Source organism: Symphalangus syndactylus, chromosome 24 (assembly GCF_028878055.3).
Source record: "Symphalangus syndactylus isolate Jambi chromosome 24, NHGRI_mSymSyn1-v2.1_pri, whole genome shotgun sequence".
Lineage (NCBI taxonomy): Eukaryota > Metazoa > Chordata > Mammalia > Primates > Hylobatidae > Symphalangus > Symphalangus syndactylus.
Window position 1 is genome coordinate 43,346,855 of NC_072446.2, and position 70,966 is coordinate 43,417,820.

Consider the following 70,966-nt stretch of genomic DNA (forward strand, 5'->3'; position numbering starts at 1 on the left):
ACTTTATGGTGGAGTGTAACTACCCCTACGCCACCTCAACCAAATGATGGAAGTTAACACCACGAATACTGGGACAAACACAATGCCATGTGCCTCCTGATAAAGGCCCTGAGGAGGCAACGTTTTTCCAGTAGTAGTCCTGCCAAAAAATGCATACCTTCTCAGAATAGCAAGGGGTGGGTTGGTGGGGGGTGGGGAAGGAGAGAAAAATGGATACTCTGAAACTAATCATAAGAAAACATCAGAGGAATAAAAATTAAGGGACATTCTACAATATAACTCGCCAGTACTCTTCAAAAATGTCAAGGTCATGAAAGACAAAGAAAGGCTGGGTAACTAACTGCCCTCCCAGATTAAAGGAAACTAAAGAGGCATGACAACTCAGTGCAACGTGTGATCCTGAATTGGATCCTGGGGAATAGCTATAAAGGACATTATTGGGACAATTAGCAAAATTTAAATACGGATGGAGTGTATTAAATAAAACAATTGTATCTGTTAAAATTCCTGATTTTTGACCACTGTACTGAGATTATGCCAGATAATGTCTTTTTTTTAAGGAAACACACAAATATTTAGGATAAAGGAGCTTGATGTTGGAAACTCTAAAATGATGTAGTAAAAAAGAATATATACATTATATATGTGTGCGTGTGTGAATATCTATATACCGTATACTGATTTCCTTTCTTTTGGGGTATATACCATATAGATATCCACACACAATATGTATTTGTGTATATATATACACATACACATGAGAGGATATGGATATGCAGCAAAATATAACAATTTGTTATTCTAGTGGAAAAGTATATGATCTTTACGATTCTTGAAATTTATGTGTAAATTTGAAATTTAATCACAAAAAAGTTAGAGGTTTTCGGCGACCAAATACATTATCAGAAATGGCCTGTCCCCAGTGAGCACTCTTTAGCTCATTCTTTTTCTCCATCACACTTAACACTGGCAAAAATTATCCTGTGCATTTATTAATACTTAACATTGTGTGCAAGGCTGTCCTAAGTACTTTACCTGTATAACTTCTGTGAATCTTCTTACAGGTAAAGAACAAACACACAAGAAGTTTGGTTAACTTGCCCAAGGCCGCCCATGTGGTTTGTCTCCTGCAGTGGCACATAACCTCAACCAAGGCAGAAACTGCCTTGTCTATGCTCTTTCCCCAGCGACTTGGAATGGTGCCTAGCACATTACGGGTGTTCAATAAACATCTGTAGATTCAGTTAACAAACACTGGGCACCCACTAGGCCTACATTGGAATACAAAGTACAGAACAAAATATTCACAAATCTGTGCCTAAATGAGAGCTTTGAGTACTAACACTCAGCCCCAAAACCCAATTAGCCTCCACCTAGGTATTTCATTTGGGTCTATCATTCCTGAGAATTAAAGCCCATTCTATCCATTTTGCAGAGGATCATTAGAGAAACGGATATTCAGGGTGGGTCAATGATTTGCACAAGATCACTGGGCTGGTAGAAGGGAAGGTCGGGATTCCAACCTAATCCCTGAGGTTCCCAGGCCCGAGCTATAAATAAAACGACCAAGACAATCACCCAATCAGTATTTATTAGGCGCCTACTGCAGACGGTTGGTCTTCACGCAGGTCAGGCGAGAAGGGGTAGTGATGCGCGGGCCGCTGCGGAGACCCGGAGCCCGCCGCGGATCACGGGAATTTGGCGCCTATTTTTTGTTGGCTGGGTGTTCTCGCCGGTGATTGGGTCCCGGCAAGGCGTGCCGGTGCGCTCGGCTGCGGCTGCTCCGTCGACCTTGGCAGGACCCGGCGGTGCAGGACTCACTCGGTTGGCCTCCCGGGGGATGGGCCACCAGGAGTCTCCGCTGGCCCGAGCGCCGGCGGGAGGTGCAGCTTATGTAAAGAGGTTATGTAAAGGGCTCAGCTGGCGCGAACACGTGGAAAGCCACGGGAGCCTAGGAGCCCAGGCCTCCCCAGCGAGCGCCGCGGCAGCAGAAGGAGCCGCTGCACGCCGGACTCGGGCCACCACCTCCCGCGCTGCTAGGTCCCGGAGGCAGCCCGGGCCCGGAGCAGACCATCCCCAGGCAGGGGCTCCAGGGGGGAAACGGGCCGCCCGGAAGTGGAGGTGCGCGGGCCAGGTAAGTGCGCGGTTCGAGGACTCAAGGCCAGCGCCGAGGCTGGAGTTACTGCCACTGCCTCCGCGCTTGGGAAGGGAAATCGGGTCCTCGGCCGGTCGCGCTCCGAGAAGCCGAATTTTTCAGCCAGTCCCTTCTACCCGTCGCCCTCGGGGACTTGGGTCGATCCGCCGGGCTCCGCTGGGGCTTAATTCAATGGACTGTTTACACCCGGGCAAACACAAGGCGGGCGCGGGGAGGAGCGTCACAGAGCGGGCCAAGCAAAGAAAAGGATTTCCGCCGGCCAAATCGCGTCTCTAAGCGGTATTCAGAAGGCGTGCGGCTTGCTGGCTCTTCTTTTTCCTATCGCTACCTGACAAGCTAACAGAGAGAGCGGAGAGTTTGTGCTTTTCTTTCCGGTTCCCCCTCTAAACCGCTGCCCAGTGGTTCGGTCGTTCCCGCTTTCCCCTCCCCTCCCCCGTTCAATCAGCGCGGTGGCTTCCGTCTTAAAGGGGCCGCGGCGGCCGGGGGAGGAGGAGGTGGGACGCCCCGCGGCCTACGCTCCTGGCCTCCCCGCCTCGGCCTGGCCGTTTAACCGATTCTTTCGCCCGCAGGTCACAATCCAAGGTCCGGCTCCTCCGCGTCCCAGGGCCGGACGGAGGGATGAGGCAGGGGGGGCCCGGGCAGCGCCGTTGCTGCTCCCCCCGCCGCTCGCAGCCATGGAAACGGGGAAGGACGGCGCCCGTAGAGGTACACAAAGCCCGGAGCGGAAAAGGCGAAGCCCAGTGCCGCGGGCGCCCAGCACGAAGCTGAGGCCGGCGGCGGCGGCCCAGGCCATGGATCCGGTGGCGGCCGAGGCCCCGGGCGAGGCCTTCCTGGCGCGGCGACGGCCTGAGGGCGGTGGCGGGTCCGCGCGGCCGCGCTACAGCCTGTTGGCGGAGATCGGGCGCGGCAGCTACGGCGTGGTTTATGAGGCAGTGGCCGGGCGCAGCGGGGCCCGGGTGGCGGTCAAGAAGATCCGCTGCGACGCCCCCGAGAACGTGGAGCTGGCGCTGGCTGAATTCTGGGCCCTCACCAGCCTCAAGCGGCGCCACCAGAACGTCGTGCAGTTTGAGGAGTGCGTCCTGCAGCGCAACGGGCTAGCCCAGCGCATGAGTCACGGCAACAAGAGCTCGCAGCTTTACCTGCGCCTGGTGGAGACCTCACTCAAAGGTAGGAGCACCGCGGGCCTTTCCACCCACGCAGGGCCTGGACCCCCCCTGCTCTCCGGACGGCTTGGCCCAAACTGTTCCCGGCCTTCCTAGGCCTCAGACCTGGTCCCTGACACTCTGTGCCCAGACACACCCTCCTTTCCTGGGCCCAGGCATTCGGCCCTCTCTTCTCAGGTCCCGAGATCAGTCCCTGGGCCTAAAGTTGGCTGGTATTTCCATAACAAGAGCTCGTTTAAGTGCTAACCATTAACTTAATAAGTGCTCAGTAATTGTGAGCTATGGTTATTAAACGTCTTCTATTTTTAAGATCGGTCGGCGAGTGGAGGAGGGGTTGGGTTCAGTTAGTAGCAGAACTGCGGAGCCCCCTCACCCCCCTCCTCACCCCCCTAGGGCCTCTCTCTTTCCCTCCCAAAGCAAACAAAAAGAAAAAACTTTACTGGACTCACCCACACCCTCTCCCTGTCTGGTTCCAAGTTTCCTGACACCCTCCAGCTCCAACCCCCAAACTCTTGTGGCTTCCTCGTCTGCTTTTTCCTCTGAGGCCCGCAGCCCTTCATCCCAGGCAGCCAAGCAAACTGACGGTTTTCTGGCTTGGTCCTCTGAGGGATGCAGGCTGACAACCCTCACAGGTGGCCTGAGAGCTGTCACATAACAAAGCATCCAGCATCTTTTCCCTCCGTTTTACATTCTTAATCTTTTTCTTAACCTCAGAGGCTGGCTGGGAAATGGTTTTACTTAAAAGGAAAATAGGGTTCATTGAGGCAAGAGGTCTTGCAGTCCTGGAAGAACTAATTATCTTAGTTTCCGGGTTTTAACTGCAGTTAGGGAATGTGTTCATCCTAACTACTCAGTACCCACAAGCCTTTTTCATACTACCAGTAGCTAAGTGTCTGCTGGGAGAGGAGAGGGGCGGTAGAAAGTTTGAGGAGACTTTCTGAGGCAGGAGGATCCAGGGGAAGAAAGTTTACTAATCCGAGTCCCAGCTGTGGTCTCAGTGCTGAAGTGATTTTTAGGTAATAACTTCAAAAGTAAATTCTATCCTGTTTCTATAAATAGAGAAACTAAGGCTTAGAAGTGAACAAATAACTTGATCAGGGTTAATCCGCTTGAAAGGGAAGTTAGACTGTACTCCTGGTTTCCTTACATTTCTCAGAGCTTAAGTGACGGGGAACCCAGATATGTCTTGATTCAAGGCCTGGATCCTTTCAAAGGCGTAATGCTGTTTTCCATACCCTGAGGATGAACTTTTAAGAGTGGTTAGGATTTGGGATGAGTTTGGAGGGGGTGGTTTCCCAAAATCTTGTTTGGAGCTTTTGCACAACTTAAAGATCCCCCAAGTCTTTCCCAAGAGAATGCTTTGTACCATTGCAAATCAGTTGTTTGACAGTGGAGTTGGAAACATGAATCAATATCACCTAGAGTCCTTTAAATAGATGTCTAACTTTATAAAGTCCATCCCTGCCCCATCCGTTCTGAGAAGCCTACCCTCTCCCCAGGGTAGAGTGTTTTTGTTTTGAAAAGACTTCCACCGGGCACAATGGCTCACGACTGTAATCTCAGCACTTTGGGAGGCTGAGGCGGGAGGATGGCTTGAGCCCAGGAGTTTGGGAACAGCCTGGGCAACAAAGTGAGACCCTGGTCTCCACAAAAAATAGAAAAAAAAAAAAATAGCCGGACGTGATGGCACAGGCTTATAGTCCCAGCTACTTGAGAGGCAGAGGCGGGAGGATCAGTTGAGCCTGGGAGGTTGAGGCTGCAGTGAGCCATTATCGTGCAATGGCACTATAACCTGGGCGACCGAGCAAGACCTTATCTCAAAAAATAAAAAAGACTCCCTAGGGGATTCGTTCATCTTACCTATATTCTAGGAGCGCATCACTTATTTTGAAGTCCTTCTATTCTCAGACTTCTCTTAGTCTTCTCCTTTACTGCCAATGAATGGTCTGGACCTCCTACTACAAGATTGCCTTGGGATGTGGGAATTTGCCTTGCCAAATGTTTATTCCTTGTGTCCTCAGTTCATTGATGCCAGTCTCGAACCTTCAACCTCAGCTTGAAGCTCTTGCTTACTCTCTCAACATATAAATACTATATAGACTTTCCTCACCTGAAGAATTCGTCAAAATTCCGAAGTGACCCCATGGCAGCATAGCATAGTGGTTAGTACCATGGACTTTGGGGTTAGACCCTCTGGCTCATCCGAGGACTGACTGCACAAAACATGGAGCAAATTGTTTGAACCCTGTGAGGAGCATTCCTTTATTGTAAGATAGTGGGTATGTACCCATGACATTAGGTACATAGGGTCACTGTGCAAACTGTTAATGTCAGCAAGTGCTTCACATAGGGAGGAATTCACTGCCTTACGTAAGTTAGCACCATGTTCTGTACTCTTCTACCCTCACTCCCTTCAAGATTCACATTGTTCTTGCTCAAGTTTCCCAAACTTGTTTCATCATAGAACACACCTTGTTTTCTGTGTTGTCAGGCACACCAAGTTGACAGAAACACTGGTGTTTTCATCCTCTCTTTGCGAACTAAAACCGAGACCTAGAAAAATGAAATCTTTTGCTTTAGGCCATACACTGGATTGGATTTGTCCCTTTCAGTTGTTTGGAGTCTTTAAAATATTTGAACCTCTACGGTGTTCAGCACTCAGAGACAGAGCAGTGAAGAAAATGTGTGTTGTTTCTGCTTATGAAAATGACATTCAAGCTGACTTGCAATATGTTGATTTTTCAAGTAGTAAATAGGTAATCATTTTTGCTTCTTAATATTAAAATAGAGAACAGAGACCAAAATTACTCCAAGTTAAACTTTCCTTATTCTGGATTCCAAAATTTAGAGGTCTTGATCTGTCCTGGGGCCTTGGGTTTACAGCATGCAAATACCACCCAGTAATGTTAAAGCTGGAAGGAATCCTAGAGATAATCTGGTTCAGCTCTCTCATTAAATAGAAAAGTCCTTTGCAGTCACCCTTGGCCCTGCCTCCTAAAACTCAGAATGATTTTGAACAGGCCAAAAAGTGTGAATCTGCCTTGAAGTCTCAACTAAACCTAATGCTGAGTCCCTGCTGTGGTATTTGAAGGGAAAGAAAAAAAGCAAAGCAAAACACACCACACCTTGCCCCAATGGAACTTACATTTGAAAAGTTTGAGAACTGGAAGAAGACTTAAATACTATTCAAGATCACTGGAGGAAATGACCAGTCAACTCATAAGCAAGGGCTTTGTACAAGAATTAAGAGGAAAGAGAATCAGGAGTTAGGGAGAAGGTGGGCTTGAAAGTAGGGTGCCTAGGACTGTGGATAGGCGAAGAGACAAAGGTAGTCCGTTTCACTATTTGGCCAATAAAATAATCCAGTATCAAAAAGAGAAATGTCTTGAAATGCTGTTCTTGGTCTTACCCCATTTTGTTTGATAGCCTTAAATGCATTGTCTCCTGCCCAGAAATATTAAGACAGCAGAAGCTTTGGAGGAATAGAAAGAGGTCTTAGATGTGTGACCTGGCTGCCTGTTTCACAAGGAAGGAAACTGAAGCCCAGAAAAGGGACAAAACTTTTATCCGCAATGAGTTAGTGATAGCACTCAAACCAGCCTCCCAGGCTTTTTAAAACCACATTTACAATCCTGTAAATTATTTGGTTGAAGGGTTGGTGCCTATGTTTTTAGCTTTGAAATACTTCTCACATAAAGAGAGGGGGGTGAAGGCATCAACAGTTTGCTTTTATCCCCTTGTTCTCCATTGCGAGAATGCCTGTCCTGAATGTGCCTAAAACAAAGTTCAAGATTACTGCCACTTAGACAGCGGGCAAGCCTGAGTCATTGTCAGTCAGAAATTCTGTTGCTTTGTCTAAGGTACACACTGATTCTTCTGACAAATAGCAAGTGAGGACACACACACACTAATCCAGGACAAACTCTCAAGACTCATACAACAGAATAGTTAGAAGTTTGGAAGAGCTGGGAGCCTAGCTTACACTCAACTTGTAAGACACTAATTGTTCTTTACCAATTGTTTGATGTTGATGCCTTTAGGTGGCTGGGAACCAAGGCCTTGGAAAGTAATCTTGCCTGCACACCAAGTGGCTTTGAGCCAGGCTACTATAAGAGGCCATGCAGAGTTTTTCCTCCATGAGGCATGCAGAGGACTCATGCCCATATGAACATAATGCAGGGTCACAAGTGGTAGCATCTTAGAAAACAGTACAGTTGTCTGGGAGTTTAGTTAGGGGCATTGGGGGGAAGCAGGGGAAGGAAGAAGCTGAGGGAGGAACTATAATAGCATAGGATAGACCAGGGTCTTAGCAATAGATGGGTTGTCAGCCCGCAAACTTCCCCAACTTGTCGAGTGCCTAGGGGACCTTCAGAGCAGAGCAAGGCTGTTCCCTCCCCGGCCCTTAGAAAGCAACTCTGAATCCTCTTCTGTGGCTTGGGTCTCAAGAGTTTAGAGAGCCGCCAGGTCAAGAGGCAGAGAGCTGGCTGGCATTGGAGAAATACAAGTTAACACAATACAATAAAATGCTAGGCTCAGAGTCAGAAGGTTTTAATCCCGATTTCACCCTGTAAATAAGAGCTGAAACTTGCAGGCTGCTATGTATCAGGTGAAGTCAGTACCGTGATTATCTTCATTTTACAGGTGAGGCAACTGAGGTACCAAGGTTAGTGAAATTGTCCAATGTAAAACAGCTAAGCAAGTAACCAAGTCAGGATTCAAGGCCAGACATTCAAACTTGAGTATGCTTTCTTAACCGCTGTGGGGTACTGCTGGGACAGGTAGCTTAAGTTCTAGGTTCCTCTGTTTTTCTTGGTTGTAAAATGGGCATAATCATATTTTACTCCGAAACTAATGGCTCAGGCCATGTGCGGTGGCTCACGCCTGTAATCCTAACACTTTGGGAGGCCGAGGTGGGCAGATCACCTTAGGTCAGGAGGTCGAGACCAGCCTGGCCAAAGTGGTGAAACCCTGTCTCTACTAAAAATACAAAAAATTAGCCGGGCGTGGTGGCGGGCGCCTGTAGTCCCAGCTTCTCGGGAGGCTGAAGCAGGAGAATCACTTGAACCCGGGAGGCAGAGGTTGCAGTGAGCTGAGATCGCATCAGTGCACTCCAGCCTGGGCGACAAAACAAGACTGTCTCCAAAAAAAAAAAAAAAAAAAGAAACTAATGGCTCCTCTTTGTTTTTAGTTGTATATTGATCAGTGCTTGTGGCACTGCTGATTTCTGTTGGTTCCTTCTGTGTGTCTCAGCTGCCAGGGACCCCACCTGCTCTCTGCTCTACTTTTGAATGACTCGGGGCAACCACACAGACTTCTTGCTCCTGACCGACTGCTTTTTATGTGCATTGGGGATTTTAGGTACCAGCCCCAGGAGATAGAAGCAGCCCTTCCTTAATTGAGAGCTTTGGTTAATTGGGGTTGCGTAGGGTAAGGCTTTTTATAGTGTAAACTCTCAAGGAGTGCTTCCTAAGTAGAACTTGAAGTAGTCTGCTCATTTTCACCTCAAATGTGGCCTTTGCTGGTATCTGTAGGGCTAGGAACCCTCCTTAGTGACTTCTAAATTCTGGATCCTGACCCAGTTATCTTTAACTTGCATATTCTGCATACCCTACTACTACTTTCTATGTTCATTTTACACCTCTCCAGCTCATGACTTTTATCTTGATTTATTTCACCCTCTTATCGACCACCTAGGTGTGCGTGTGGTATACTGTGGGGAACCCAGAGACTTGATTTCATTCCACCGTGAGTGCCCAGTCTAACGGAAGAGATGGTTACAGTACAAGAGATGTTACTTTACTGTAGCCTGTAAGAGGTGCTCTGGGTGAATCAGCTGCCAGGAATGTGGACTAAATCTGGCAAAAGGAAGGATGAGTTGTAAAAGGGTAAATCAGAAACAACCCTGGCAAGAGCTGAGGCTTAGGTGTGTGACAAGGCCCATGCATATGGAGAGAGATACTTGAGCCTGGACTGCCATTGATTAGGGGTACCCCAACTCTCTGCCTGGCTGGTGGATTCTACATTTTAACAAACCCCTGTAATGTTCCAAGTAGTAATAGCTAGCGTTTCGTAGTATTTTCATATTCCTTTTCTCATTTAATCATCGCCACTGTAAAGTTGGTGTTTATATAACTTGTTCTTACAGACAAGAAAATCAATATCCATCAAGGTCAAGTTGCTTGTCCAGCACAACACTAGAGAAAGGTCAAGGCCTAGGTTTACATCCAGATGCTCTTTCCAGTGTCCATGTTCTTGACAGGCTGCCTTGTGACTGTATTGGACAGCTGCCAGTGGTGTCCAGAGACGTTAGCATAATTCACACCCAGTAGCAGTCTGCTCTAGTGTCCAGGCACCATTCAAGGTGCTTTGTATGTCACAGTTAAGCTTTAGAGCAGTCCAGTGATGTAGGTGTTTCTTCTCAATTTATAAAAAACTAAACAGATTCTTAGCGTCCTAAGAAATTTGCCCAGGATCATATAGCTATGTAATTGGGGAGTCGGGGGCAGGTAGTAGAGGGCATGTTGACCCCAGGCCTGGCTGGCTTTACAACCCCTGTCCGGCCGGTGGGTTTACTCTTGTCCTCTTTTGGACACTGTGTTTTGCCCTGGCAGCCAGCAGAACAAGTCTGTTAATCTTAGGAAGTACTTTGGACACACCCTGTGGTGTTGCTATGGGACCCAGCCTCTTTATAATGACATAACAGCCCAAAATCATTGAGAATGGGACCAATTCTTGGTCCGCATGTTCGTATTTCTTTGGGAAGATGTGCCAGGATGATTCCGTGTCTTTAGCTTCTCAGGACAGATCTTCGGCTGAGCTAGGTCTTTAACTAAAATATTTTAATGTACAACTCCTAATTAAACAGGGATGGCTATAGTCATAATTTATTCAAACTTCATTTTTCAGGATTCCCTCATCCTTTTTCTTAAGACATAACTTTATAATTTTAATATTCTGCCTTTTTCCCCCCTTCACATTAAAACTTGCTTATCACATGCTATGTGACTTTCTGTTTTGGCTTTTTAAGTAAACTTCTGTTGAAGTATAATATGGTCCTTTAAGACTTTCAGCCAATTGGTATTACCATAGTTAACTGTTACTCATTCTCATTCTTGGACAGTTGTTTTCCAATCCTCCACTTTGGCTTACTCTGTATGCAATACCAGTTCTGAGTGTTTCTGGTGTTTGGTGTGTGTTTTTTTGTTGGGTAGGGAGGCTTGTTTGTTTTGTGTCTTTTTGACACTTTTGGAATGAATTCCTCAAGTGGGATTTTGCTTTCAAATGGATCGAGCATTTTTAAGACTTCGTATATGTATTGCTGAATTGCTAAAGTGCACGTAAGTCAAAGTCCTAATTAGTCCTCTGCTGAAAGATCTGCATGTTGTGTGGTTGGACCATCACGAGGGACTGGATGAACATTAAACTCTTGGGGGCACGCATCAGAGTCCGCTGTGGGAACTAGCACATCCAGGTGTGCGATTTTGCTGCTGGCACTAAGGCAGTCACAGTGCTTCTGCCGAGAATATAGGCTATGGAAACTCAAGATCCTGCCCTCAACTAGGCAAGTTACTTAATCTTTTGCTCCTGAGTTTCCTCACCTGTGAGAGGAAATGTAATTATTATCTGAATAGATAGCAGTTTCGAGTAACCAGAGAGGAATGGCAGAGCACTCTCTGAATTCTTCCTTTCCATCTTATGTGACAGGTTATTAAATTTTATTTATCGTAAACTTCTAAGACCTTTCACATCCTCTTCTCACCTCCTCCCTTGCCAGCCCTCACTTCACCAGGTTTCAGAGCCTCTTGATAAGTCCGTCGGCCACTAGTCTGTCTCCCATCGCCAACCCCTCATGCCTCCATAAGGAACTTGTTTCATTGTCCAAGATATGCTCTTTCACACTTTAACGTCTCTGAAATCAGCAGTTGACTTAGTCAGTGGTGTGCCCATAGCATTGTCAGCAGCCTATATGGCTTATTTAAGTAGTATGTCTTAAAATTGGTGACTTGTAGATTCTGTAAGCAATATATCTCTAAAATACGTCAGTGGCCAGGCGTGGTGGCTCATACCTGTAATTACCCAGTACTTAAGGAAGCTGAGGTGGAAGGATTGCCTGAGCCCAGAAGTTCAAGACCAGCCTGGGCAACATAAGGAGACCCTGTCTCTACTAAAAATAGAAAAAAATAGCTGGGCATGGTGACGCATGCCTGTAGTTCCCACTACTCTACTCAAGAGGCTGAGGCGGGAGGCTCCCTTGAGCCCAGAAGGTAGAGGCAGCGGTGAGCTGTGATTGGCTGCACTCTGGCTTGGGCAACAGAGCTAGACCATTTCAAAATAAGTCAATAAATAAAATGTATTAAGAACTTTCAGTCACTTCCCATTTCTTGGAGTCTAAATCCACCATAGAAGATATCCAGCCTCATTCCAGCACATCTACAGAAACTGTTCTGTGATTACCCAGACTACTCGTGTCCCTGGCGCACACCCACGTGCTCCTGTGCCCACTCCCCTCATTCTGGGAGACACAGCTGCAGGGCCTCTCGCAGTTATTCTCAGCCTGCCTTCCTCTCATCCCAGCTTCTCTCCGGACTCTAATGGCAGATCCGGGCCCGCTTCCTAGTTCTCACAGCTGTAGTCATTCTGCTTCTAATGACCAGAAGCCTGTGTAAGGGCAGGGATGCCCCTCATCTCACCGCACCTCTGTCTCAAGAGCAATGTGTGCTCAGAAATTGTTTAAGTGGCACTGACTAAAACCTGGAAATCTAACTTCTGGAGAAGGCTTAAGGATAGGCTTGTAAAAATCTAGAGCATTTTGTATTTCTTTCCAGGAAGTGCCTGTCTTTCCAAAGCTCCTACTGGCTTGTCCTTATGCTGAGCCTGCTGGCCTCACGTTTTTCAGCGAAGCAAGCCATGTTTTTATTGGGAACTTCAGCACTACTGATCAATTTCCATGACTAATGAGATGCAAGACACCTGCTTGGTTTTGTTCTTGGGTTTACTTTAAGCATCTTCTCTCCCTGTGAACTGTGGCATAGGATATGTTTTGAAATACATAATTTATATTGTGGTCACCTGTCAGACTTGAGGGAAAGGTAGTAAAACTGTCCCCAAAGGCAGGCCTGCCTCTCTTGGAAGTACACTTTTTAGCCCTCTGAGCTGGGAGACAGCATGGTCTGGGGGGAGGACTTGCTGTGGGGGTTCTCTCCTATCCTCCCCAGTTACTCATGGTAGGGCCCTCGGGCAGACTCTGAAGCCTTTCTCAGCCTTAGTTGCCCCAACTGTAAAACAGTGCCTGGTAAGATGAGACAGCTCACATAATAAACTTTTAAAATAGTACCTGGAACCCAGTAGGCTTTCACAGGCTAATTCACCTCAAATCCTTACTATCTCCAAATAACCTGCCTGTTTTCTCCCTCTCTGGGAAGGAAGCTAAATTTGTAACTCTTATTAATCTTATACAACTGTCAGATTATACCAGACAACGGAATTATAAAACTTAAGTAAATTTTATTTGTTCCTCTCAGCTCAAAAAACTGAATTTCACATGGGGATTTTAGTGGTTGCTGCATATGTCTATTACAACTATATATCCTGAAACTGGGGAAATACCTGCAGTTGTGGGTGGGTCGGGAGCCCGCTGTGAGATGGGCCTGAGCTGAAACTCCATGGATCACCTGCCCTCCATCAGTCCTGTTCTGACTGGTGGACCACAGTGACACTTTGGTTCTTTGGGAATTAGTGTCTTTTTGGAACTGGTGTTCAGTAATCCCTAAAGTTCGATTACTTTCCCTTCCTCAATGCACAGGCACCTTGGAAATGACTGCAGGTCTCCCTGGGGAGGCCGGAAGACTGAGTAAGAAATCTAGTCCCCCGACCTCAAAACATCTGCAGAATGAGCCAGCATTTCTCAGGGTTAAGTAGAAGAGTTAAGCCATAGATTGCTAACCAGAATATCTGGTATAATTTAATAAAAACTAAAATAAAAATATGAAACTAGGGCCTTGGCTGGTCAGAAGAGGGAAGTTACTGGGAAATCAGGTGAGTGTAAGATAGATTGGCGTTGCAGCTAGCCTTAAGGTGCACATTTCAATTGTACCTGCAGAGATTGTGGGGGCAGCGGGCCTAGGGAGAGGGCTCACCTCAAATAGGAATAACCTGGTCTGCCTAGAACATGGGTTTCAGCTGTTACAGCCTAAGAAGTATGATGTCTTAGATGGAATAATACACTTTCATTCTAAGATCTAAATTTCATCTTTTGCCTAACATGTAAAAACTTACTTGTATGGCCTACAGCACTGGGATTATTGAAATCGGTGACTTCCAAGGATTTGGTTGGGGTTGAGTGGGAATGATGATGTTAGTGATGGTTAGTGGTTCATTTCCCCAAAAAGATCTTACATTCTGCCAAATGTAGTTCATATCTGACTTAATTCACAGTACTCATGTGGTATAGTTTCATTCTCTCATTTGATAGATGTGAGGACTGAGGTACCAAAAATGCGGAGGCTCAGAGAGGTTCAGGTACTTGCCCAGGGTTCTAGCCATCTTTTCATCACACTTCAGTCTCCCTGTGTTTTCCTTGAAACAAAGAATCCACTCAGTGAGGCAGTGGTCAGAGTTGGGGTCTAAACCCAAACTCTTTGTTTCCTGGTCTGTGTTTTTCCTGTTAACTTCACCAAGTGCCTCCGAGTGCCTGGCATCATCCATGTCCCCTCCTTCCATCTGGTAGTGAGGTAGCTGAGACCCCGTTAGCCAGTCTGCTTGGAGTAAAGGACTAGAATTCTGACATGTTTGTTTTCTCCCGGGCAGCTAGGAGTTCGTGTGTGAAAGCACACGCTGCAGCTTCTCATGAAGTAAGTCCAGAGGCCTTTCCTACACAAAGAAGTACTTTTGAGGCCAGGTGCTATTGAGAAGCTGGGACTATTGAGGCCACTGCACCCAGCCTCAAAAGTACTTCTTTTGGAAGTACGTTGGGAAGCCAAGGTGGGAGGACCACTTGAGCACAGGGGTTGGAGGCTACTGTGAGCTATGGTCACACCTCTGCACTCCAGCCTGGGTGACAGAGTGAAACCTTGACTCGTAAAAATAATAACACTTTTGTATCTGGGACAAATAGCTGCGCTCCCAGTTTTCCATTCTGTCATACCCACTGTTGCTGGGTGTGATTCTGAGAATACTTCTTCCTGTCCAGAATTTTCCTCTCAACAAACAGCCCCTCCTGTAGCATCTCCTGAGTCTAGCTCCTTCCTCAGAGCAGCTCCTCAGTCAGAAGGTCCAGTCTCCCCCAACCACTCACAAACTTTGGGTTCTTTTTTTAGCGTTTTTTTCTTTCCCTGGATTCTCATAACCTGGACTTAGATTATAGTCTGTTTTGCAGACTTGTTTTCTTTTTCCTTAGGTTGCCATAGTTACTAACTTTGTATATAAAATAATCATCATTCCTCTTCCTTTATTCACCCACCAGAAGTTTCAGTGTTTTCTGATGTGGCCTTTGCAAAAGGAATTGGATGGCTTTTTAATCTTTTCCTTTCTGGTTCTACCTGTAGTATACATTTCTTGCTCTCCTTTTTGTGGGTCTTTAGCATCTGGATTGACTTGGGCTTCCGACTGATGCTTCATTGTGCAGTATTTTTACATAGAGGGCCTCTGCCCATGACCTAGATAGAGGATTATGAGAGGGAAAATAACTGATTTGAAAAGAACAAAAAACATCTGCCCTAAACTGGTTCTACCTGTATTACTTTGATTGTGAGTAATATAAGCAAATAAATTATATAATTACAAGGGAAGTGAAGTCTATCCGATTGTGATCAGAAACGTAAAGCTTTTGTTTTGTATGTCACATCATCTTGGCTGAACCCAGAACTCTCAGACCATTAACTTTAGTAGACTGTGTGCCTTAGTAATTTCAGGGCTGTTTGGGTTAGCAGTCTCACCCAGATCACTGGTTTTCTTCATAATAGAGTAAATGACTAGTAAAAGGAACCCTCTGCCAGAAGCTGTCTGAGGAAGTGCAGTCATTTTTGGTAGGATGCATACACCATACTGGGGCCAGAGAGAGGACTTCTCTTCAGGTCCTGGCTCAGTTACAGATGACCTTGTGACCACCCAGAACAAGCCAGCACATTTGCAGACCCAGCCTCTCCTCATCAGTGAGATAAAATAATCTGCCTTCTTAGGCTTAGCTTTGGGAGCAGTTGTAGTCATCAGATAACATCCACATAAAGAGTCACTGGACTGTCAGTTGCTTTATAAAGAACATTGAGATTTGCTTGGAGAGGCTGGTCACCAGCTTTCCTAGACTTTCAAGCCCACACAATCTAAATCTGTCTTGTACATCAACTTTAGACTCCACTGTTCCCACCAGACTTCCAATTTACACCTTTCTGGTCTTTTTGTCCTGCATTCCATCATCCATTCCATCTTTCAGCCTAGAATTACCTTCCTTCTCCCCCACTGATCTACTGCCTGCCTTTTACAGGGTAAGTTCAGTCCTGCCCCCTCTGACACCTTGAGATCTGGCAGCTCCTGCCCCCCCTTCACTGTTTATATGAATTGACCCTGATGGAGATGTGCATTCAGATCTGGTGGCTCCTGTCTCCACTTCACTGTTTGTAGGAGTTGACCCTGATGGAGATGTACAGCTTTTGATGATTGCTGCTGTGGATACCTGTCATCTCCTTGAAACTAAGCCTCATAGAGATGGGGGCATGTTATGTACCTAACTTGTGCTAGGCATGTGGTGGGCTTACAGAAAATATTGATGGATCGGAGTGTGCTTCTGAAATAAAGGAAATTGTAGTGCCATTCTAGGTACGTTAACAAGAATCCTTCTACAAGTCAGGAAAAAAGAGAGGGAAAGTCATTTGCTCAGCTTGGAGTAACAATGATATTAGAAGCAAAGACCCGTGACAGCCTTCTTGCATGCTTTCCCTTGTCCCATCTGCCCAGCAGCCTTGGGAGGTGTGGGTGGTATGGCACTGCCTGTTTGGAGACAGTATAATGAAACAAAAAGGCTTCGCAGTCAACCAGACAGCAGTAAACCTGAGTTTCCACCTGGGCCTCATTCCAAACCCAGGTTCCTGATACCAGTCCCTGGTGCCTGTGTCATACCTTAGAAAGGGACTCAGTGTCAGTTGTGCAGGTCCCCTTGGAGCAGTTGTTTGTCACCAATATCACTCTTGAATACACTGCATCCTTTAGTTCAAAAGAAGTGTGACTGTGTCCATCTCACTCAAGCTCCTTCCTATCTTCTTTGATTTAGGAGAAAGGATCCTGGGTTATGCTGAGGAGCCCTGCTATCTCTGGTTTGTCATGGAGTTCTGTGAAGGTGGAGACCTGAATCAGTATGTCCTGTCCCGGAGGCCGGACCCAGCCACCAACAAAAGTTTCATGCTACAGCTCACGAGCGCCATTGCCTTCCTGCACAAAAACCATATTGTGCACAGGGACCTGAAGCCAGACAACATCCTCATCACAGAGCGGTCTGGCACCCCCATCCTCAAAGTGGCCGACTTTGGACTAAGCAAGGTCTGTGCTGGGCTGGCACCCCGAGGCAAAGAGGGCAATCAAGACAACAAAAATGTGAATGTGAATAAGTACTGGCTGTCCTCAGCCTGCGGCTCGGACTTCTACATGGCTCCTGAAGTCTGGGAGGGACACTACACAGCCAAGGCAGACATCTTTGCCCTGGGCATTATCATCTGGGCAATGATAGAAAGAATCACTTTTATTGACTCTGAGACCAAGAAGGAGCTCCTGGGGACCTACATTAAACAGGGGACTGAGATCGTCCCTGTTGGTGAGGCGCTGCTAGAAAACCCAAAGATGGAGTTGCACATCCCCCAAAAACGCAGGACTTCCATGTCTGAGGGGATCAAGCAGCTCTTGAAAGATATGTTAGCTGCTAACCCACAGGACCGGCCTGATGCCTTTGAACTTGAAACCAGAATGGACCAGGTCACATGTGCTGCTTAAAATTCAGGGCTAAGCATTTTGGGTGATTTTAAACTAGGTGAGTGCTCTCTGTTGTTGTTTTTTGTTTTGAGACAGGGTCTCACTCTGTTGGTCAGGCTGGAGCGCAGTGGGTGCAGTGGCAGGATCTCGGCTCACTGCAACCTCTACCTCCCGATTTCAAGCGATTCTCATGCCTCAGCCACCTGGGTAGCTGGGAGTACGGGCACCCGCCATCGTGCCTGGCTAATTTTTGTATTTTTAGTAGAGATGGAGTTTCACCATGTCAGCTAGGCTGGTCTCGAACTTCTGACCTCAAGCGATCTGCCGGTCTCAGCCTCCCAAAGTGCTGGGATTACAGGCGTGAGCCACCATGCCCAGCCTCCCTTTTTTTTCTGTATGCCCGCTTCTTGGACTGGGTTCTTCATTCTGGACCCTGGCATGGGCCCTGTGAACTTGGAGTGGAATACAAAGTTGAAGAAAACGAAGTGCTTCTTTTCAAAGATCCCCCCATGCCTTGATGGGAGAAATGTGCAATTATCTGAGTACACATTGGAAAGTCTAGAGAAGTCTTCTGAGAGGAGGTTGCATTTAAGCCGAGTCTCCCTTTTTTTAGAAACGCTCTTTCTCATCATTATAAATGCTCACTGTAGAAAACGTGCATAAGAGGTAGACAGGTTTTCAGAGAATAAACACTATCTCTAATTGTATCCCACCTACTCATACATCCAGTTCCACATAGTTTAGATCTTGCCCTAGTTGGTCGAGGTCTTTTTCTTTTTACTCATTACTAATCTGAGCATTCCTCCATGTCATACTTTGGAAGTATGGCTTTTCAGGGACTGTATGACATTCCTATTATATGTACCATAATTTAACCATTCTCTTACTTCAGAAAACAGATTTTTTCCATTTTAGATACTTAAATAATGTATTAGTGAATATTTATGTAGAAGTCTTTGCTTATTTAAAAAATTTATTCCGAGGTGGGCGGATCACGAGGTCAGGAGATCAAGACCATCCTGGCTAACACAGTGAAACCCCATCTCTACTAAAAATACAAAAAATTAGCCAGGTGTGGTGGCGGGCACCTGTCGTCCCAGCCACTCGGGAGGCTGAGGCAGGAGAATAGTGTGAACCCGGGAGGCGGAGCTTGCAGTGAGCTGAGATGGTGCCACTGCACTCCAGCCTGGGTGACAGAGCGAGACTCCGTCTCAAAAAAAAAAAAAAAAAAAAAATGTGAGCTTTCCTTTGTCAAGTACAGTCATGCTCCGCATGAACAATGTTTTGGTCAAAAAGGAATGGCCTATATGACGGTGGTCCCACGAGATTATAATGGAACTGAAAAATTCCTATTACCTAGTGATGTAGCTGTTGTAATGTTATAGTGCATATTATGGTGCAGTGTTTTACCTTTTCTGTGTTTAGATACACAAAAACTTACCATTGTGTTACAACTCCCTATAGTATTCAGTACAGTAACATGCTGTACAGAATTGTAGTCCAGGAATGATAGGCCATACATGTCATCTAGGTGTATAGTAGGCTACACCGTCTAGGTTTGTGTAAGTACACTCTTGACATTACACAACAATCACCTGATGACTCATTTCTCAGAAATTGTTAAGCAGCCCATCGTTAAGCGACCCATGACTGTATGTGCTAGGCTCTGGGGTGACATGATAAGCCAAATCAGAGACTTTCCCCATCTTCATGAATTCTGCATCTTAATTAGGGAGAGAAACTCCAAGTTGAACTTGGTTTCATGTGTAGTATTCTCAATGAAGGTATTTTTGTAGTGACTCACTAGGTCTAATTCTTCAAATCATAATTTTTTTATAGCTGTTTAAGGAGAATAGGTATTCAGGGAAATTGACCTTTCGGGTGTTGATGCACAGAGTCAAGAGGAGGGAATTGGGGGTGAGGGAGCATCCCAGATAGACAGACCAACCTCTGCGAAGGACCTGAAACCAGAGGGAGCCTGGCACGTTGGAGAAACTAGACCAATTTGGGTTAGTGAGGATAGTAGACATGGAAATTAGAGAGGACAGGGAACAGTGTAGACAGAAATTGAACTGGAAAACCCAAAGGTGTTTATAGGAACAGCAGAATAGTTGGACTGAAGTTTGATGTGTGTGTAAGAGAAATAAGATGAAAAATTGACCAGCATATATGCTAGGTAGTTTCACATGAACCATTTTGTTTCACCTTTACAACCCTGCAAGGGATTAAGTAATTTACCCCAGATCCTACTAAGTTAAGGACGGGTATATCTTATTCAAGCATCCCCCACCCCCTTTTCCCTTAATATGGTGAGCTAGAAGTAAGCTGCTCTTACGTTGTGCTGAAGTCTTGACGAGGTGATGGAGCTAGTGCTGATCCTCCTGGTCACAAGGAGCCTCAGGAGCCATAAGGCACGGAGCTTTCCATCACTTGGGTGGGTTCCCTCCCTTTCTCTTCATTATCCTCTGGTTTCTAGGTGGGGTTGGCTCATACCAAGTTGAGCTTTGTTTCATGTGTCGTGTTCTCAGTGAATGTATTTCTGGAGTGAGTCACTTAGGTTTAATTCTTTCATTCCGCAAACATGTATTCCAGGTGCTGAACCAATTGGTCCTACCACCCATGGGTAGGAGAACAGCACTCCCCAAAGCTAGGTTTAGGGTAGTGCTGTATTAGAAACCAAAAGGATTGGCTAGACAGTGTTTTAAATGTATTTTGTGCTGTCACTTCCCATTTCTATCTCATGCTTTCTGCTTTTGAAAGACCTCTTAAAATTCAGATTTGCTCTGGCATAGGAAGGTTGTCATTGGAAGAGGGACCTGAATTTAGGTTACGATTATGGGGTTGTCATAACTAATTGAGATCAGGGCTTCCATTTGGATATCCGCACTTGAGATTTGTGCTGTTTTGCAGGGCAGTTTTGGCTAAATTGGAGTGATTCCTTCATGTAGGAGAAATAGGCGACCTTGAGAACAGGGGAAAAGATTAGGAATATGGTTACTGGTGAGTGTCCCAGGCTGTTTTGTTAATTCATTTTGTGGTTCTTACAGCTAATCTTTACAGTACTGGTGGTGCCAATTTGACCGTAGCCTATCCTCCCCTGTCTTAGGTGGGCACTTAGAATTGTGGGCCTGGGCCCAGGTCTGTGACCAGAGCCAAACCCTGTGTTGCCAGAAGCTTCAAATCAGCTTCTGTAGATGCGCCGTATCTGGCTGGTCAGAGAATCTGAGGCTTGAGTTGGGAAGAACATTGAGTCCGAACTCGCTTTCCCCTGCCAAGTTTTGTAGATGGACAAGATAATTTCATTTATTCATTCAACATGTTCTTTGGAAACTCTTTCCAAGTACCATTTTAGACACAGATAATACATCAGTGAACAAAACAGACAAGTTTTTGCAGTGTGGAGCTTAACATTCGTTCTGTTGGGAAGACAGTACCCATAGGTAATGTATAAGAAAGTGCTTGGTGCTGGGTGCGGTGAGAGGGTAGGATGGGAAGAGTAGAGCAGGGTAGGGGAGATCTGAAGCTTGGGTGTTGGGGAGGGGTGGGGTTGTACTTTTCAATGGAAGATATCAGAGTGGGTCTCCCAGAGGCAGTGACCTTTGAGCGAATGTTAGAAGGAGTTGAGGGAGTGAGTCACAAGGATTTCTGGGGAAAGAGCATCTCAGACAGAGATAATGGCCACTGTGAAGGTCCTGAAAGTTGGCTAGAGTGAGCAAGGAATATATAGGAAGAGATAGATAACTAGGAGCCAAATAGGCCTCGTAAGCCTCTGTAGAGATTTTGGCTTGTGTTTTTGGATGAGATGGAAAGCCATGGGGATGTTTTCAGCTGTGTGATATCTGCTCTTTTGAAAGGATCACTTTGCATCTTGAAATAACGGGATAAGATGGGAGGCTGTTGCAGTAATCCAGGTGAGAGATGATGATGGCTTGAAACAATGGAACAGAGAAGTGATTATTGGATTTTGGGTATTTTTTTGAAGTCAGAGCCAGCAGGATTTCCGGCTGGATCATATGTGAGGTGTGAGAGAAAGGAATTAATCATCACTTCAAGGTGTCAGCCTAAGTGATGGGGAGAATAGAGCTGCCATTAAATAAGATAGGGAAGACATTGGGGGAATAGGGTTGGCAGGAGAAAGTTAGGTTTTAGTTATCTGAAAGTTTGGCATGCCTATTTAGAATCCAACTACAGATGTAGAGTAGGCAGTTGGATGAGTCTGGAGTTCAAGGGAGGGGTCCAGCCTAGAGATACAAATTTAGAGATTTGCCACAGTACTGGAGTGGGTATAGACAAGAGGAGGTCAGAGGACTGAGCTCCAGGTGGTGCAACATTGAGGGTGGGAAGAAAGAAAGGAGCCAGAGAGAGGGGAAAAGACATCAAGAGGAGGAGGGAGCCAGCTGTGGCATCATCTGCTAGTTGATTGAGAGGAATTGATCATTGGATTTAATAAATGGGAAAGCATCAGTACTCATGAACAATTTTGGTGGAGTAATGGGGAAACCTGTAACTAGGGTGGATTTGAGAGGGGAAGAGGAGAGGAATTGGAGACAGTGAAAGAATAGACCAGTAGTTCTCAAAGTATTTGGTCTGAAAGCCTCTTTACATTTTTGAATTTACGGACTCCAAAGAGCTTTTGTTTTGGGTTATATCTGTGGATGTTTGTACTATTAAAAATTAAAATAGGCTGGGGCGTGGTAGCTCATGCCTTGTAATCCCAGTACTTTGGGAAGCCGAGTAGGGGCAGATCGTTTGAGCTCATGAGTTTGAGACCAGCCTGGGCAACATGGTGAAACCTGGTCTCTACTAAAAATACAAAAATTAGCCAGGTGTGGTGGCACATGCCATAGGCCCAGTACTTGGGAGACTGAGGCAGGAGAATTGCTTGAACCAGGGAGGCAGAGGTTGCAGTGAGCCAAGATCGCACCACTGCACTCCAGCCTGGGTGCCAGAGAGGGACCCTGTCAAAAAAAAAAACAAAAAAACTCCAGTTGCATAAGTAAACACACTTGACCCCTATGCCACCAAGATGAAAAAACACCTCAATGTTTTAGGATTGTAGATTTCAGAGTCGCATTTAAGTCAGGACTAACTAGTTTCAGTTTTTTGCAAAAATAAAAGGAAATTCATTTTGGGTTGGAAACCTGGGATTCCCCTGAAAGAAGTGGTGTCTAGTAACAATGCAGGGATGGAGTCTTATTTCTGCATTTTCCTGACTGTGTGGCCTTAGGCAAATTATTCCACTTATCAGGGCCTCAGTTTTATTATCTATAAAATGGAGTTGATCCTGTATATCTTATTGAGGTTGTTGGGGGGAATCACAAGAGGTTGTGAAAGTGCCCTATGTAAACAGTCTGAATTAATTGTAATACAGTAGCATTGTTTAGATCCATACTTTGGCCTAGGTAGAAGTGTTGGCTTCCATTTCCCTCTGAAGACAGTAGTCTTTGGTAGCCTCACTTTTGTGGATTGCCAAATAGCTTTTCTTTTGAAACAAAGCTGTAGTCAAGGCCCACACTGTCCAATCACTTGTTCCAGAAAAGTATATCTATTTTTAAAGACCATTCAATGATGGGTCTGATCTCTTTCTTATTTGTCACTTTCAAAAGATATTTAATAGTTCCTAATGGTTCCTACCAGCTAGCCACAGCCTTTTATCCCAAGCAGGAAGCCAGCCAAACTGATGTTCCAGGTGCCTCCACCCACGTGTTACCAGGGAGAGTGTTGTGGGATGAGGGAATCTGCATTCATGGCCAAGTCTGCTGTCTGATATACAAACCTCCGTTACTAGGGCCTTTTGAAGCCAAAGCCCTCGAATGACGTCTTTTTGGAGTGGGCAGCTAAGGCTTGCTGAAGGAAATCAGATGTTGGTGTGACCTGAGGGGTCACAGAAAGTATTTCTAGTTCCATATGAGATCTTGGTAGCTGCCTAACATCAGAGAAGGAAATCAGGCCCAATTTCTGTTGAAGTAATAGTTGATACATTTATCCCTGGCCTGGGGTCCTAAGATGTGGCTCTTGGCTAACATACTGGGTGACCTGCGTTGGCCCCTTGACCTGCACTTCAGATTTTACTTCTATTTTGCAAGATCTAACCCTAGTACGACCCTAATCAAAGACAGGAATTCACAAGCCTTTCAGCTTATCTGACAGGCAAGAGTATATTTGCCTGTTGAAGCCATAGAAGCTCAATTCAATGACCAATTTCTTGCTTTGGGCTAGAATTACACACAAACTGTGTTGTTACACTGTAGCTGTCAAATTAATCAGCAATGATACTAAAAAATGGAAAAGAAATGCTTAATTAACATGGTTTGTTTTAAACAGCAAAGTATTCAAAACAGTCTCTGTAGGGTAAATTTTAAAATGGTTTTAGGTGAGAAGTTGGGACCCCCAGTACTGGATAGGTCCACTCTATGACTTCCTGGCCCAGCTCTCAGGTTGGCCAGGAACTAGCTCCTGCCTTACAGGACTGCCCTCCCTTGCCTGTACCTGGTGCCTGGCTGAGGAGAGTGGCAGCCTGAGGGGTTAGGCTGTGAAGAAGGACAGCAGCGCCAAAGATGACCAAAACGGCAATGATTCATGGTCGTCCCTGGGCTGAGTGCTTTATGACTAATAATTCATTTACTTATTTTCAAGTAAATTCCTGAAGGTCACATAGCTAAGAAGGGGTAAAGCCCAGCCTTGAACCCAGGACTCAGTCCATGGCTTTAACCAGTTTGGTGTATTGCCTCATTGAATCATCTTTAAATTTAAAATGTTTTCCTAATTGAATTCAACAAATAACTGAGCATCAAAGTAGATAGAATTTCCTGCCCACCAAGCCCAGAGCATTATGAGATGCATGGTATGGAACACTTAGTAGGCTTCAAGAGGAGATAGTTCCTCTCCTACTCTGAAAAGTCCAGAATACGGTGATAAGCAGCCAGGTAGCCCAAGGGAAAGTAGAAGCAAGGAAGGTTCTTCCTTCATGGGAAGGTGTAACTGCCAAGGGGTCGAAGTCAGTGGTTTGGTTTTGCACCCCAGAAGCTGATCCCTACTTAGTCTTTGGTGGAGCCTTGAATTTCCCAAAGGGAGGATGGGAAAAGGGAAACGCTAAGCTGTACCCTGAAGTGGGTAAGAATGGAGGTGTTATTAAGAGCAGAGAGATCATGGGGTCGAGGTGGTATCTCTTGATGATGATCAATTCTTTAATCCAGGCAGATCCAGAACCCCTGAGATTCTTTGAGTCCCTGCCCATATGGTAGGGGTCACAGCTTTGCCACAACCCATCTCACTAGCACTAAACAGCTTCACAAGAGGTGGGGGTTATGAGTGAAGAGTCAGAGTGTTTGGTTCTCTTTTCTCTCAGGAAATTGAAGCTCAGTCTTCAACTGTGAAGACCCTAGTGGCGCTAGATACCTGTATACAAAGAGACATGTCGCTTGGGGCCTCATCTCTCTGCTGGTGTTTTCTGAGGAGTTTTCCTCTCCAGGTGGGGAAGGTATTTTATTTTTTTTGTAAGTCCCCACAAGCTCCCCAGTGACCTGCTGTTGCCATCTCTTGATTGTTTCTGCCGCATCAACAGCAGGAAGCTGAGCTATCAGTTATGTAATGGGGCCGATGGCCCCCCCAGGGATAATCTGTCCCTTGCAGCTCTGCAGGACATGAAAGCATCCATGAAGGGACAGGCCTGGCCCGGGGCTGTTGACGTCAAGGCCCAGTTGCTGCTCACATGTTCTTCCTTCGTGGCATCCTTGGCTCCACCTAACCTAGATAGCATCCCTTTGGGCAAATCAAAGTGGCTCTTGTAATCGTCCAGCTGTGAGCAAAGCTGCCTGATGGTTCAGGGGTGCTTCCAACTCCCATTTCCTCTTACCCCAGGGAAGCAAAGACACTCCCACCAACAGCTGCTGGTTATCAAAACCTGCTTTGAGGGACCCCTTGACTTGTGCAGGGCAGAGACCCTGCCTTTTTATTCCAAGCCCTGAATTAACTTTACATGTATCATTATCATACATCATCTGCTTAGCTATTCTGTTATGTGCCCTCTTTTCTGCAGATAAGGAAGCAGAAAATGACTTTCCTAAGGTTTTGAGAGCCAGGATTTGAGACAAGGTGTATCTGTCTGGAAATTCTACTGCTCCATTCTGCATTCTACAGCCTCTTAAAGCCACTTTTAATGAGTTTCTATTCTGAGGCAGATGGTGGGTTCCCCTCCAATAGCACCACACAGTAAAGCACCCAGGGCTGCCATGGGTGTCCTTCACAGTCTGACACTGGTTTCAGCACAGGCACACTGTGGCAGGGTCATCAGCCATCCCTTCAGGTGACATCAGCCTGCATGTGGATTCCTCCTGTGTTACAATGACTGCCCCAAACGTTGGCAGAGGAGGCAAGGCTGGGATAGTGTGAGGTGCCCATATAACCAAGGTCTGGCAGCAGAGAAGGCAGGAGCCACGTATGCAGCCAGGTCAAAATTGCCAAAAGGTTGGAAAGTAGGAGATCCAAAGCACACCTCCACCCACAGGCAGCTGGGAAAGCACCCGGCACTGAGGGAATGCTGTCATTAGGCCAGCGTCTGGCACCAGCTACAAGGAAAGGGCTCCAGTAAGAGCCAAAGGCATCGTACGTGTCTGTGGTCCTGGTGCCCTGGCAGAAGCCCATTCTGAGTGAACCCAGGGATTTAAAGTTGATGAGGACCCAGCAGAATGGCAGCGGTTGCTCTGTTTCTTTCTGACAAATCTTCCAGCTCACTCATTGAATCCTGACTTAAGCAAGGGATTCCGTCACTCATGCTTACTCCAATTGATGTGGCTGCCCATAGCCCTGTGTCGAAGGATTCTGGGGCCAAGTCAGATTTGGTGGGCAAGAGCCCTTCTGGCATATGGTAGGCACTTGCCCAGTGGAGGCATTGATTGTTTAGACCCCAGTATGGTCTCCTAGGAACTTAGTTTAATTATGCAGATGAGATACGGACACTTGGTTGTAATGGGTTATAGATGGCTCAGTAGAGATACAGGAAGACAGGAAAGAGTGAAGGAGGTGGTATTCCAGGCTGGTTCTTGAAGGTAGGTTTTAGGGGTACCTTGTAAGCCAGGTGAGATGCGCAGGGGCCACATCTCAGGGTACATACTCAGGTTTGGTTTGATTACAGTATTCTCAGCTACAGGAGGAAAGGGTACTACTGTTGAGGTATTGAAATTCCCAACTGGAGATATATTGTGGACCCAGGACCTAGGGAGAGTGCCCAAGGCTCTGTCTTGATTAGGGCAGCCGCATTCGTGCTCCCAGCCCCTCTTTTCGTTTCCACTAGTGAGTCCACCGTGGTATTGCAAAATCAGAGGAAATGGAGATCTCCTCCAGCGTTTCTAGGATTCAGAGGCATGGCAGGCCTTAAAACTGCCAAGCAAGTTTAAAATAAATCAATACCATAAAACACTGCAATGAATTTCCCAACTTTAAAGAAATTTCACTTTCAGAGGTGCCAGGGGAAAGCTATAACTCAGCCTGCATCGTACACAGGTCAGAACTCTATATTTTGTTTCTTTATTAAAGAAAGTGATGTCTAGGGACATGGGAGGAATGGATTAGGGCCACCCAGGCACTCCATAGGCCATAGTGAGGAAGATGAAAATGCTTCCATTTTCCCAGGCTGCAAAAAGCATCTTGATGTGGGGCTTGGGGAAGTTGCCTTATGAATGGTCACCTTTATTTTTTTTTCCCCTGAACTCAGGCATGGTAGGGTAGCTGTAATGGGAGGCAGGTTGGCTTTGTTATATCGTGTTGGGTTTTAGTATTGATTATCTATTTTAATGGGAAAATCACAAAGATGATGTGAACCAATTGACTCATTGTGCATTTAATTCCATCTTTGTGGGGAAAGAAAACCCTTCACCATGTACAGCACCCCTTTGTTTTTTCTTTTCTACTTTTTTTGGATGTGCTTAAGACATGCCCTCTCAGAAAGCTAGGTGTGCCTAGGGCAAATCTAAGGCATGGAGTTGGGAGTATAGTGTTGTCAGATCTTGGCAGGTTGTGTGGGCATTACCAGCACAGCCCGGCCTTGTACCAGACACAAAGAGAACTGGAAGTCACAAGTAAAGACTCTGTTGTTAGTAACCAGATTGCATCTTGGACCTGATGACGTTTGGAAGGAACCCTTGGTTTGCATAGAACAGCAGAAATAAGTGATTATACCACACCCCAGACAAACAGGCTAACTTTAACTTTTAAAAATATTTTGGAGTTTAGGCCAAGTGCCTAAACTGAAATCCAGATGTCACCACTGACATGGTCTAGAGGTCCTCCTCCCTCTTCTGACCTGAGCATCTTAGGGCCAGAGTACCAGCAGGTATAGCAGGAAAAGTCTTCAGAGAGCACATAGCTCCTTCCTGCTGCTCTGGAGTCCTGTAAGCAGGACAATAGCTGTCACGATAATACCAGACTCGCTCCTGCTCTTAGAACTGAGTTGGGATCATTGCCATAGGGAGACCCAGATGTGAGTCTTCAGCCTAATTATATGAACCTGGGTGAAGTTTAACCATGGTTAAAAGATTGCTTTTATTTTATCTGCAGCAGGAACAGAGGATGTTATGAGTAAGGAGTGTTGGTGAAGATATCTTCAAGCCCTTGTCTCCTCTCTGCTCCTCCTCACTCAATCCCACCCCCCAACACACAGTGTCAGTGAGAAACCCTAGCACCAGTGGTTCTCAAGATGTGGTTCCCAGACCAGCAGCATCACCTGGGAACTTGTTAAAAATGCATATTTCTGGCTGCACCTCAAACCTACTGAGTTGGAAACTGGGGAGTGGTATTGTATCAGCTCTCCGGGTGATGGCTGATGAACACAAAAGCTTCAGAACTACTCTGGCAAAAGAGGGTAAATGTGCAATCAGCCACCCTGCCATCTTTTAGACATGCAGACCATTGCCCTCACCTTTTATCCTTTTACCTTCAAAAAGCTTGGACCTAAGCGTGAGAATCGGGAGGGCCTGTAAGGTCCTGGCCTCTATAATTCCATCAGTAATTGTATACTTACCTAGCACTGTGACTTGGACAAGTCAATCCTCCAGAGAACCAAGGTACCTGAGGGACCGCTCTTTTCCCTTTCCCCCGTTCCTTCTGCCCTGGCATGTTCCTAGTTCTATGGTGGATGTGGTTCTGGGACCCTGGGACAACTGACTCCCGCTCAGGCTCTCTCTCAGTGCATTTGTCTTTAGGATGGGGCGAAGCCCTGTGGCCTCTTGCTCCTGGGAGTAGGAGGAAACAATTTAACTTTTCCGTGGGCTTCCCTGGGGAAGTGGACTTCTGAGCCATAATAATGATGAATGTCTCAAGGTGATCTCTGGTGAGTACTGTCAGGGCAACCACAGGATTCCTGTGAAGTCTGAATGGTAGGGAGGTCACCCCTAGAGGAAGGAGAAATTGAGAAGCAACAGGGCATAGGAAACAGGGAAGCCCCACCGAGGCACAGGTGGAACTTAGGTCTCTAAGTGGAATCTTTGTGGGGGTTTTTTTTTTTGTTTTGTTTTTTTTTTTTGAGGCAGGGTCTCACTCTGTTGCCAGGCTGGAGTGCAGTGACACAATCTCAGCTCACTGGCTTCACAGGATTCTCCTGCCTCAGCCTCCCGAGTAGCTGGGATTATAGGTGCATGCCACCACGCCCAGCTAATTCTCATATTTTTATTAGAGACAGGGTTTCACCATGTTGGCCAGGATGGTCTCAATCTCCTGACCTCGTGATCCACTCGCCTTGGCCTCCCAAAGTGCTGTGGTTACAGGTTTGAGCCACTGCACCAGGCCTCTAAGTGGAATCTTAAACATGACTTTAAATCATGACTAGCAAACTTCGTTTTTCTGTTCCACAGACATGTATTGAGCACCCGCTGTGAGCCAGGTTTGGGCCATGGAGATGAGAATTCCCATCCTCAGTCCATGTAAACCCTGGGCATCTCTCTGAGCCTCCGAGTCCGCCTCCGTAAAGGGGGGTTGCTAACACCTGGAGGGATTGCCGTGGGGATTACACAGAACGTGAATGAAAAGCTGGCATAGGCCTGCCAGGCATGCAGCAGGTACCACACAGGTGTTGGGTCCTGCTGCCCTTTCATGCCAGTTCTCAGGCATGCTGGTGGCAGAGCGAGAATTAGCATCTCAGAATGTGTGCAGGCTCGTGTGCTTCCCCCTCCCCCACCAATAAAAAGGAAAACGTGTGCCCGAGGGGGCCCGTTAATTTTTTGATCAACTGTGTGTCAGGCACTGTGGTGGGTGCCTCTATTAATAACACATGGGTGAAAAAAGCAGACATGGTCCTCACCCTTGAGGCACTGAGTTTGAGAGACATGTCATACGAGAGTACCATAGGTACAGTTTCAGTTGTCGTGTGTAAATGAAGAAAATAGCAGAAAGAGAGGACCTGCCCAAGGCGGTCAGAGAAAGGCTCTCTGAGGAGGTGGCATTGAAGCCGAGACCTGAAGGATGAGGCCTCTGCCAAGCAGAGGAGGAGGGAGCTGGCTGGAGTGCAGTGGTCAAGGCGTGGGAGGCCAGGAGGAGGTCACTGGCTGCTCTGTGGCCAGTAGAACTGGAGAGAGGCAGGTGTGGAAGCAGGGAGCCCGGGTAGGAGGCTGTAGCTGTCCAGGTTAGGGGAGATGGTGAAGTGGGAGTGAATTCAAGGTACATTTTGGAGATTCAAAAGGGCTCTCAGATGGACTGAATTCGGAAGGTAGGAAGGAGTGGCTCAGAGCTGACTCCATCATCTGTGGCTTGAGTGACTGGGTGGTGGGGACAGAGCCATGTAAGAGTGAATGCTGCAGCAGGAGAGGGTTTAGGGGAGTAGGGAGATACATAAATGTGTCTTGGACGGGCAGACATCAGACTGTACTCTCTCTCCTGCGTGGGTGTTTGTGGTAAGTGGCACCCGTTTATCTGGGTTTTTTTAGAGGATTGTTGGATCTCAGTTTTGCTGCTGAACAAAGAGCACCTTCACAGGCACAGAATGGCCCCTTGGACTCGGGGCTGCGTTCATGGCTGAGTCTTGCTGCGTTTTGTTCTTTTCTTGGTAATCAGCTTCTCATTAGGTTATGGTGTGTTGCTCTTCTGTCCTTATTTGCATCTGTACTCTGCTATAATTGTGTCTCAAGAACATGGCGTTTTGTTGTTTTTTAGAGCTGAAAACCTGTGCAGGGTCTTGTCACATGGGCAGCCTGGTGATCCTGTCACGGGGCAGCTCTCCAGTATGGGCATCTCGCTCTCTCTTTATTTATTTATTTTTACTAGTTATATAACATCAGAGTCATGATTGCTGGCTGTAAAATTGATTTTGAGAACTACTTTAATTTGTAAATTGGGAAATACTTTCTATTTTGGGTTAGGGAAAGGCATACAGGGGAGGGAGGTGGGGGAAGAAGGTCTGTAGTCCCTGGTTTCAGTGATCTTCAGGTTTCTAAGTGCAAGCACCAGGAGCTGAGGGGTGGCCCTCCAACCTTATCTGGACGGTCAGCCAGTGGGGAAGGGGCTTCGGAGTCACTCCTTTGGCCATCCCGTCACACCGTGGTTTGAATGACAATATAGGGAGTGGGTAGAGGTTGGGTCATCTGCCTGCTCACCAGACCCCCTTCCCTGGAACCCCCTGGGGACCTAGGTCTTTATTCAAATTCAGCAAATGGTTGCTGAGAATTAGGAGCTTGCCTATCATCTTGCATTCACGATATACTCATGCGTCACTTAATGATGGGGATATATTCTGAGAAATCCATTGTGAAGCGATTTTGTCTTTGTGCACACATCATGGAGTGTTCTTACACAGTCCTAGATGGTATAGCCTCCTACACACCTAGGCTATATGGTAGATAGAGCCTATTGCTCCTAGACTGCAAACCTGTGCAGCATGTTGTGGTACTGAATACTATAGGCAGTTGTAACACAGTGGTGTTTGTTTATCTAAACATGTAAACATAGAAAAGGTACAGTGAAAATGTGGCATAAAAGATAAAAAATAGCTGGGCTTGCTGGCCTATGCCTATATTCCCAACACTTTGGGAGGCCGAGACAGGAAGATCACCTGAGCCCAGGAGTTTGAGACCAGCCTGGGCCACAGAGAGAGACCCCTATCTCTACAGAATTAAAGTTTTTTGGTTTTTTTTTTAAGATTAAAAGTGGTATACCTGTATAGGGCACTTACTATGAATAGAGCTTGCAGGACTAGAAGTTGCTCTGGGTGAGTCAGTGAGTGAGTAATGAGTCAGTGTGAAGGCCTAGGACATTAGTGTATACTATTGTAGAATTTCTTTCTTTAAAAATAAATTAACCTTAGCTTACTATAACTTTTTTGCTTTCTAAACTTAAAATTTTTTAAAAACTTGATTCATTAACATTTAGCGTAAAACACAAACATGAGACAGGGTCGTGCTCTGTCACCCAGGCTGGAGTACAGTGGCACGATCTTGGCTTACTGCAGCCTCGACCTTCTGGGCTCAAGCTCTCCTCCGGCCTCAGCCTCCTAAAGTGCTGGGCTTACAAGCCCGAGCCACCGTGCCTGGCCCTTCTTTCTTCATATCCTTATTCTGTGCACTTTTTTCTATTTTAAAAAAGTATTTTTTTTTACTTTTTAAATTTTTTTGCTTACAAACAAAAACCCACACATTAGCTTAGGCCTATGCAGTCTTGGCGTCAGTACTCCCCACTCTTTTTTAAATATTGTGAAATCCTCACCTGCGTCCTGAGTATTATTGTCCGCCCAACTCCCACTCCAGAGAAAGGAAGTGATTTAGCACTGGCCACGTGGCTAGCTCGTGCCAGCTCAAGGGCCAGAGCTCCAGTGCTCATGCGCTCCATTGAGCTACCAAAGAGCGGTCACGTGAGCAAGTCCATATGCACCGCACTGTCTCAGGGCCACCAGGAGCTCAGAGAAGGGAGCTGGCTTTTGCCGAAGAAGGAAGTGATGGCAAAGTAGAGGACACGTGACTTAAGATGGACCTTGAAGAAAGAAGAACAGATTAGGATATTTGAAGCAGGGGCCATAGCACGTCCAAAGACAGAACACTGGAATTTGTGGAGAGTGCCTATCCCTGGGCGGGTTCACACAGAGGCTAGAGTAGAAAGCTAAATAGGGCTAAGTTGCCAAGAGCCTTGAATGCCAGCCTGAGGAGAATGAACTTCATCCTGCCAAAAAAGACGAGGGTGAGTGGGTGGTGGTGAGCAAGGCTATATTTTAGGCAGGTGAGTCAGTAACAATGAGGGGAGAACTGTCAGTACCCCAGGAGGGGAAGATGAGATGCCACACCGGCAGTACATGTCTCCAGAAAGTGTGAGACTGCACAGGCACCTTCCAGAGCACATGGGAAGGTGGAAAGGGTAGCATCTAAATAGGAAGATGAGAAACCTTTGCTTCTATATTGGTGTCAAGACATCAAGAGACTTGCTGTTGAACCTGTTGGACTGGTCAATCTAGGTTTAAACGGCAGCTCTCCTACTTAACTAGCTGGGCAGCTTTGGGCAAGTGATCTACCTTCCCTGGGCCCCCATTTCCTTGTCTGGTCAGTGCAGTAAGTGTTCCTCACTGTAGGCTGTGTCCGGCACAGTTCCTAGCTCCTGATTAGAGTTGAGTCAAAGGTGGCTCTGTGTATTGCCCCCATCCTGCTATTTTGTTTGTTTTTGCCACATCCTCATAGGCTAATCATACATTTTCACTTTGCTTCTCACTAACAATTTGTGATAGCATTCTTTCCCCCAAAGAGATCTCCAAACCCCTTAGCAAGTGCCTCCAGTGAGTTCCCCTTGGCTTAGTGGGCTTTAACTGGTTGTTGTAACCAAAAGTCCATATGGACCTCTCTGTAGGCACGATCTTGTTGGCATCTTTCTTTTTATAACCACAAATTATTCTGTCCCCATATGGAAGAGTGACCGTTCCCCTTTAGCTAGTAATGGCACCTCAGCATCTTCCTCCTGGCAAGGGCCCTGAGGACCTCAGCCTTTCCCTTGGGCTCTTTCTTTGCTAATCACAGCAGCCACAGCTGAATCTGTCTCTGGGGACCAATTGAGGCAGTTGGCAGCTTTTATTTTCAGCCCCACACTTAATAAGTTGAGGAAGGGAATTAGGGTATCCACACAGCTAACTGCCAATTACCCAGGTTGTTTCTAGAGACAAATAGTTCCCCTTAGTTGGTGTTGGGTTTCACCCAGTGCCTGTGTACTAACTAAAGTGCTTAGAGGAACTACCATCCCAGTGCCCTATTGCCTCTTGACCTCCCAAGGCCAGAAAGACAAGGTTTAAGTGAGTCTGGGTTCTCAGACACAGACAAGATGACTCAGTGTGCAGCCCTGCCTGCTGGTCACCACAGAGACCTCTAAATCTCAGAATCTGCAGTCTTGCCTACTGTTTCTCTGTGTGCATTTGGCAAACTTTTTAATACTAGCACTTTTGGCAGTATACTCCAAGGAATCAAATTGTTTAAAACAATATTAAGCAAGTCTTCATGTCTAGGAGCTTTCACAGTAACTGCTTGCTCCACTGCCCTGACTTTCTGGCACACTTGAGATACAGCTGACATCTCTTTGCAAGCAGCATGCTGTCTCGGCTTTAAGCTTTGCTCAGACCCTTTCCCTCAGTAAGTCATACCCTGCTGACTTACTGGGCCTTACATGGGCCTGCCACTTGTTGCTGCAATAGTTTGTGTCTTCCTTGTATAAGTGGGGCGTGGATTGAGCTTCAGGGATGCAGCATAGAGCCTGTCTCCTCCTGATAACATTCATCCACTTTAAAGGGGAGTCTCAGGCTGGGCATGGTGGTGCACGCCTGTAATCCTAGCTATTAGGGAGGCTGAAGCAGGAGAATCGCTTGAACCTGGGAGGCGGAGGTTGTAGTGAGCCAAGATCATGCCACTGTACTCCAGCCTGGGCAACAGAGCAAGACTCTGTCGAAAAAGGAAAGAAAGAAAAGAGAAAAGAAAGAAAGGAGGAAAGGAAGAAAGAAAACCGAAAAAAAAAAAGTCCACATAAAAGCTGAGATGGTGCCACTGCACTCCAGCCTGAGCAGCAGAGCGAGACTCCGTCTCCAAAAAAAAAAAAGATGGGGCGGGTCTCAGGTTCTGTTAGAAACTTTCAAGGAGGAGGGGGGCCTCACTGTTGCCCTGTTGGAAAGGGCTCTGGTGCATTGAGCTGAAGTCTGCCTCCCTCCGAACACTCTTTGGCGTGATTTCCCTCAGCCCCAGCCACAGAAGTTATACGTCTCACCTGTGCTGGAGGTGCCCTGTTTAGAGCACTCATGTGCTTCTGTCCAGTTAGTTTTTGCCTTAATAAATAAGGGGCCTACAAAGGGCCTCTTCTCGTTATTCTTTGTGCCATGTTCCTTTCTCAGAATCTGAATGGTGTGTTATTCTACCATTAAAAAAATGCCTGGGGTCAGGTGTGGTGGCTCAGGCCTGTAATCACAGCACTTTGGGAGGCCGAGGCTGGTGAATCACCTGAGGTGAGGAGTTCAAGACCAGCCTCGCCAACATGGTGAAACCCCATCTCTACTAAAAATACAAAAATTAGCCGGGCGTCGTGGCACTCGCCTGTAATCCCAGCTACTCGGGAGGCTGAGGCAGGAGAATCGCTTGAACCCAGGAGGTGGAGGTTGCAGTGAGCTGAGATTGTGTCATTGCACTCCAGCCTGGGCAACAGAGTGAGACTCTGTGTCAGAAAAAAAGAAAAAAAAATGCCTGGGCTGTACATTAAACTTCCCAGCCCTCAGGGGCTTTGCAGAGCCTGTGCATCCTTGGGGTTAGAAGGAGTCCAGGTTAAGAACCCCTGTGCTGGCCCCAAGTCCTTCATTTGGCAGGTGAAGAAATGAAGTCTCCAGAGGGGAGTAAGGAGAGAGCTAGAGGGGCCTGGAACCAGGTTTGCCACCTTTACTCTTAGCACCAGGCAAGATCCTTCATCTTGCCGTGTTTCACTTCAGTGCCTCTCAGTAGGTTGCCTCCTGGGAGCACATTCCTATGATTGCATCTGTGCTGTTACAGCCTGGGCGACAGTCTGCCTTTCAGAGAATCCGTGGGACTGGCTTCCTCTGGATACACTTAAGTGGGTGAACAGAATGTGGAAGATGGCGGCAGGGGGGGGTGGCTAGGTAAAGGGTGGACCCCTGCTGAGCACGGGCTGGTGCTCAGTTCCTTGTAGGGCTGCCCCAGCCACCTCTTTCAACAATCCATGTGTTACGAATGTGGCATATAGGAGTCCTCCACCAGCCCCACCATACCTGGCAGGACTTCAGCCAGGACTCCACCTCCTGGACCACTTGTTAGCTAAAGAGACTTGTAGGATGTATTTGCCATTTTACAAATGGTTGGGTCTAGAAAGAGGCTTTGTGCATTTTAAGACCTTGGGCAGGGTGGTGTGGCTCACACCTGTAATCCCAGCACTTTGGGAGGCCAAGGCAAGAGGATCACTTGACCCCAGGAGTTCAAGACCAGCTTGGCCAACATGGCAAAACCCTGTCTCTACTAAAAATACAAAGATTAGCCGGGCGTGGTGGTGCACACCTGTAGTCCCAGCTACTCAGGAGAATCACTTGAACCTAGGAGGCGGAAGTTGCAGTGAGCTGAGATTGCACCACTGCACTCCAGCTTGGGCGACAGCAAGACTAATAAGACTAATTAGCTGGGCACGGTGGCATGCACCTGTGGTCCCTACTCAGAAAACTGAGGTGGAAGGATCACTTAAGCCAGGGAAGTCAAGGCTGTAGTGAGCCAGGATCATGCCTTTGCACTCCAGCCTGACAGAGCAAAGCCCTATCTCAGAAAGTAAAAAGACATCTTGAGAAGTCCATACCTTCAGACTAAACCACAGTGTTTCAGTCATAAGTCTACTCTTCTCACTAACCTCTTACCATACCTAACTTAGACTCAGGGGACACATTCTGAGGCCGGGCCTTCTCCAAATAGCCACACTTGGATTTCAAGGAACCCCTCCACGTAAAACAGATGTATTTGCCAAAGTTGGCCGTCGTCTTCCCCTTGAAAGAAGGCCTCCTGTTGAGAAGTAAGGGGAATAGTAGTGGAGAGAGCTGAAATCGAGACAGGAGCCCCCTGGTTGTGTAACTGATAGGCTATATAATGTCAGGAAAATCTGTAATCCCTGCATGCCTCATTTCTCTTACCCAGCTCTGAAGGTGTGAGAGGGGAGCAGCACCCTGTAGCATGGTAGAAAAATAGCATGGGCTTCCGACTTGGACACAGTCCTAGCTCTGTCCCTTACCAGCTGCTGGAGTTTGGAGAAGTGGCCCAGCTCTCAGCATCACTGTCCACACCTGGCTTGCCGGGATTTTCTGTGGGAATGTGTGCAGAGCACTTGGCAGTGACGCAGGAACTCAACCAAAGGCAGAGATTTTTTTTATAATCATGTGTTTATGTTAAAACCCTATCATGTGGAATGAATGATTCTGTGAAGTTTTATTGCTGTGTACTAATTCCCAGTTTCTAGCAATCACCTGGTATTTGAGCTCTTCCTAAAAACCCAACACTGCTGCTTGGTCACCTGAGAGGCTTAAGAGAAGCAGCAGACTCTCTCTGTCCTGCAGGAAGCTTAGGGTCTAAGATGGTAAGGTTGGAGCACACAACAAGGCTAGTGGGATCTGAGGTCATCCATGCCTTTTCACTGGGCTGGGGGACAGAAGAGTTCCCATAGAGACTGGGCCCTCTGGGAGTGTTTCCTGGGGAAGGTGTGTGGATGGGAACCCAAAGGGTGAGTGTGATCTGAGTGACAGATAGGGGGTGAGAGTTGGGATAGCCAGACCAGCAGGAGCTGAAGACCCAAAGCAGGAGGGAGGCTGTCACCTCAAGAGAAGATCAACTTGAGGCCAAGGCATCTTGTCTGGAATTTTTGCCCCGGCAAGTGACTGCAGTGAGGTTTTGTGGGTTTGGTTTTGTGTTTTTTTGGATGTGATTTGCAGCCACTGTCGTAGCTTATTAAGGTACCTCCTGTGCACCTCACTCTGCCTGCTATGTATACTATCACTGGTCTTTGTACCCAGCAAAGTAGGCATTTCCTCATTTTAGGCTGAGCAAACTGAGGCTTGGGGGACCCTGACTTGGTGAAGGTCAGCTGGGATGTAAATTTTGGATCTTCCTACTCCAAAGCCCATGCCTCGAGAGAACACCACCTCCGAGCCACCCTCCTCTGCATTTGGGGCCTGCCCCTGGATATCTGCCTGTGGGTGAGCTGCCTTGGTTTGGTCTCCTGGTCAGGGCTCAGATGTCGTAAGGCGTGGACCTGTGGTCTTCTGGGTTGTCATGGAGCACTGCGAAGCTCTTGTATGTGTTGTATAATCTCTGCCCTCTTGCTCCTCTTTTTCCTAACATCTTGCCCCTTCTGTATACCCGAAGAGTGAAAACAGTGTTATCCCATTTGTCAGTACTCCCATTCCTTCGACCCTGACAACAGGCACGTTCACAGCACAGTCATCCCTGTTTTTGCCCTACTTTTAAGCACCACAGTTGGGAGCGCAGCCTTAGAGGAATGATGCACCAGGAAGCGTGACTCCCTGGCCTCGGTGCCGCTGAGTGATTGGAGGAGACATTCGTGCTGGGGCCACCGAACCCCCAGGGCTGGCATGTTGATGTCTGAATGTGAAAAGCCAGATGCTTTGGTGTATTAAACAAGTGAAGAATGACTAACCCCACTTAGAGGAAGGAGAGGACTGCCGTCTGTGACCCCGACAGATGACTGTCCCTCTGTGCCCTTGTGAGGCCTGCTTGCTCCACAGCACGATGTGCTGAAAATTAATAACCTGAGCCTCAGTTTGCTCATCTGTAAAATGAGGATAATTCTTACATGGTCCTTTGGACAAATGAGGTATTGCATATTAAGTTTGCACGGCAGCTAGCATGTCATAGGTATCATTAGCTACAGTGATAATATCACTACACAGGACTGCGGGTGAATTTAGGTAGGAGTGAATTCTTGGCTAGCCACCCAATAATACCCACTTTGAGTTTATACTGTGCCTTAGTCTATGACTATGCCAATGGGATGACTTTCTTTTCTGTTAACTAGATCTGAGAGGCAGGATAGAAAGAGAAAACTGGGCTTTGGGTTTGGAGTCCCAGTCTATGATACCGTAAGAACCAAAATGACCATTAACATGAATAACAGCAAGATCGATCTTACTGAATGCCCCACCCTGTGTCAGGTGCCATGACAGGCAATTTACTTGAAGAATTCTTGACTCTTCACAGCAGGCCCCTGAAGAGGAAAGAGTTCCATGCCCATTTTCTAGTTTAGGAGAAGGAGACTCAGATCATGGAAATAGCTAGTAAATGGCAGAGCTTGTATTTGAACCAGGACTGTCTGCCATAGAGCCTGTGCTCTTCCCTGAGAGAGCACTGGAGTGACGATAAACCTCGTGGTTACCAGACTTCCACATTTCCTAAGACAGTGCAATTTTAAAACCTGGGGAGGCAGGTCCAGGAGGGAAGCAATTTTTAAAACCATTCCTATTTGCTTTCATCATCATTTCATCAAAGAAATGACATTTTAGGCCAGGCATGGTAGCTCATGCCTATAATAATCCCAGCACTTTGGGAGACCAAGGCAGGAGGATTGCATGAACGAAGCCAGGAGTTTGAGACCAGCCTGGGCCACATAATGAGACCGCGTCTCTACAAAAATAAAAATTAAATCTAGCCAGGTGTAGTGGCATGTGCCTATAATCCTACCTGCTCAGGAGGCTGAGGCAGGAGGGTTGCTTGAGCCCAGGAATTTAATGCTGCAGTGAGCTATGGTTGTGCCACTGTACTCCAGCTTGGGTGACAGAGTGAGACCCTGTGTCTTAGAAAAGAAAGCAAAAGGTAATGACATTTTGACACTAATAAAGTAGGAAGGCCATCCTTTTAGAGTAAGGGATAATCACCAAGGTATTCTGTGCCTGCAGGCTGAGGAGTAGGGGAAGGAGGCGAACATGTGCCATCCTTGTCTCCAGCCCCATCCTCCTGTGCATGTTCCCCTCAGATCTCCCAGGCTTCTGTTCTCCAAGCTGCTAATGGCCTTCATGAAAGTAGTTCAGTTTCTCAGTCTCCTTAAACAGACCAGACACCTGCCTGACTGGCAGAGGAGCTTGCTGGAAGACTGTTCACTGCCTGGTTGGCACCATGTCCCCCTTTGTCCCCCGAGCACTAGACCTGTGCACAGGCACGTAAGCCTTCCATGAGCCTTTTTTCTGAGTGAGTCTATTTATAAATGAAGGGATTAGATGGGTTTTAAATTCCACTTAAGACTCTTCTTGTCTTCTCTAGGAAGGGATTTTGCATCGTTACATGTCAAAAGCAGGGGATTTGGAGTGAGACTGCCCTGAGTTAAACCCTTTTCTCTACCACTTACTGGCTATGAGGCTGTTCTCTCTGAGCTTCAGTTTTCTCATCTCTAGGACTAGGGACACAATAACCCCTACCTCTTAGGGTTGCTGGGGTGAAATGAGGCGATGGATGTAAAACACTCGATCCTTTAACAGTGATTGGAAAGCAGTGTTGCTTTACGAGGTTGTTCCCTATAACACAGTTAGAACTTGCACATACAGACTGCTCAATAAGTGATTGCTGTTATGCCAGTTACAGAGAAATAAGAAGGTGGGATGCACTGAGAGAACTTGGTCCAAGAGCTGAAATGAGAAAGGTAAGGATTCATAGCACATTTTCCCAGATCACTGACACCTTCCACCCCCAGGATCATCTCAGGTGCAAGCTGCTGGAACCATTACTGAGCCGGCTTTAGAAGCACTGACTGAAGACTGTCATAGTGCAGAGACTTTGGGTAGTGAAGCTGGAAAACTTTGGATTAAGTGCTGGTTCTACTGCTCAGCAACTCTGGTGTGGGGCAAGTTGCTCCATTTCTCTGGGCCCGTTTTCTTGTGAAAACTGGCCAAATCCCTCCTCACAGTAATCATGGAAGGGCACTACAGATGTCAGTTGCAGGTTTATCACATCACCACTTTTCATTATGCTTAGCAGGTGTGATTTTTGCCCTCAAGGAGCAGGCTCTGGTCAGAGGTAGGGATTCCACAAAGAGGGATGAGAAGAGCCCCGGTAGAAGCTGGTAGCCAGGCAGTCAGGCACAGCCTAAGCGGTCAGGAAGCTGAGATGTGGCATCTGCTAGGATGAAGCACCACAAGCCTAAGGCCTCCCCAAGGGCCCACTGGGGCTGAGACCTACACCCTTTATTGTGCCCACAAGTACCTGGGAGGGTCTGCTGCTTAAACTCAGAACCATGTGGTCTGAGCCATTCCTGTTCATAGCTACAGAAAGCACCTCCACTACCTTCGGTGAGCTTACTGTGCTGTTAGCTCCCTGGGAAAAGTGCTTTTTCTGTGATGGCAGACTGGAAAAGAACCCCAAGCCAAGATCCTCTCCCCAATAGAGAGCCCTCATATTTTCCTTCTATGTACCCACAAGAGAGAACCAGACTCAGACCTGTAGGCTGTTCTGAGGCTTCCAACAGGAGGGCCAGAGCCAGTGCCAGAGCTAGAGGGAGCAGGGAGGAGCCTTTGGGAAATGTCAGCTTCACTTCCTGGCATGGGACCCAGTGATTACAGCGGTCATTACAAGCTGGTGTCTCAGGAGTTCTTGCAGAGTGCTGTGCTGTTGGTCTGACCTTCTGTAGTCATACTGTGTTCTGCTAGTTTATTATGTAAAAAAGAACCTCTAGTTTCTGAACCTGCCTCCTTGCCAACACTGCTTTTCAGCTGCCACGTGCTACCTTCCTGCTGATGGGCATCCTTTTCAGGAGATTGTCAGCAGGGAGGGAGGAAAGGAATGCTGGAAAATCATAACTGGTCCCAAAGATTATTTTAGCACATCACATGTGGCTGTATAATTTCTCGTCGTATTTCACAAGGTCTTAATGTCTCAGATGGTGAGGGCCTACCCTAAATACCCTCTTCCCCCATCTTCAGGTTGATCTGTGTCTACGGAAGGCACGGAGAGAAAGCAGTAGGCATGCTAAATAGAGCTAGAGTTTGAGATGGCTGCTGAATCATCAGGGAATATGTTTATGATGATTTTCTTTTTCCAAGTCAAAAACTGGGATACAAGACCCACCAGTGGATTTTTTTGAGGGGAATTAACAGACCAAGGAACAGAAGCAGCAGAGTGAAAGACTGGGCCCGAGAAATCCTGTATTTTCTTTCCAGATCAGCCACACCCACTTTCTTGGTCACCCGCTCCCTGGGCAGTAGAGCAGGGAGTCACATAGTCTAACCTCCCATTTGGCAGTGTGGAAGCTCTCCTTTGTCCACTGGGCATGGAAGAGTCCAGACAAGACCCCACATCTGGACCTTTCTATTGGAGCTGCCAGCTTTTCTTGTTCGTTAAAGTACCCTATTTTTCCTATTAAAAAGTAAAATGTGACATTGGTGTGTGTTCAGTATTAAAAATCAGAAGTGAGGGAAGAGGAAAATCAGTCACAACAAGCACAACATGTTGGTGTATTTCTTGTCAGATTTTCCTACACTGAGGGGTTTGTGTTTTTACATAGTTATGGTCGTGCTGTGCGCTACACAACTTTGTAACCTACTCTTTTCCACCTACCCCAGGGAAGTGCTTTTGTCATAATCTTCAAATGTCATGCAATGATCTCATTTCCTCTGTAGTATATCAGTGCGTTGAAGGATCATTTGCTTACTTTATCCTTATTTTTGGACTTGTGAGTTACTGTCTTGTAATTTAAATATTTCAGTGAACTTCTTTATCCATAAAGTTCTTTTCATATTTAGGTTTATCTGTTAAGCTTGGCTTTCAGGAGTGGAATTTCAGGGAGCCACCAATCTAAACATCTTTGAAGCCCTAAAAACAGTGCCAGACTACCTTCCAGAAGCTTGATCCCCTCCTCCAGCAGTGTGCAGGGCACCCTCACCAGCCAGAAACACTTTTAATGGTTGTGTGGCTGAGAACCATGGCCTGTTCAGATTTAACAGGTTTATAGTCTCTGGTTGGGGACAGTTGGCTAGGAAGGGGTGGACTCATTGAGTATGTTCGTCCCTGATGTGGGCCGGGAACCTGAGTCATTCCACTCAGACCTCAACCAAGAGTCCCCAGTGTTCAGAGGGAGAAACTGAGGCCAGCAGGCAGTAAATTATCCAATATTGTCCTATCCTGCTGCTTCTTGGGAGGACTAGCCAGGTCCCTTCCCAGGAGCTGAGGACAATGAGCTGGTGGTGTCAGCCTACGCAGGTGGCAAGTCATGGCAGCCACGGTGCTGGCTCTGCCTGACAAAGGAAGCCACTGGGGGATTGCACGCACAGTGAAAGACTTGTCTGCCTTGGTCATTCAGGCACTTTAAAAACTCCTAGGTGGGCCAAGGTAGGTGGATCACTTGAGCCCAGGAGTTCAAGACCAGCCTGGACAACATGACAAAACCTCGTCTCTATTAAAAATATAAAAATTAGCCTGGCATGGTGGCATGTGCCCTGTAGTCACAGCTACTCGGGAGGCTGAGGTGGGAGGATCACTTGATCACAGGAGTTCAAGGCTGCAGTGAGCTGTGATCAAGGCACTGTAGTCCAGCCTGGGTGGCAGAGCAAGACCCTGTCTCAAAAAACCTCCTAGATGATTCCATGTGCAACGAGGCTGGAGCACTGTTGCCCTAGATGGCCCGCCCTGCCCAGGACAGCGCTATACTTAGCACTGATCCGATAGCTCAGAGCGGGGGCTGCCCAAGACTAATCTCTGTGGGCCCTTGTATTCTAGGCCTCCAGTAGAATAAGTCACTGAAGGGCAGGCTTCTTGTCTTATTCCTGAGGCCTGGCACTAAGGCAGTTTCCAAATAATAGCCAATACTGATAGAATCAGGCACTCTTCTTGGTTTTACGTTCATTTAATCTTCATAATAGCCTGTGATGCAGGTACAGGTGATGAGACCAGGGAACAGAGGACTTAAATTCCCCCACAGTCGAGTGGCAGCTCATGTTTACTCAGTCACCCGTTCTGGCTCCAGAGCCCTCGTTCTTAACCCCCACAGTGCACTGCAGCAGACAGTGCGGGCCCAGTCCACCCCTGCCCCTGGGTGTGGGATTCTGGCCCTTGTTAAGACCTTAGCGGGTAGCCTGGTTCGGATTCTCAGAGGCCTGAGCTTCACTCTTCTCTTCTGTAAAACAGGATTACTGAACCTAGAGAGGGTTGCTGTGGCGTTTATAACAAACAGCACAATTAGTCACAGAGAGTGGGGAAGAAAGCATGGGTGGAAGCAATGCTGGCAAGGTCTGTGGGGACAGACTCTCCAGGGTGGGCCCTGCGGTGTCTTGCTCCTAATAGTATGGGGAAGCCAGGATTCACGATTGGTTTGACAGCTAGAGCCAGCAAGCTTGGGTTCCCAGCTAGCGTCTGCCCCTTAGTCAGTGTGACCTTGGGTAAGTTACTTAACCTGAGCCTCAGTTTGCCTATCTGAAAAATAAGCATGTGTGTCTAGACCAGGGAGGTTGTGAAGCTAGATTTACCCCATCTATTTAGAGCTCTGCCCCACAGCCCCCAGCACACACAGCTTCAGTGTTCCTCTGGGTTGAGGGCTGGTGCCCAGGCCTGCTGACCAATGTCCCCCCTTATCTGCCTTCTGTCTTCCAGGTCGATTCCTCGGAACCCACAGTCTCACCACGTCTCCTCCAGAGGACGGCAGAGGGTACAGGTGGTGGCCTGGCCGGTTGGCGATCTCCCGACAGCTGGATCCGGCAATGTGAAGCTTTTGTTTGGGTTTCCCCGCTTCTTTTTAGTTTTGCTTTATTTTTTTCCTTTTCTTTTTTTTTTCGTCTTCCCTTTTTTTTTTTAATTTAAACCGTTGAGACTTCAGAAGAGCAGGACGCAATGCTGTGGACAGGCACCAATTTCTTAAAAGAAATTCAGTATGGGCAAGGCATATGTATAAATTTCACTTTTAATTTTTATAAGGGGTTAGGGAGCTATTTTTGGTTTTGTCCTTCACTTTCCCTCTGTCTTCCTTCTTTATACTTCTCTCAGTTCTACTTACGACACCTCACTTCCCTAGAGAAGGCCTGCCTCCCCATAGGGAATCTGGGGGTTTCTTCTGGAATGGGGCATGAGGACACAAGGAGGCCTCTGGGCCACGCCTCCCTACCAGATGCAGGAACTCCTGGACTCCTTGGTGGGCTGGCCCTGGCTAGCCCTTGGGCCTCAGAGATGATCAGAGGCGAAGAACCGCCTGGAAGAGGAAGGCCAGGGTTTGGCCAGGAGAACTAAGAAGGTCTCAACTCCAGGCTTTGTTCTGTTTAAGCTATTGGGAGCCCCAGGCCACACCAGGACTTACAGTGGTGCGAATGCATTCCTCTTCCGCCCTGTGTTGCAGGGAACTAGGAGGTAAGGGTGGAGGGCGACCATCTCGCACTTGCTGGCGGTGGAGCAGCCATCCCTGCCTTTCTGTTGGGAAAAACTGTTGTGCCAAACTCTTGTGTGGAACACAGCTGGGTCTTCAGCAGGCATCTGTCACTGCCGTGAGGTCAGCACTTCTCACCTAACTGCCTCCTGGATTGTCATCTTCCCAGATGTGTCCCATAGTGTCCAGGTGTCACAGAGACGGCCTGAGGCCCTAAGATCTGGTTGTGACTTTGCCATGATAACAGCGTGTCCTGAACTGGCTGCCGTTGTCGTGTTCTCACAGTGAAGGGCGTGCCCTGTGTGTCGGGGTCCGTGGTGTCATATGCAGTGACACACACTGTCAAGCGCCATTTCCCTCACCCCTGGAGACTTACTGTTAGGTGCCTGCCCTCAGTATAGACGTATCCAATGGGAAAACAGCGGACCTGCCCAGAGCAGAGAGGTGTTGTGGAACTGGGTAGACCCCCTGCAGCGTTAGGGGCCCATTTGCGGGCTCGCCACCTTCAGGCTTCCCCAGCCATGACACTTCAGCCCCGCCACCCATGCCTGTCTGCTGCAGCCATCCTTGCACTCTCCAGCGACACTCTCGCACCTCCCTAGGGGAAGCTTCCCTCCCCCTGGGCTGCTGCTCTGAGCCCATCTGTTCTCCCCCTGCAAGAAGGGGCAATGCTCTTGTGTTGTCCCTCTGTCTGGACGCGCCTGGCCACTCTGAAGGCTTTTCACCCCATTATGGCCAAATAGTATAGGGCCACTGGGGAGGGGGAAGGGAATCCTTTTGTGTTCATTTTTGTTTTTTGTTTCACCTAAACCAGCATAGGATTGATAGGGGAGACGGTTGGAGGGCATTTCCTTTTCTATGTGACCAAGGCAGGGGCTTTACCCACTAAGAAGCAATCCTTTGGCCCTGAGAATTTGGGAGAGAACAGTACATCAGGCCAGGCTCAGCAATATGTTTGCTCACATTCTTTCAGCCTTCTCTCACCCCCCTCAACACCAGACTTTCTTCCTTGTGAGCGGAAGGTTGGCTGCTGTTAGCAGGATCCCACAGGTGATAACCAGGCCCTTCCCTTCCTAGGCCAAAACCCATTGTGACTGCCTGTCTCTCCTGTCTCTGACTTCTCAGGCAGCCTCCTGAGTGCACTGAGTTGTATCCGAGAGGGTGGGAATAGCAGCATCCCCTAATTGCAGTACACGGTTCCTTTTCCGCCCGCCACCCTGCCTTCTCTTGGGGGCAGCGGTCTCTCTGTACATGAGCAAATGGGAAAAAACAGTCCCCAAACCCAGCACCCCCCTCTCCCTGGCTGCAGCCCACACTGTAACATCCCTAGTGAGGCTTCAGCCTAATGAGCCCCTTATTTTCTTCTTCTTCCCTCCCCAGGTCCCGTAGCTCTAACTAAAAAGTTCTTGGAGCCATCGTGCTCCCCCTTTGTTATTTTTCTTGCTATCAGAGCAGCAAGAAACAGCACCCCTGTAGGTGACAGGTGGGCAGCCTGGTAGGGGTCGCCAGCCTCCATGCCCCCTCATCTTCCAGTTCTTGCTTAGTGGCACGACCTCTTTCCGTAGCATAAATGCAGGCCACCGTTTTAGCCCCAAGTGCCTGCCCCTGCTTCTTATCCCTCCCCTGCTTTCTCAAACACCTGCCCACCTCAGGCACTCAGCGGGCTCCGCCGTGGTGAGAGAACTGGCCGTGGCTCAGCCCCGGGTAGCACCTGTAGTCTCAGTGCCACTCTCCACTGTCCCCTTGTGGATTGGCTTCCACTCACTGTCACGTCCCCACTCCTGCGTCTTCACTGGGTCTCAGGCTGCCAGCAGCTCTCTGGTGCATCATCTCAACACCACCAAGTTTGTAGGACCTGCCCCAGTTCTAGTAGTATTCAAACCTTAAAACGGCAGTCATTCGTTCTCCTCGGCTCTGTGGCAAGGATAGCCCTTTGGAGGGGGACTCTTGACCTCGGCTGTTAGGGATCTGAACTCAGTTTTCCCATCAGAAGAATCAGCAGGACAGATCGTAGTGCCTTATTCCACTGTCCTCCCCTGGCCAGGCCTCCTGGCTCAGCTGGAAGTGCATGGCTTCTTTCTCCCTATCTGTGTCCTCTGTCACTTGCTCTTTCACTGTCTTTCTCATTCCCAGAGAGCCACGGGGGAGGGATCACTCTCTCACCCCCCACACCCTCTTCCTGAGGGCTGTAGCCAGGTCCACATCTCCCCACCACCACCAGGGCACTCACTCGCAGCTATAGCCCAGGACAGAAAAACTGTGCTTTGGACAGGTGCACACTCTCTGCCTCTTACCTCTAGCCAGGAGGATGCCTCAGTCTGTTCATTCGAGACTGGCCCTGTCTGAACCCTCTCTGGGCGCTGGGGACTAAGGTTGCAGGCCTTAGCCTTGTCTCATCCCAGAGGCATTGGGTCAGGAGAATGGGAATTTTTTTCCTCCCACCTGGACATAGTTTGCCCCTGTGGCTGCCTTTCTGAGGGAGTATATTAAATGTTTACTTAAGAAACACCCTGTTTACAGCCAGAGGAGAAATACCCAACACTGGGTGGAGATTTGACTCGGGACAGGGCCTGGCCTCCTTAGTGGCACTGCCAGGGGGGCCCCAGAGCGAATGAGGGCAGAGATGCCCGGGGCAGGGGCAAACACCCTCTGCTCCCTCTGCTCCTGACCCTGTGGTGCTAGGACCACTCCCCGCCTTCCTTACGGCCTCCTCGCCCTGCACATTCCCCACCTCCACATTCCCTTCCTCCAAGATCTCAGCTCCTTAACATATCAGTTGTCTCTTAGCCTAGAAAACCAGTGTTTGGAGCAATAAGATGATTATTTTTGCTTGAATCTTTTTCTAAGAGAAGGAAAAGAGCTGGCATTGTGGGAATTTTCTTTTTATGCTGTTAGCTGTTTACCTTCTTAGAAGACATCTTAATAGGATGGATGTCTGGGTTTTAGCCTTGGGGTATCTTTTGGAAACTTAGAAAAGCAGGAGTCAGGCTGCCACCCCCTAAGGAGGGACCCTAACGTTCTGCCCTTGCGTGGTTCCATGTGGCTCCTTCCAGTCCTGCCCACCAAGTGCAGCTCCCACTCTCCATCCTGCCCATACGCCCCTCTTCCCCCCACATCTGGGGGCGCTGGTGGCACTTACTCTAGGTGGGTCTCAGACTATCCCTCCCCTTGGCTGGTTTTCCCTCCTAGGCCTGTCTAGCAGCCCCCAGACAGACGTAGCTCCTGGGAGTCTCGGCCCTGGCAACCTTGGAAGAGCCAAGCTGACATTTTTTAGCTCTTTAGGCCACTGGGTTTTGGAGGCAGAAGTCCAGAGATATTGGCTCTGCCAAGCTGTCATACTGGGCTGTGGCACAGCCTTCGAGACAACACAGGTATATCTCTGGTCCTGCCCTACCCTAGGCTTCGAGGGGCTTCTGTCTGGAGAAATGCCTTCAAAGGGTAACCAGTAGGTGTGGCATTGAATTGGCCAGTGTTAGCATCTACAGCCATCACCAAGAGATGAGTCCGCTGCCGTTGTCTGCCCGAGGGCCCCCTAAGGTTATAGACGGTATCAGCAGGGAGGCCGTCCCGGTGGTTTTCTAGGAGAGCCCACAGGAGGAAGGGAGCCTCTTCAGGGGTACTGGAATCTTTTGTGCCAGGGGCTTCTTTTCATCAGAGCCGGGGAGTACATTTCACTGACTTCTTAAACATTTGTGTGGGACAGACGAGCGTGAGGGAGATTTTAAGCTAGGCACAAAGTTAGTTTCCAATACTAGTTAATAAATCTATTTTTCTTCATTTCCTTTTTTTGCACAGAAGCTGGTAATCTAGGACCTACGTGTGAACAACTTTATATGAATATTTTTTGTACTTGGTTTACTTGGGTTGGTATGATACATTATATTTAAGTTCTTTGAACACTGTGGATCCCCTAATGTGTATGAATGACTGAGGCTTTGTAAATTAAGGGACGTTTGTGTGAATAAAGTTATTTGATGGGGTCAAAGAAGCCATATGTGATTTGAAAAAGAGTGTTTTGTGGTTTGTTGCCCCTGTTTGGGAGGGCGGCAAGGCCAGCCCATGCTGCGGCCCCCCCATCCCACCCGGTGGGTGGTGGGAGAGAAGGATCCTTGGCCGTTTCCATGTCCCCGTGCTTGAAGCAGCTGCCTGATGGCCTTTGACTGGCCTTCCCGTTCTACACCTGAGAAACCAGCACTTGGAAGCACAGGAAGCTATCTGAAATTGTGCAGCTGCGACTGGGGGATCCTGGATCCAAACTAAGCCTAGTCTGCCCTTTCAGGGGGTCCGGGGCCTAAGCAAACATTGTGGGCCCCTCCTCCAGACATCTCAGAAGCCCCCTCAACCCCCAACCCTGTGATTCTGCAAGTTCTACCTTTGAGAGAGTTTTAACAAAGAGCTAAAAAGCGTGGGTCTCCATACCACAGCAGCAAGGGTATAAGGATCAAGTTTTGGAAAAGCTCAGCAGAGAGGTTGGTTCCATCAGAGGTCAGAGGTCAGCTCAGTGGCCTGAGGTTGGTAGCATCCATGTCCAAAAAGCAAAAGGGTCCAGTCAAGCCAGGCCATCCTGGTTGGGTTGGGAATGGGAAAAAGCACATAGTCCATCTCCCTTTCTGCCTGGGCCAACAAAAGCCGGATTCCATGAGGACCAGGGACTGGAATTTATGAAAAGCCAGATGTTTTTGTGACCATCGTACTGCATAGTAGGTGTGATGTGTGCCCCTCTACGCATAAAAGAACTAAAACCCAGAGAAATCAAGACTGCTGGGTGAGTGCCAGGCGGGCTGGGGAAAGAGCTCCCGCCACTTGCCAGCCGGGACAGGTAACTGAGCCTTGCTGAACATCTACTTCCTCAACGAAAGTGGGGGTGATGACAGCTACCTTCAGACAAGTTGCAGGCTAAATAAGAACCTAATATTGGGCCCAGCACATAGTAGGCACTCAAATGGTTTTTTGATTTTCCCAAAGAGACAGGTTTGGGATTCTCCCGGAGTCTGCTGAGCACTAAGCCCCGACTCCTGGCATCGTGCAGCCTTGGTGAGGCTTCCCAGTCTGGTGACGGTTGATGTTTACTGTGGAGCGCATCATTCAGGGGCTCTCCCAGGGAGACCCAGGGAACCCAGGAAAAATAAAACTCCTACAGGAGGATAGAGTCAGGACTTAGGAAGGTGTGAGTTAGAGGAAGACATAAGACTGGCTTGCCTAATCTGTGAGTGAATAAGCTACATTCTGCACCCAGAGTTGGTGTCCAGTGGCTGCTGGGGATGGGGCTTCTAGTAAAGGATACTTCTATCCTTAGCCTGCGCGGTAACCTGGAGCTTGAAGGACAGCCCACAAATTTGTTTTCTTCTTAACAGATTTATTGAGAGAATTCATCCTTCTGAAGAGTACAATTCAGTGGTTTTTAGTACATGTACAAAGTTGGCCAGCCATTACACTAGCTAATTCCAGAACATCTCAAAAAAAAAAAAAAAAAAAATCCATGCCCACTGGCAGTCACTTCCTAGTCCCTCCATGTTTTTAATTTCCTTGGGTATATACCAAGCAGTAGAATTGCCGGGTCATATAGTCAGTGTTTAGTTTTTTGGGACCTGCCAGGCTTTTCCGGAGTGGCTGCACCGTTGTCCATTCCCACCGGCAATGCACTAGGATTCCTGTTGCCCCACATTTTTGCTATATTGTCTTTTTTATTGTAGTCAATTGAGTGGGTGTAAAGTGGTCACAAGTTGTTACAGGCTAGGTCTACGCCATTGTACTACAGGTTAATAGCGGATAAGGGGAGAATGGACAGTAGATGCTCTAGACTCTTGACCCAGACACTTGATGGATCCAGCAACTGTTGCGGGCATAGCCTGTGCCTAGGAGGGTTAAAAGAACACAAACTGACTCTGCTCTTCGTTTTGAGACAGATCACCTTTCTGAGTTTATTTTCTCATTTACAAAGTAGTAAATATCCACTTCCCAGGACTAAAGGTTCTCCCTGCAAAATGCTTGGCGGGCACCCCTTCAGTGAGCATCTCCTTTCCCTGTGTCCTACGGAGTTAGGGCAGGGCTCAAAGATAAACGGTGAGGAACGTGGGACGTTATCACTGTAATGCAAGGTCTGAGGTGTGTCACCCAGACCCTGGAGGGAAGGATCTGGAATACAGAACCAGGCCAGTGTCCGTGCCAGTGGAAGAAACTAGACATCCGGGCCCTCACTGATCTTCCTCTCCTAAGCCGCTGCTGGCTGTCCAGCTCCAGCCTCTGCCTTAGTCGTTGGATTAATACCCACTCCCAGCCACCTACTCAGTGCTTGTGAGTCAGGCCTTGCCAACAAGGAGCTCCTGGCCCACGGAAGGGGAGTCCGAAGACGGGTACATCCTCATAGCATGCCAGGTATAACAGAGAGGGAAGCTCCAGGGGCTATGGAGCGTGGAGAAGGCCCCACTGCAACCCAAGGGCCCTCGGGGAAACTTTTGGAAGAGGTGAGGTCTAAAGGGCCACACTCAGTCCACCCTGTTGCCTGACCTGAGCCTGCCCCTCTCCAGGCCATGCCACTGCCCCTCAGCCTGCAGTGCCCCCTGACAGACTGCTCACTACCCATTGTTCTGAGGCGTGGGCATGGCGCCCTCACCCTGTTTGAGCCTTTCAACTTGGAGAGCTGCAGGGTCTGCTGGCCTCCCAGGGGGTCTTTACCTTGTGATATCTCACCCTGAGAATCCAAAAGAGATCCTGAGGCATTGAGCTCCACTCCTCAATCCAGTCTCCAACTAACAGATTTCCTTTTAAATCATCAGAACAGATCATGCTGTGGCACCGGACACTGTAGGCTCCTATTACTCCTAAGATAATCTCCAGACCCCCCCTCCATGGCCTCCCAGGTCCATTTCCTACCCAGTACCCCCTCAGGCTCTGCCTCCAGGCCATCTTGACCTTATTGCTTAAGCACACAGGACACTTCCGTCTCAGGGCCTTCACACTGGCTGTTTCTGCTACCTGGAATGCGTTCTTTCTTCACTGCCTGATACAGGTCTCTGCTCATTTCACCTGAGAGAGCCTTCCCGGCACCCTTATTTAAAGAAACACCTCACCATCACCACCTCTTCAGCATGCTTTATTTTTATTTATAGCACTTATCACTAGCAGAAAGTTTTATATATTGTATATATACACGTGTGTATATAAATCTGTGTGTATGTATGTGAGATAGATAGATAGATATAGATATGCTTAAGCAGTGCCTGAGAAGGCACATAGTAAATGTGTAATATGTATTTATTGATTGCATATCATATCAGAGCATGCTAGTTCACAGCCCCAGTAGAAGAAACTTCCTCGGGTACCTGCAGGGTAGAGGGCGGTGCCAGGACAGGAATCTAGGCCTCCTGAGCCCTGGCCCACACCCTGTGCCTGGCCTGCAAATTCTCTTCTTTCCTGAGGCTTAGTCACAGTCCACTTCATTCCCGCCAACCCCTGAGAAGTAGGAATAAAACCAGCTGCTTGAGAAAGAAATCACCAGATGTGAATGATTATATTATTGGGCTTTGATTTTTTTCATCTGGAAACAGGGGTCAGCAGACATTATCTGTGAAGGGTCAAAAAGCAAATATTTTAGGCTTTACATGCCATAGGGCCTCTGCAGCAGCTCCTCAGCTTTGCTGTCCCAACACACAGCAGCCATAGACACCATGTAAACAAATGAGCAGGGCTGCGTGCCAGTAGAGCTTTATTTATGGGCACTGACATTTGGATTTCACATAGTTTTCACCAAATTGTCGCAAAATATTGTTCTGTTTGTCTTCAACCATTTAAAAATGTAAAAACCACACACCTAGAGTGGTGCAGGGCTTGCTTTTGAGTGCTGGCTTCTGGACAGCATGGCCCATGACAGATGGGTTCAGTTCAGGGACTAGTCCACGTGTCAGGTCCATAGGGGGAAGGAGAGGCCATGTGCATGTTGGTGATGGGCAGGCCCAGAGGTTCTGCTTCATCCCCAGCTGGTCCCTTGGCCACAGCTCTGGGTGTGTGGGAGAGAAGTACAGTGTAGGGAGATGGGCATCACCCACCATCTGGCACATCCGTGACCTAGAAGCAGCAAAGTACAAAACGGTAATTGGAAAAGGAGTCAAAATACCTGAATCCAGATCCATCATGGCCTCTTGCCAACAGTGTCGGATATGGCAAGTTACCTCCTGAGTCTAACAGCGTGGCGGATTCTGTAATCAGACAGAGGGGTTTGACCTCTGCGTTACTACTTAGTCTTGTGACCTTGGCCATGTTACTCTCTGAGCCTGTTTTCTCGTTTATAAAATGGCAATACAAGTACCCACTTCATAAATTTTTCTGAGAATTAATGAGATAGTGCATATATACTACATAACACAATACTTGGCATGCAGTAAATTATTCATAAATATTATCTATTGATAGTATTTTTAAAAAACCAGAAAGACATCCTGTGAAGTGCTTCTCAAATAAAAGGGTTCCAACTTCAAGTGATGTTAAGGAATACTGTGTATTTCCTTGCCTTCCTAGAAGGTGCCAATGCATGCTAACGGCTCTGAGAAGCCCTGCAATAACCCAGTTTCTCAAGCTTCTTGGATCCGTGATGCTTCTACATTGAACACCTATTAACATCTTCTAATTCTAGTGTTTTGGGGGAAATGCTGCAGAGCCCACTTCGAGAGATGCTAACTAAGATCGTCTTTGCAGCTCTAAAATCCTAATTCCCTTTCCGAGGACTTTAGCTGCCCCACCGTTTTCACATGGGACTAGAATCACTTTTCTCTTGTGGAAGCCTCCAAAAATTGCCTTTGCTTGGTCTACTGTTCCTTAAGGACAGACAGAATATGAAGAATTTAATAACCGCAGTGAGTGCCCTGCCAAAATGCTGTAGGGCCCAGGCCTCAACCACTTGAATGTGGTAAGAACACAGAGTGCAGTTCCCCCAGCCAGCAGACCACAGACACTGCCAAAAGCCCTGCATTCCTAGTTCCCACACTGGCAGACCCCAGCCACCCTCCAACTAGTGTTTACCCAGTGCCTAATACGTGCAATTAGCATTCTTCTGGGGAGCACCTATCATTTAGTGGTTCCGTACACGGGCTCTGCCATGAGACTGCCCGGCTTCGAGTCAAGTTACTCTACTTCCTTAGGATTCAGTTTCCTCATATGCAAAATGGGGATAATGACTGTACCTGGGCCAGGCTTGGTGGCTTACGCTTGTAATCCCAACACTTTGGGAGGCCGAGGCAGGAGGAGCATTGAGCCTAAGAGTTCAAGACCAGCCTGGGCAACATAGGGTGAACTCGTCTCTACAAAAAATAAAAAAATTAGCCAGGCATGGTGGCATGAGCCTGTTGTCCTAGCTACTTGGGAGCCTGAGGCAAAAGGATCCCTTGAGCCTGGGAGACTGAGGCTGTAGTGAGCCATGTTCACACCACTGCACTCCAGCCTTGGTGCCAGAGCTCTGCTCATTTGATGACCCAGGAAAATACAGTACTACTTTTCTGTGCTGGAATTGGGTGTCCTCCTCTCCCAGGCCCCATCTACAGGTCAGGCTTTGCTGCCTGTCTAGAATTATGCAACACAGATGTCCACACGCTGCCTCCCACCAACAGAGCTGGGACCAGACCCACCTCTCTTAGCCCCTTAGATCCCTCTTGCCTGGAACAAAAGTTCTCAAGGTATGTCCTCAATATATCCCACACCTGCCTCCACAACTCTGCCAAGTCTCTTTCAGTATTGTCATCTGGTGCATGGAGTTTTGCACATAGCAGAGGCTCAGGAAACATTTGTGTGATTAGGGGATACAGGTCTACATGCATTTCATCTGTGAATCCCCAGTACCTAGCAAACTACGGGCTTTTTATTTGTGTCTCTAAAATAAAGTAAAATAGTAAAATAAAACAACAGGAAACTGCACCTGTGTCTTTGAGGATTAGGTACTGCTGGACAAACGGGAGACCCCAAACAGCAGCCGCAGAAAAAGCTAGAGCTTGGTTTCTCTCTCATGTGAAATGGTGGCAATCCAGGACTTCCATGCTGGTTACCCAGAGTCTTCAGGGATCCCATCTCCTGGTCTTCAACAAGTGGCTTCTATCTTCAAGGTCACCTCCTGGGCCAGGATGGCTGCTGGAGCTTGAGGCATTTCATCCTCATCCCAAATAGCAGCAGAAAGGGAGAGAGGAAGAGAACTTGCCCCTCTTTTTAAGTAACTTTCCTGAAGACACAACCAAACTTCCACTTATATCTCATTGGCTAGAACTTGCTCACATGGCCCCATCTGAAGCCAAGGAAGCCAGGAAATGGGCAATGGTCCTGTCACAAAGGCCAAGGGGAGACTGGACGCTGGGGTAGGCAACTAGCTGCTCTGCCACACGGAGTGTGCCCCTGGCTCATTCCAATAATGGCTAGGTATTATCATTATTAATATTAGCTCTGCAGACCTAGGCAAAGACAAGAAAACTGCCTAGGCCTTGTCTGTTGGTGTACCATTTATTCAGTAAATATGCATGGCATCTAAGTGTCAGCTCTCTTTTAGGGCTGGGAAAATAGAAGAGATGTGGGAAGAGGCAGTATCTTGTGATGAAGAGAGTGGGGTCTGAAATACAGAGCCTGGGTTAGAGCCCCATGTTGGCCACTTTCTATGTGATCCTGAGAAATGGATGTAACTTCTGTGGGCTTTGTTGTCTTCATCTCTAAGATGAGGAAGATGGTAAGAATGCCATCACAGGATTATTCTCAGGGTGAAATACATTAATACAAATACAGGGCTTTGAATACTGGGAGGGAGAAGGCTCTGATTCTTTCAATGGACCCATAAAGCTGCTCCATGGGTCCGTGGAGCAGCTTGCTTTGCTTTTACAAAGCTTTACTTTGCTTTCACCATGCCTGCCTTAAGTATTCACTGAGCCCGTAGTTTGCTAGGTACTGGGGATTCACAGATGAAATGCATGTAGACCTGTATCCCCTAATCACACAAATGTTTCCTGAGCCTCTGCTATGTGCAAAACTCCATGCACCAGATGACAATACTGAAAGAGACTTGGCAGAGTTGTGGAGGCAGGTGTGGGATATGTTGAGGACATACCTTGAGAACTTCTGTTCCAAGCAAGAGGGATCTAAGGGGCTAAGAGAGGTGGGTCTGGTCCCAGCTCTGTTGGTGGGAGGCAGCGTGTGGACATCTGTGTTGCATAATTCTAGACAGGCAGCAAAGCCTGACCTGTAGATGGGGCCTGGGAGAGGAGGACACCCAATTCCAGCACAGAAAAGTAGTACTGTATTTTCCTGGGTCATCAAATGAGCAGTAATCTGGGAACAAAAGATGATTAGCCATGGATGCCTGCCGAGCTGAGCCAGTTGCCTGCACCCCGGAACCCAGCCAGTGCTCTGCTCTCAGGACCCCAAACTCGCTTCCCTGGACTGTCCTTTGAGAGTCTCACACCCACTCTCCAGCCAGCTTTGGAGAACAGTTAAAATAGCAAGTTCTGCCCGACTGTGTCAGTTCCAAGCATTCCTTCAATATATGTTCCATGGTAAGCAACAGAATTCCACTATGCATGGTTTACAGCCCTCACTAGGAGGACGCTGGAAGGACATCGCAGGAGGAAAAGGCTCCCTACAATAGCCTACATGGAGGAGTGGGGAGGGGTCTGCAGTGGATTCCTACCCTAGCCATAGGCCCAGAACACAATTTCTCTGCGACCCTGCAGCCTTAGCTTAGTGGTAACCTTTCTACAGCCTCATAAAACCAAAGCCCTCGTGTGGCCTGCACACAGTGGACTGTGGCTGGGGTCTCACATCCCCAGCAGCAGAGCAAGTTCATGTTCAGCCCTGATTGTCTAAAGACTTCTTGCTCCCACTGGTGCCTGGACTCCCACTGCATGTCCATGATGCTGCGTGCCCATAGCAGTGGTTGCTGAAGGCCTGGTCTCCTTAACCACACTCTGGAGGGTCTACTGCTCACCCAGCAGCTCCAGGCCAGCTCCAGCCTGGCTACACCATCAAACTTCTCTGCTATCCAGTGGCTGAACTACAGCTTTTCCAATAAAGTCCAAACTCCTTCCAAGTTTGTCCTTCCTTGGGCATTTATGAAAATACTACAGCTAACATCATACTAATGGTAGAAAACTGAATACCTTCCCCCTAACATCAGGAATAAGGATGTCCACCCTTATCATTCAACATTGTACTAGCGTTTCTAGCCAGTGCTATCAGTCAAGAAATAAAGAAATAAAAGGCATGAGATTAAGAGAAGTAAAACTTTTTATTTGCCGATGACATCATCATCTATGTAGAAAATCTAATGAAATCTATTAAAAAGCTATTAGAACTAAGTGAATTTGGCAAGGTTGCCGGATTCACGATCAATATACAACAATCAATTGTATTTCCATATGCTAGCAATAAATAATCAGAAATTGAAATGGAAAAAATTATACCCATTTAAAATATCATCAAAAAGTATGAACTACATATGGATAAATCTGGCAAAAGAAATCAAAGATTTGCACGGTCTACAAAATATTGCTGGGAAAATTAAAGAAATTTAAATAAATGAGGAAATATAAGTCGATCCTCACTATTTTGTATTTGCAAATTAACCTACTCACTAAAATTTATTTGTAACCCCCAAATCAGTAACCACAGTGCTGTAGCAGTCACTCAGAGACATTTACAGGCAGCAAAAATGTGAGTAGCCAGATGCTCACGTTCCCAGCTGAAGTCAACTCTCTGCCTTCTTGATTCAGGTCTTATAACTGTTGACAAGGATCCTTTCCACAGTCTATTTAGTGCCATGTTTTTCACATGTATTCTTTTTGCTGGTGACTTTAAACTGTCCCTGTGCATAGTGCCCAAGTGCTGCCTCATGTTCCCACGTACAAGCAGGCTGCAGTGTGCCTCATGGAGAAGACACATGTGTTAGGAAAGCTCCATTCAGGGGGGAATTATGGTGCTGTTGGATGTGAGCTGAATGTGGATGAATCAACAGTTGCTATTATAGGCCAGGCACAGTGACTCACGCCTGTAATCCCAGCACTTTGGGAGGCCGAGTGGGTGGATCACCTGAGGTCAGGAGTTTGAGACCAGCCTGACCAACATGGTGAAACCCCATCTGTACTAGTAATACAAAACTTAGCTGGGCATGGTGGCACACGCCTGTAATCCCAGCTACTCAGGAGGCTGAGGTAGGAGAATCGCTGGAACCTGGAATGTGGAGGCTGCAGTGAGCTAAGATGCCATCACACTCCAGCCTGGGCGACAAGAGCGAAACTCCGTCTCAAAAAAAAAAAAAAAGAAAGAAAGAAAATAGCTATTACATAAGGTGCCTTTAAAGAGAAACGCACACAAAGCAAAGTAATGTATTATCAGTGGATGAGAATGTTGGAACCAGAGGCTCATAGGAACTGCACTCTGTACTTCCCCTGGGATCAATGGTTCAGTATTTGCTAATTCAGTGTTCATGGACACTTTACAAAACATAACTACCATGAATAACAAGAATTAATCATATTTTGTTCATGGGCCAGAAAACTCAAAGTCATTAAGATGGCAATTCTCTCTGAACTCACCTATAGATTCACTGGAATCCCCATCAAAATCTCAGCAGGCTTTTTTTGTAGGAATTGACAAGCTGATTTTAAAACTCATATAAAAAAATAAAAGGGCCTAAAATGGTCAAAACAACTCTGAAAAAGAACAGAGGGATAACACCATCTGATTTGAAGAAGTATTATGAAGCTACATTAATCAGAACAGCATGGTTTCGGCATAAAGATAGGCATATAGATCAATAGACAAGTACAGTGAGTCCAAAATTAGATCCACATATATTTAGACAACTGATTTTTGACGAAGTTACAAAGGCAATGCCGTGCAAAAAGGCTAGCGTTTTTAACAACTGGTGCTAGAACAACCAGATAACTATATTTTAAAAAAATAAACTCAATCTATGCCTCACACTGTGTACAAAAGTTAAATTGAAGTGGATCAAAGATTTAAGTATAAAATGACAAAACTTCTAGGAGAAAACATAGAAGAAAATCCTGATGGCACTGGCAGATATCTCTTAGATGACAGCAAAAGCACAATTTATAAAAGAACAAATGGATAAATTGAACCACATCAAAATTTAAAACTTCTATATTTCGGCCAGGCGCAGTAGCTCATGCCTGTAATCCCAGCACTTTGAGAGGCTGAGGCAGGCAGATCATGAGGTCAAGAGATCAAGACCATCCTGGACAACATGGTGAAACTCCGTCTCTACTAAAAATACAAAAATTAGCTGGGTGTGGTGGCACGCACCTGTAGTCCCAGCTACTCAGGAGGCTGAGGCAGGAGAATCGCTTGAACCCGGGAGGTAGAGGTTGCAGTGAGCCGAGATAGTGCCACTGCACTCCAGCCTGGAGACAGAGCAAGACTCTGTCTCAAAAAAAAACCTAAAAACTTCTGCATTTCAAGGGACACTGTTAAGAGAATAAACAGACAATACAGACTGGGAGAAAATCTTTACAAAGCATATATTTAATAAAGAATTTGTGGCCGGGCGAGGTGGCTCACGCTTGTAATCCCAGCACTTTGGGAGGCCGAGGAGGGCGGATCACGAGGTCAGGAGATCGAGACCACGATGAAACCCTGTCTCTACTAAAAATACAAAAAATTAGCCGGGCGTGGTGGCGGGCGCCTGTAGTCCCAGCTACTCGGAGAGGCTGAGACAGGAGAATGGCGTGAACCCGGGAGGCGTAGCTTGCAGTGAGCCGAGATTGCGCCACTGCACTCCAGCCTGGGCGACAGAGCGAGACTCCGTCTCAAAAAAAAAAAAAAAAAAAAAGAATTTGTATCAAGAATATAAAGAACTGTCAAAATTGAATAATAATAAAACATCCCCCCACAAGCTGGCAAAAGATTTGAACAGACATGTCACCAGAGACCATAAGCATGGCAAATCGCACATAAAAAGATGCTCAACATCATTTGCCATCACGAAAAATTAAATTTAAAAGTTTTAAATTTAAATTTAATTGTTTTATACTTAATTTATATACATTTTAAATTTAAATTGAAAAATCAAATTATGCCAGGCACGGTGCCTCACGCCTGTAATCCCAGCACTCTGGGAGGCCGAGGTGGGCCGATCACCTGAGGGCAGGAGTTGGAGACAAGCCTGGCCAACGTGGTGAAACCTCGCCCCTACTAAAAATACAAAAGTTAGCCGGGCATGGTGGCATGCATATATAATCCCAGCTACCCAGGAGGCTGAGGCAGGAGAATTGCTGGAACCCAGGAGGCAGAGGTTGCAGTGAGACGAGATCGCACCACTGCACTCCAGCCTGGGTGACAGAGCAAGACTCCATCTCAAAAAAAAAAAAAAAAAAAAAAAATCGAATTAAATCTCCAATAAGGTGCTACTTGCTACACACCTATGTTGGTAAGTAGGAGGAAGAACTGGAACTCTTGTGCCCTGTTGGTAGGATGGAAAATGGTATTACCACTTTTGAAACACTTCAGCAATTTCCAAAAATTAACCATAAACTCTAGCCATTTCACTTCCAGGTACTTACTCAAAAGAAAAGGAAATCCATGTACATGCAAAGACTTAGATAAGTACATCTTTATTGGTAATAGTCCCAAACTGGAAACAACCCATCTGTCCATCCGCATATCAATGCGTGGATAAAAGAATTGTGGTATATCCACACAGCCGAATGCTACTCAAGAACACATAGGAAAACTAGGCATACATGCAGTAACATGGGGGAGTCTCAAAGTAACAATGCTGAGGGAGAGGAACTAGACGCAAACAGTATGATTTTATTTACATAAAACGCTAAAAAATGCAAACTAATCTATAGTAACTGAAAGCTAGTCAGTTGTTCCTTCAAGATGGTGAAGGGCTGCAGGGGACTATTAAAAAGATACCTGAGGAGGGCCAGGGGCGGTGGCTCACGCCTGTAATCCCAGCACTTGGGGAGGCCGAGGCGTGTGGATCCCTTGAGGCCAGGAGTTTGAGACCAGCATGACCAACATGGTGGAACCCCATCTCTACCAAAAATACAAAAATTAGTGGGGCGTGGTGGCGGGCGCCTGTAGTCCCAGCTACTAGGGAGGCTGAGGCATGAAAATCACTTGAACCCAGGAAGCGGAGGCTGCAGTGAGCTGAGATCGCACCACTGCACTCCAGCCTGGGCAACAGAGTAAGAGTCTGTCTCAACAAAACAAGAAAACAAAGATACCTGAGGAGAGTTTGGGGTGATGGGTGTGTTCACTCCCTGGAATATGGTGATGATTTCATGCGTGTACACATACGTCAAAACTTATTAAGTTGTATATTAAAATATGAGCAATTCATTATGTGTCAACTCTACCTCAATCAAATTGTTTTTAAAAAGTAGGAAGGACATAAGAGTTCGCCTGACGGAGCCCCTACCTGGAGGCCAAACTTGGAACAATTTGAGCATCAAATAAGAACAATGATGATAATGGATTTACAACACATCGAACAATAATAACAATTTTTAAATCTGTGTATGATGATACCACAAAAGCAGGGGAGAGGGAAGGGAGAGGAAAACTTTACAGAAGAACGTAGAAAGGATAATGGAAAAATCTCTATTTGCAGCTACTAATGAAATAATTGATTCAGGCAAGGCATCAATAGCTGCTAAAATCACTGTGAAATTTCGTGAAGAAACAGGATATTCACATATCTCAAATATCATAATTCATCACACAGATGAATTATTACGTACAAAAGGAAAGATTAGCTTTATGATGGAGAGATCTTTGGGAACGCATTAGTCAAATGATCACACCCTAGCATTACCAATGATGGGACAAACTGGCAGGAGGCCCCTCCTTATATAATACAATGGGAGACGCAGCCTCCCCTCTGCAGATTTTGTGCCCAGAAGGCTTAGCCAAGTCTAATCACAAGGAAACAATCAGACACACTCAAATTGAGGAACATTCTACAAGACACCTGGGCTGTCTCTTTTACAAATGTCAACGTCATGAAAGGAAAAGAAAGGTGGGGGGGATGGTACAGTGGGGACTATTCATTCCAGATTAGACCTTAACGGAATGTAACAACCAAAGGAAGTGCCTGATCCTTGATGGAATCCCGTACTGAAAAGAACAAAAGTAAAACTGCTATAAAGGACATTACCAAGACATTTGGGGAACTAGAATATGAGCTGTATGAGGACAGCCTTGTAACAATGTTAAACATTTTGGTTATTTTGGTATTTAGTTAGTATTTTTGTTGTGTGGGAGAATGCCACTTGTTTTAGTATTCTGCTTGATACACGGATGCATCCCCAAGTTTTTAGGGGTGAAGCTTTATGATATCTCTCTCGCTCTCTCCCACCCTGCCCCACCCCAGCCACGTACCTGCCTACCGAGAGAACAGCACAAATGTGGCAAAATGCTAACTGGGGAGCCTTGGCGAAGGGTGTAAGGGTATTCACTGCATGATTCTCTTAACTTCTCTGTAGTACAAAAATATTCAAATTAAAAGCTAGAGGGCAGGCTGGGCATGGTGGCTCACGCCTGTAATCCCAACACTTTGGGAGTCCGAGGCAGGTGGATCATTTGAGATCTGGAGTTTAAGACCAGCCTGGCCAACATGGTGAAACCCCATCTCTACTAAAAAAAAAAAAAAAAAATTACAAAAATTAGCCGGGCATGGTGGCAGACACCTGCAATCCCAGCTACTCAAGAGCCTGAGGCAGGAGAATCATTTGAACCCAGGAGGCGGAGGCTACAGTGAGCTGAGATCGTGCGTCTGCACTCCAGCCTGGGTGACAGAGCGAGACATCATTTAAATAAACAAATAAAAGCTGGAGGGGAAAGGTAGGGTTGGCTGGTCCAGAAGGGTCCTTCCAGCTCCAGGAGTCTGCTACCAGCTCTGACCTTTGATTGCCAGTACCTGGGCCCCTCCTGCCCACCTGGCGGCATCTTCCTTCTCCCAGCAGCCACGGTGCTGTCCATCCTGCCAGACCTGGACCACTGGGAGCAGGAGGTCACCTCCTCCTGCCCATAGCTCAGAATGAAAGCATAGGTGAGTTGCAGGGGAGGGAGCAAATATGGAGAAGTAATAGATGGGCAGGCTGCAGATGGGAGGGAGCATGGCCTCAGGAGGTAGGGGACCCCCAGATCTGTTTGTAGATGACAGACCTGCAGCTGCCACTCTGTGCGCGTTGATAGGACCAGACTTGCCCTCAGGTCTGCTGGCTGGAAGCCTGCAGTGGTGTCCATCCCTCCGAGTCCTCACCATGCATACATCCTGTACTCTCCTCTCCCCTCACTCACGCCGTTCCAGCCTCCCCACACCCCCACCCTGCCCCGAGCTGCTGTGTTATGGCAAGGACACACAGGCCTGCCCCAGGGCCCCCGCACTTGTTCACTCTCCTGCACTGCTTCCCCCTGCCCCTGCCCTGATGTCTGCCCAGCCACACCCTTGCCTCTGTCTTCCTTGCTGGCTTTGTTTTTGTTTTTCTCCAGAGGACACCATCACCATGTGACATCCCACCTGCGTGTCACGCTTCTTGTCTGTCTCTCCCCCCACATGCCAGTTCCCCAGGGGCATCGTTTTTGTCCACTGTGTTCGCTGCCATATTCCCAGCATCTAGTAGGGTGCAGGGTACATGGTAGGTGCTCAATAAAGAGTTTGTGAGTGAATGACTCCAAAGCCAGGTTTCTGCTTTCCCTTGGACAGTGGTGTCTGTGTGTGCATGTGTGTGTGTGTGTGTGCGCGCGCGTGTCAGTTGGGCAGGTTGGGGAGTGTCCAGTCAGCTGGGTCATTCCTCTGGGACTCATTTCCTGGGGTGCAGACAGAGTTCTCAGAGGGCTGTGAGGACGCCACTTGCAGCATCAACACATTACATAATCTGGCACCGGGCAGCAGTGAGGGGCAGGCAAAGCCTTTATTCTGTGTTTGCCCAGAGAAACTTCCCCAGGTCATGTCCTAAGCTGCCAGCTCTTCAGCTTTGTGCTCTCTAATTGCCCTGACAGGTCCCACCACCCATTCACCCGGCCCACTGGCTCTGAAAGAAGCCTGCATGGGTGACGCTCGGAGCTTGGGAGGAGCCCAGGCCCTGGTATGTTCCGGATGCTGTTGCCTGGGGCCTGAGCCCCACCCAGGCAATGATGACCCTGTGAGGCCGAGCCTCCCCGTCCTCCTGTCTGCACGCGCGCGGGGCTCCAGGTGCTCCCTTGGGCGCTGCCTTGCTGCCTTCTGAGCTTTCCTGAGCTTCGACTCACGGCCTGAGCTGCCCCTGTGGGCACAACCAGGTGCCTCCTCCTACCCAGAGAGTGTCTCAGGGCAGCTCATCCTCTGTCCACCGGGGACTAGCACTGTCACTGACCTCTCAGAGTTATGGGGACACGGTGCATGTCAGGAGTCCAGCTCCTTCTCAAAGGTCAGTGAGTGACAGCTATTGTTGTAGTCACAGTCCCCAAGGGTCCATGGTGAGCAAGGCCATGCCAGCTCCCAGGGGTTCAGAATCATCCATCCCTCCAGTCCCTGCTTTGTCGGCACGTGGAGCCCAGTACAGGGAGATACATATACATAAACAAACGTATACGTATACATCAGGCAGGGAGAGCTTTGAAGAGAGAAGTCAGGTCATGGGATATGGAGGGCCAGGCCGTCAGGGTGGGTTCCCTGCAGAGGTGACAGCTGAGCAGAGCCCTGACTGGAGCTGGGGTGAGCCAGGCAGTGGCTGGAGGTAGGAGCAGCAGGTTCAGAAGCCCTGAGTGGAGGGTTGGGGGCGTCTAGGCCAGGCTGGCTGCAGCAGAGGAAGCAAGGGGAAGAAGAGAAGTCGGAGGCATCAGATCAGGGGCTTTGCAGGCCTTTGCATGGTCCCCGGCTTTTCCTCCAAAGTAGGGAGGGGTACTTTGAGGGTTTTGAGCAGAGTGGCAGGATCTGGCTTCCAGTTTCAAAGGGCCCCTTGGCTTCTATATTAGGAATAGATTGGGATGGAGATGGCTGAAGAAGCAGGCAGATGGGCCAGGAGGAGCCCCATGAACTCGGAAGGGCTGGAGGTTCTTGGGCCGGGCTGTCAGGGTGGAGACGTGAGAAGTGGCCAGAGCCTGGAGAGCTCCGGGAGTGGCCGACAGGTTGGCCATGACAATAGAATCTAGGCAGTCCTACTCCAGAGCCTCACCCTCCACTTGCTGCCCCCCTGAGCCCAGACAGGACTGTGGAAAGGTCGAGGCCTAAGGTGCATAGGAAGTGATTGACAAATGTTAGCTCCCTCGTCCTGGGGAGGAGGGGAGAATGGGGTGTTGGGAGCAGAGCTGTTGACTCTTAACACCTTCTTTGTGTCATGCCCTGATGTACTGGGTGCACTTCTAATCTCCACAGCACCCCCTGAAACCGCACACTGTGGTCCTCATTTTAAATAGAGAGGAACTGAGGCTCGATGAGTGGGGAATGACTTGAACCAAGGGCTGCTGGCTCAGCCTAGGCACCAGCATGAGGGTCGTCCTTCCCTTTCTCAGAGACCTCCTTTATCAAGAGGCTGTGGTTGAGGCCAGGGCTCACCTCCACCCCATCAGCATCTCAAACTGTTTTCTCTAGAGTCACATAGCACTTTCTTCTGAGAAGATGGGCGCCCATCACGGTTTTCCCTACCCTATTGCAGGGCCAGTGACATCTCCATGCCTTTTACCCATCTGTGCCTTCCCGCTTCCCCCAAATGTGCCCATACCTCCACCCACCTGTCCAAGGGCGCCTCAGCTCAACAGGTGAAACGTGGAGCTAACCTCCTCTCCCATCTGCACCCTCCATCATACTCCTCCTCCTGTCCCCTGGGGACAAGGGCGCATATGCTTCTCCCAGTCCTTGGCAGGTATTAACATACTCGCTGCGGGCATCTGCTGTAGGAGCTAGGCACCATGGGTAACCCCATTGTACAGATGAGAAAAGCAAAGCACACAGATGTTAACCCACTTGCCTGAAGTCAGCCAGCGGGTGACTGGCAGAGCTGGGATTTGAACCTGGGCAGTCCTACTCCAGAGCCTGACCCTTCGCTCGCTGCCCGCTGAGCCCAGATGGGACTGTGGGGAGGTGGAGGCCCAAGGTGCATATGAAGTGCTTGACAAATGTTAGCTCCCTCGTCCTTGCCTTCAGACAAAATACTGCAGCCTGGAAAGCCTCACTGTGACACGACACTGTGACACGATTGCACGCTGCTAGGTGTGTTGTTACTGCCCCTATTCTACAAATGAGAAAACCAGCGCTACTGGATCATCGGCCAGTTCCCCACAATGAGAAGGAGGGAACCTGAGCCCAACACCAAAGCAGCAGACCTAGATGAAGGGAGTCCCTTCAGTGCCTTTCCTATGTGACCATTAAGCATGCGCCAGGGAGGCGTCAGCCCGGTCGACTGCAGTTCAGGTGTGGGAGGGAAAGCCAAGTCCGAGGCCTATTTTACAATTTTGAGTTTTCCTCTGGATGAAAAAAAGCAGTTCATTATTGAGATAGCCACTGCGTCCTGCGCCTGAAACGTCGATAGCAGAGGTAATTGGGGGCCTCTGTCTGGCCGCTCAGTCCTTGAGAATTTTCAGGTAGAATTCAGCCGAGAGCACTGAATTCTACTTAGAATGTAAAATGCGTCTGTGAAGTGTTTTCTTTGAAGTGGGAATAGGTAATTGATTTTTTAAAGAAAGCCACCTTTCTGGATTCCGGAAAACACTTTCAGGTCCCTCTCTTATTTTTCTGCGCATAAAGGCAATTATCCCAGGTCAGCACTTCCCACAGGAAATGGGACTCTAATTTTGCACAACAAATGTTTCACTGTTGCATTTTCCTTATTGCAAGAGAGATTGTTGTACCAGCTTGTTTCCCATCAGAGTGAGAAAAACCAAGCCCTGCCTTAAACAGTGGCTGAGGTTAGAGATTCCACAGGGGTTCCGAAAGCCTCCTCTCTGTGTCCAACTCACCGTGTGTTGCTGGGAGAGCCGCTTTCCTGCTCCATGCCTTAGTTTCCCCATTTGTACAGTAGTGATCAGCACAGCACCACCTCCAGTAATTCCCGGCAGTGGTACATGGTAAAAATGGCCATGCGATCCCATTCCTCTCTCTATGCCCTTTGGAAATCTCTTCCTACCCCAACAATGGTCATGGCCACATGACTTGCTTTGGCCAGTGGCGACAATAACAAACATAATGCAAGCTGAGGCTTGGAAGCACCCCGCTCTTTGCAACGCTGAGACCACCATGAATGGGCCTCAGCTAGCCTGTCGGAGGGTGAGAGGCAACATGAGACAGAGGTGAGCCCTCCCAGCTGTGCCAGACAGATGCGCAAGGCCATCCTAGATGAGCTGGTCTAGAACAGAAGATCCATGAAATTGTTAGAAATAATTGCTTATTGTTTTTGTTTGTTTGTTTGAAAGGGAGTCTCAATCTGTTGCCCAGGCTTAAGTACAGTGGCGCCGTCTTGGCCCATTGAAACCACTGCCTCCTGGGTTCAAGAGATTCTCCTGCCTCAGCCTCCCAAGTAGCAGGGATTACAGGCACCCGCCACCACGCCCAGCTAATTTTTGTATTTTTAGTAGAGATGAGGTTTCACCATGTTAGCCAGTCTGCTCTTGAAATCCTGACCTCAGGTGACCCGCCTGCCTGGGCCTCCCAAAGTGCTGGGATTACAGGCGTGAGCCACCTCACCTGGTCTGCTTATTGTTTTAATCCATTAAATTTAGGGGATGTTTCGTTGCACAATAGGAGCTAACTGATATGTCCCCTCTTGTTCTTGTACCTGTTAGAATCTTTGGTTCTTGGGAGAATGGAGAAATTATTGGGAGATTATTAGGGAACACAGAATTGATGCAAAGGCTGGAGAGGCTGGCTTGGAATCAGGCAGGAACCAGAGAAGAAGTTACCTGATTGTCAGGACCCCAACTATGGGATTAGCATCTCCACTAATTCTCCCACCCTTCATCATTCCACTCAGACGATAAAGTCCCATATGGCGAGATGGTGAGGTCACACATCACGCTTCGGCTGTATGAGTGCAGTGAGAGGCAGGGCCTAAGGCAAATGCACTCGCAAGTGAGTAAAAAGGCCTGGCACCCCCAGAACCAGTCGATCTCGGTTCAAATCCCAGTCTGCTACCTCCTAGCAAGTTTCTGTTTCTCTGAGGCTTGCTTTTTCCCTGGAAGAGAGCTGGGAGCTGCATCTGTGTCTGGGCTTAAGGTTATGGTAAAGGTTCAATGAAATATCTATGTAAAGTGCTTAGAACATTAGTACCTGGCATTCAGAAAACACTCAATAAATGTTAGTGTTATTATTATTATTTATTATTATTAACTTATACTGCAGGAGGAGGGGAGAACTATATTTTGGGAGATGTAGCAAATCACTAAGACTCCACAGGATGTGGAGATCAGGGCACTATTAGGAAGGGGAGTGGGATACTGGGTGACTAAAAATGACAACTGTCCCCTCTAGCGGTGTTGTGAGGCTCCATCTTTATCATTTCTCTTCCTGAGCACCTACTGTGTGCCAAGCCTAGTGCAGGCGAGGCAGAGACAGGTGTCAACAAGAGGGACTTGGTCCCTGCTCCCCTGGAGCTGGCCTTCTAGCTGGGGAGAGGCTGGCGATGAATAAGTGAATCAATAAATCACATGGTCATTTCTGAGTGCACCAAGTCCAAGATGCATGAGAAAAAAAGGGACAAGATGCTACTTAGGGAGTGGAATGGGGATGAAAGAAGTCTCATGATGCCGGTTTAAAAGGAGTGATTCAGCAGTTAGTAGCTGCTGCACAGTCCCTATCGAGGAGCTGGCAGCACGTAGGTCCTCTGGACGTGTTGTTTCCAATCCACAAGATGGGGAGCAATGGGAACCCATGGTGGGGAGTGGGGAGGTCAGGGATCCTGGCTCCCAGTTCTTTTTTTTTTTGAGATGGAGTCTCACTCTGTCACTAGGCTGGAGTGCCGTGGCACCATCTCGGCTCACTGCAACCTCCGCCTCCTGGGTTCAAGCAATTCTCCTGTCTCAGCCTCCTGAGTCTCTGGGGCTACAGGTGCGTGCCACCATGCCCAGCTAATTTGTGTATTTTTAGTAGAAACGGGGTTTCACCATATTGGCCAGGATGGTCTTGATCTCCTGACCTCGTGATCTACCCGCCTCGGCCTCCCAAAGTGCTGGGATTACAGGCCTGAGCCACCCACCGTGCCTGGCCAGCTTCCAGTTCTTGTTGTGCATCTTGGGCAAGTCCCTTCCCCTCTGTGAGCCTCATTTTTCACATTGATGCAATTAAGGCACTGAATGGATCATCAATTTCCCCAAAACACTTTAGCCTTTCTTTTTTTCCTTGTGAGACCCAAATAAAATAGATGAAAATGAGGAGGGCATACCACAGTGTCACTTGTGAGCTCAGCGTCTCTTTTACCTTCCCTCTGAGGCCCTGAGACACTTCTGCAGATACCTGAGTCTCCAAGGAGTCCCACCTGCAAATCACAAGGATGCTACAGTCATCTTGGAATAGACAGACCTGGCTGGAATCCTAGCTTTGCCCCTTACTTGCTGCATGACTGTGAGTCAGTCCCTTGACCTCTCTGAGCTGTCTGCATCATCTTGCCAGTGGGGATGGGAATTAGGAGATCAGATATATGTTCCACAGCCCATGTTGTACCACTGATTTGCTCTGTGTCTTGGTGAGCCTCTCCCCATCTCTGGGCCCCAAACCTGGTGACAGATTGGGATTTCTCATTCTAGCCTCTCCTGGATCATCTCTAAAAGGGGCATGGCAGGCCGGGCGTGGTGGCTCACGCCTGTAATCCCAGCACTTTGGGAGGCCGAGGTGGGCGGATCACAAGGTCAGGAGACCCAGACCATCCTGGCTAACATGGTGAAACCCCGTCTCTACGAAAAAATAGAAAAAATTAGCCGGGCGTGGTGGCGGGTGCCTGTAGTCCCAGCTACTCGGGAGGCTGAGGCAGGAGAATGGCATGAACCCAGGAGGCGGAGCTTGCAGTGAGCCGAGATCTCGCCGCTGCACTCCAGCCTGGGGGACAGAGCGAGACTCCGTCTCAAAAAAAATAAAAAAAATAAAAGGGGCCTGGCAACTTATGGATTTCCTAAAGCAGAGCCCGGGGTATGCTTCTCCTCCCACAAGGCTCCATTGAGGCAAGGAATCCAGGAGCACTGGCAGCCCCCACAGCCCAGAAATAGCAAGCCAGTTGGTGGGCAGCTGACCTTGGGGCTCCGGGCCTGAGCTGAGGCCTGTTGCTCAGCAACAGCCAGCATCACACACCATGGGCAGCAAGGGCTCTGGTGGTGACCCACGCCTCCAGCCTAGCCCAGATCTGCCTGGGTGCTGGAGAGGGCCGGCGAGTGTCCTTGGAGGCATGGAAGCAAAGCTTCCGTCTGTAGGAGCACTTGTGTGTAGTTCTCCCGACCTCCAGCTTTCTAGCACCTACTAGAAGGGCCAGTGACTGTGTAGTTATTATTATCTTTAATCCTGATGAGAACGCCGCAAATAAGGTCACCCTGCCCTCTTTATAGATCAGAGAAACGAGATAGCCTGGCGAATGTCTTGCCAGGATTGCGTGTTGAGTCTGCAGCACAGCCCCTCCACTGTGGCTGGAAGAGGGGTGAAGGGTCTGTAGCTCCTAGGTAGGGTTCAGAATGGGTTCAGTGGGAATTGGAAGGTGAGCAGAAGGTGATTAGAAACAGCGTTTGTGGGCTTGATACCCCCTGAGTCCTGCTGATATAAGGACTGCAAGTCCCGGGTGTGACCGCAATGGTGGTGGTGGTCCCAGAGGTGAAGTTTTCAAGGCCCTGAGCTCCTTGCGGTGGGATGGGCCTGCATGGCACCTGGGCCATGGCTTGGGGAGGCAGGCCCTTTGGTGAACCGGCTCAGGATCATGGGCCTGGAAGCACTAAGCCTCTGGATACTGACTATTTCTTCAGACACCACCATATCCAACACCACAACAACCCAGCTTGGATCCTTAGGGAGTGATTCAGAGTATTGAACAAAAACCCCTGCACTGTGTATTGCACAAACCTCGGGCTCAAGCCTGCACATCTCTGCTTGCTGTCTTTGGGGGATGCTTCACAAACGAGTTCCCCTTTCTGGGTATTATGAGAATTTCTCCTGAGACATCTATCTTCCTTCTGTTTTTTTTTTTTTAATTATACTTTAAGTTCTAGGGTACATGTGCACAACGTGCAGGTTTGTTACATATGTATACATGTGCCATGTTGGTGTGCTGCACCCATTAACTCGTCACTTACATTAGGTATATCTCCTAATGCTATCCCTCCCCCTTCCCCCCACCCCACGACAGGCCCCGGGGTGTGATGTTCCCCTTCCTGTGTCCATGTGTTCTCATCGTTCAATTCCCACCTGAGTGAGAACATGCGGTGTTTGGTTTTTTAT

General features: G+C 47.9%; 1 protein-coding gene across 3 annotated transcripts; it reads left to right on the forward strand.

Moving 5' to 3' along the window:
* The first annotated feature begins 1,724 nt into the window (after positions 1-1,724).
* On the forward strand, positions 1,725-48,600 carry STK35 (serine/threonine kinase 35). Of its 3 annotated transcripts, XR_010119366.1 has the most exons (5): positions 1,725-2,134; positions 2,725-3,322; positions 16,580-17,329; positions 43,830-43,938; positions 48,388-48,600. XR_010119366.1 is itself a non-coding variant. In XM_055265490.2 (4 exons), the coding sequence occupies exons 1-3, from the start codon at positions 1,841-1,843 to the stop codon at positions 17,290-17,292; spliced, it is 1,605 nt and encodes a 534-aa protein (XP_055121465.2). In that variant the 5' UTR covers positions 1,725-1,840; the 3' UTR covers positions 17,293-17,329; positions 43,830-44,118. The 3 variants fall into 3 exon arrangements, 2 of the variants coding, with proteins under 2 accessions (XP_055121465.2, XP_055121466.2); XM_055265490.2 differs by lacking the exon at positions 48,388-48,600 and having other exon boundaries at positions 43,830-44,118; XM_055265491.2 differs by lacking the exon at positions 16,580-17,329 and having other exon boundaries at positions 43,830-48,600.
* The last annotated feature ends 22,366 nt before the right edge of the window (positions 48,601-70,966 follow it).

What these genes read in the sequence shown, in the direction of transcription:
- STK35 (XM_055265490.2), top strand. Translation starts at nt 1,841, where the DNA reads ATGGGCCACCAGGAGTCTCCGCTGGCCCGAGCGCCGGCGGGAGGTGCA. An exon ending in AGTGGAGGTGCGCGGGCCAG is followed by an intron (nt 2,135 to 2,724) that starts GTAAGTGCGCGG and finishes TTTCGCCCGCAG; the next exon opens with GTCACAATCCAAGGTCCGGC. An exon ending in GGTGGAGACCTCACTCAAAG is followed by an intron (nt 3,323 to 16,579) that starts GTAGGAGCACCG and finishes TCTTTGATTTAG; the next exon opens with GAGAAAGGATCCTGGGTTAT.